General features: G+C 46.1%; 1 protein-coding gene across 1 annotated transcript; it reads right to left on the bottom strand.

Moving 5' to 3' along the window:
- Positions 1 to 18433: 18433 nt before the first annotated feature.
- Positions 18434 to 51222, bottom strand: LOC144805699 (uncharacterized). Its single transcript, XM_078672205.1, has 2 exons — positions 51122 to 51222; positions 18434 to 23630 (listed from the first exon to the last, which is right to left on the bottom strand). The coding sequence occupies exon 2, from the start codon at positions 22667 to 22669 to the stop codon at positions 21623 to 21625; it is 1047 nt and encodes a 348-aa protein (XP_078528331.1). The 5' UTR covers positions 22670 to 23630; positions 51122 to 51222; the 3' UTR covers positions 18434 to 21622.
- Between the last annotated feature and the right edge of the window lie 20867 nt (positions 51223 to 72089).

The raw sequence follows: 72089 nt of genomic DNA on the forward strand, positions 1-72089 counted from the left end.
CAAAAGGGATTGCACTTCATCCAGGTAATGTTAGCATCCATCCACACCAAGCCGATTGTTTAAGTTCACCCTGGGCGGCGTTTACACAGCCCAATATTAGGCCTTTGTGTATGTCAGTGCCATAAATGATAACATGGAATGTGCCTTAAATGATAACATGGAACTGAACAGGAGGCGTGACCGTGGATTACAACAGCAGAATTTTGGGGAGAGCTAGTCTCCACACGCTCTTATTTACATGGTGGTCGATGCTACACGGGGGCATCGCCGCACTTCGGCCAGAGCACAGGCATTGTGTTTCCCAGGGGGCAGCAAGTGAAGGCAAGGCTCTTTCCAAATCTGGCACTAGAACAGAAGGTAGTCAGGGCCAACTTGTCTGTTGGGTGACTTGTGTAGGCGCCTGGGTAGCTGTCGCTCCACGAAGGGCTGAGTTGTCTCCAATAGACGGGCGCCAGGCATATATTGTTTCAAACCAGATTCTACACCATTAATGCGATCACCAGGGTCTAGCAATCAAAGAGGTCTGTAAAATTGTCTGGTCAACGGTGCAGATTAAGTGCACTCTAGAACCAAGGTTAGGTGACACAAGAGGGTGATTCAAGATACACAGGTGGTGTGACGGCAACGCGAGACTGTCAGCTTATGCTGGGTAGGAGGCTCTGTATCACCAACCAGAATGGTGCCATGTGGCAAAACCAGTAAATATGTTTAACAATGACATAGATGCCAGTCAGGAGAGGTTTGTCAAAGGTATTACACTTCTTGCCAGGCATCGTTAACAACCCATCCTCACCAAGCCTATTGTTTAGGTTCCTGGGCCGCATACACACAGCCCGGATTAGGCACCTGCGGTTGTCAGCACCATGAGTACTAAATTAAAACTGCACAGTGGGCAAACTTGCTGACCTGGCAGTATTGCTACGGCCTCCAAGGGCCGATCAGTCATACACCAATAGCAGTGAGTGTGGCTGGCCCTCTGTGCAGTTGTTAGGGGAATTTAAATTCCATGTACTTGCTACTAACGGGTATCATGTGTGAGCGTGTTAACTGCTTTAAAAAAGGAATACAAAGGAGTATGGCTGAACACATAGTCTATTAGAAAGTAAATCAGGGACCAGCTACCTTTACACACAGATTTCGGTGAAGGGCATTTAATAGCGGGGGTAGTGCATTGCATTCTAGGTCAAAGTGGGTTGGCAGACAGTGGGTGTCTAGGATCGTCCGGGCACACACTGCAGTGTAGAATGCAAAAGAACTGCACGTTGCCACTATCTCGAGTGTGACAGATGCCACAAATTGATCCCTCCCTAGCAAACCAAGGTTCTTATGGTCAGATGCACACATACAACCGCTCACTCCAGCTTCACTGAAGGTAGTCTGTTAGCAGAGGTATAGAACGGGACGTCCTGCGCCAGGGTGCGGTCATTGCACAGGCAACACAGCAGACCGTGTGTTGTGAGACGAGGGTGCTTGCGGGCTAGGAGGCCAGGCAGGATAGCTGAACCAGTGGTGATTTGCGCTATACAAAACTACAGTAACATAACGTAACATAACCAATTTTATAACCTCTCTCTCCCACCGGACTGCCTGAGAATAAGAGTGCAGTGGGTTTTGCAATGTTACTGGTATTTTCCTGCCCATTGTGTTGTGTATTTATTTATGCATGTATACTCTGTTGTGCTGTGGGTGGGGTGTGGTGCCATAATGGGACTATGCGGCTGCCTGCGAACCCTACAGGTGGCCATCCTAAACGGGCGGCCCTCCTTAGTGCCATTTGGGCACTTCCCCACCCCCACTAAAATGTGGGGCTCCAGGAGGAGTCCCCTTACCAGACGAGTCACTTCCGGCAACCAGAGGAGGTGGGGAGATATTTATGCCTCCCCTGGCCATCTTGGCATCCTCTTTCCGCCAGACATGCATTCTCCCACCCTACCGCTTACCCTGCGTGGGGTTGGCAGGCAAAGTAAATAGAACGTTGTAATGTTTTCTTTGTCGTTGCAGGCGGAGTTACAGGGTGATCTGGAAGCATTTGGGTACAGAAGGGTACCTCTGCAAGAGCACAATAGGAGTGTCAGAGCCAAATCGCAGTAGCCTCAGGGGAGAGTCCTGGAGTAATTAGGTCGGCGCACCATTAGTCCTTCAGGCGGTTGTGGGCCTGAACAACCGGGGGCTTGACTTGCTACGCTCTACCCTGAAGGGGCGTGAATAATAAGGGACCAATGTGTCACGTGATCCCAGTAAGGGGATCACCTCCATAAGGGGTAGCGCTGATTGGTTTCTCCACAGTGCTTGGCTCATCAGGCGGGCAGAGCAGGGCAGCATAGGTTGGTACAGCTGCCTGCCCATGGATCACCCGTAAGATAACCCACCATATTGCAAACTTTTGCAAGGAATAAACCTGCAGCAATATTTTCCCAAACAAAAGTTGTGTTGTGTTTTTATTTATGCATGTATACTCTGTTGTGGTGTGGGTGGGGTGTGGTGCCAAAATGGGACTATGAGCACAGCCACACACACTCGTGCACTACACACAAGCACACACTGAGCACAGCCACACACACTCGTGCACTACACACAAGCACACACTGAGCACAGCCACACACACTCGTGCACTAAACACAACCACACTGAGCACAGCCACACACACTTGTGCACTATATAAAAGCACACACTGAGCACAGCCACACACACTCGTGCACTACACACAAGCACACACTGAGCACAGCCACACACACTCATGCAATAAACACAACCACACTGAGCACAGCCACACACGCTCGTGCACTACACACAAGCACACACTGAGCACAGCCACACACACTCGTGCACTAAACACAACCACACTGAGCACAGCCACACACACTTGTGCACTATATACAAGCACACACTGAGCACAGCCACTCACACTCGTGCACTACACACAAGCACACACTGAGCACAGCCACACACACTCGTGCACTAAACACAACCACACTGAGCACAGCCACACACACTTGTGCACTATATACAAGCACACACTGAGCACAGCCACACACACTCGTGCACTACACACAAGCACACACTGAGCACAGCCACACACACTTGTGCACTACACACAAGCACACACTGAGCACAGCCACACACACTCGTGCACGACACACAACCACACTGAGCACAGCCACACACATTTGTGCATTACACACAAGCACACACTGAGCACAGCCACACACACTCGTGCACTAAACACAACCACACTGAGCACAGCCACACACACTTGTGCACTATATACAACCACACTGAGCACAGCAACACACACTCGTGCACTACACACTGTGGTGGTGGGCCTCAGCAAGGCCTACCAGTGCTAGGGGTTCGCCCTTCTCTGCACAGAGTCCTCAGACCATAGAATAGAAGTTGGCACAGAAACTGGAATAGAAAATAGAAGATTTATTAAACCTCATGAGGTGGAACTACATTCACACAATTTGGCAGCAATAACTTGGGTTGTTGAGAAAGTGGCTCCTGCTCGACAATTGCTGATTGCCACTTCTCCAGTACCGGTTGAGCATCACTACTTTACGCTTCCCTACCATGAGCAGAAGCATCGACAATCCTACCTAAATAATACATTCATCCAGATGTTGCATCATACACACAATGCCACGAATACTACCAACTGTTGGGTGTGTGGGATGATACCTGCTCACCAGAAAAAGGGACAAACACCTTTTATTCCTCTGCCGTTTTCCCATAATGGTTCATGTCAAACTTGGTATGCACTTTTGTTTGCTTCTGGAAAGCCTTCAGTAGGTGGGATTAACTTTTGTCTGAATAAAGTATGCTATCAAGACAAAGAAGGGTATCCACAAGCTAAAAGGACTAAGTGGGAATGGGAAGAGAATCAACCTGACAATATTTCGACACCATATGTCTTCACGAATATGAGGACTATGAGGCTGACATCTTGTTTCTGGATTCGGGTGTTTTGGACGGCGGGCATCGTGCTAAGCCAGGGACCACTAGTGGCTGTCTGTGATTGGTGGTTGCTTCACTGGGCGCATGTGCCAAGAGCCTTTATGGCTTACCTTAGTCTGACACACTAGCACTACTCTCAGCCGGGGAAGATCACAGCCTTACAACCTATAGGTACTTGGCGAAGTCAAGGGCAAGCCTTCCCTAGGGGGCGCAAGTTGTATCGGTCGGAAGTAGGGACAGTTTGGTGGGGAAACAATTGTTCTTAGTGTTGAGCAGAGCTAAGGGAGGATTCCACCATTCCTTTCAGTATGCTGTCACTCTCTGCTTCCGTAGATGTAGAATGCAGTCTGGCATTGCTGAATGGGACAAACGTCGAGACTGTTTCTGTTTCTGAGTCTCCTAGTCCTTCCCTCACCCACTGATCATAGGGGAGGGGCAGAGGCACACGCCTGCAGTGCAATGAATGCACCCAATTCTTCCAACTTTCTACTTTCACGGCGGTGCGGGTGGCTAGTAACACCTGACGGGGTTGTGTCCAGCGGGGCTCGAGGCTCTAAGTCCGTTGAAAATTACGGATCAGGACCCAGTCACCAGGTTGGATAACGTGCCCTGGGCCCTCGCTTTTGTCAGGTATGGCCTCATGCACCTGGTGATAAAGAGTGCAAAAGGTATTAGTTAGACTGTCAGATAATCAGTTAATACAGGGTATTCAATGTCAGACAGTTTCTTAGGCCGCGGGACACCCCATATATTGGAGGGCCTCCCGAACACAATTTCATGTGAGGCAGCCCTATTCTGGTGTGGGCCATTGTTCTTGTGGATAGTAGGGCTAAGGGCAGAGCATCACCATTGTCTTTCCATAGTCATACGGACCCAACAACCATCAATTCCTCATACCATCTTACTTTCACGGGTCGAGGCGGCGGGAATCCGAGGAACAGCCCTACTATGGCTGTCCTCCTTCTTGAGCGGTCGGACTCAGGCGGTTCGTCTGGGAGAGTTCTCTGCGGAATCGTTACCCATCCAGTGTGGTGTACCCCAGGGTTCCTCATTATCCCCCCTTTTATTTAATCTCTACATCGCCCCCCTCATTTTTGCTTTGCAGCAGCTGGAGGTCTCTGCGTACAATTATGCAGATGATCTCCAGCTCATCTTCCACCTTTCCTCTGCCCCAGAGTCCATGTCCAAGGTTCAGTCCATCATGACCTTTATCCAGGACTGGATGAATTTCAACCACCTGAAACTCAACCCCGATAAGACGGAGTTGGTGTTGACAGGTGGTTGCTCCAGTCCCTGGTCCTCCTCCTTCTGGCCCCCATCACTAGGTCCCCCACCCACTCCTGTATGCTCTGTCAAAACCCTTGGTTTCAAAATCAATAACCAACTCTCCTTACACTCCCAAGTCTCTGTCGTGGTGTCATCAGCCTTTCTCTCACTCAGAACTATCCGCAGAGTCTCACGATTTTTCGCCCCAGACGCGCTCAAACTAATTCTACTGGCCATGGTGACATCTCGCCTAGATTATGGCAATGCCCTCTACCATGGCATGCCTGACTACCTCATGAGGCGCCTCCAGCTGGTTCAAAACCAGGCCGCTCGGCTGGTTTTTAACCTTTCTAAATCACACCATGTTACCCCTCTTCTTATCTCCCTCCATTGGCTCCCTGTCCGGCAGCGCGTCTTATTCAAGCTCGGCTGCACTATCTTTAAAGCCAGGACAGGATCCGCCCCCTCCTTCATCAACTCAGCTATTCAACCCTATACTCCATCACGAGACCTTCGATCCTCCTCTCACCACCTTCTCGTGGTTCCCCGTTTCAAACGGAAGAAATGGGGTGGTTCCAGGTTCGCTACCACGGGCCCAGCTTTTTGGAACTCTCTCCCACTGTCCCTCAGATCCTGCACTCAATACCCCCTTTTCCGCAGAGATCTCAAGACTTTTCTCTTTACCCAAGCCTTTTCATCCTGATTCTCTTTACCGTCCCCCCCTCTTCCGACCAACTGAGTAGCTGTTACCAGTGAGCGCCAAGAAACCGCCAGGTGTACGAGCGCTATACAAAACCCTTCAAATTCAAATTCAAATTCAATTCCCTCCTTTGCTAATTGCTCCTTCCACACCCTTAGTTTCTCAGGAGTAGTATGGGACTGAATATCAATCACACTCTTTACTGTGTTTTCAACCATGCCCTCGTCTGCCACCCACCTAGCCTGAGCTCCTACATACATTCCTTCCCTTTCTCTAAGAGCTGTTTGTCTGGCCAGCCAGGGCATTGCCTTTCCCAACATCATCTGTCACTTTCTTATGGGCCTTACATTTTATGATGGCCACCTTTCTGCGGAGTGTCAGGGAGTCTAACAGTCGATGAATTAGGGGGCCAAGTTGAATTTTGGTCCCATGGTAAGCAAGGAAATTCCTTTCTTTCCACAAACTCCCGAAGTTGTGGGCCACCCTGAAGGAATATTGGCTGTCAGTATAAATATTTACCCTCATCCCTTTGCTTAACTCACAAGCTCTAGTGAGGGCCACTAATTCTGCTGCTTGAGCAGAGCACTGCGGATTCTGAGCTGTTTCTACTACTCGCCCTAATGTTGTTAGGGCGTAGGCAGCTGAGGTGCTACCATCAGGCCCTCTGAGACATGATCTGTCTACGTACAGTGTACCTTCTGGTTCTGCTATCGGGGTATCCTGTGAGTCAATCCTTCCCTTCTTCTCTTCCTCTGTCCTTAATATGCAGTCATGTGGGTCTAAGCGTGCATCCTGAGTATCCAGTGGGAGTAATGTGGCGGGGTTGAGTACAGTGCATCTTTTGATGTTAATGTGGCTGGCAAAGAGTGTCAGTTCATATCCTGTGAGTCGTGCGCTAGTGAAGAACCGTGTCTTGGTGTTATTAAGGAGGGTATCTACAGAATGGGGGACCATCAGAGTCAGGGGGGAGTTCATGACGATCCCCGCACTCTGGTAGAGCCCTTGCAACAGGATCTAAGGTGGCTGAAAAATAGGCTTTTGGGTCAAGACAGCGCATGCACAGCTGTCTGTTTCATGTACAAACAGAAAAAAATGTTTGTAATAATCAGGAGTACCGAGGACTGGAGCAGTACACAGAGCCTTTTTTAAATCTTGGAAGGCCTGTGCATGCTCTCTAGTCCATGGAAAGGAACTGTCTGATGTCTTTAGTGGTGAGGGCAAGAAGAGGTTTGACCATGGCCGAAAAATTGGAAATCCACTGTCTACAGTATGAGGTTAGGCCTATGAAGGCTCGCACCTGCTTTTGTGTTCGTGGGGCCGTCATAGCATTGATAATGGCTACACGATCAGCGGTGAGCTGCCTTCCCTCCTTCGAGAGGAGATGACCTAAATAAGTCACCTTCTCTTGACAAAACGGATGCTTTTTCAACGAGACTTTGTGATTATGGAGGGCAAGGTGGCGTAACAAACAGAGAGTAGCTTCTTTACATGTTGGGGCAGAATTTGCAGCAATGAAGAGGTCATCTACATATTGTAATAGTGTGGAATTATCAGGGAGTTCCAAGGAATCTAGTTGACTTTTTAGGGCTTGACTATAGATACTGGGGCTCTCGGTTAAACCTTGAGGGGCGCGGCAGAATCTAAAGCTCCGCCCACCAAGGGAGAAACCAAAGAAATGTCTGCTGTCAGGATGTATAGGAATGCTGAAAAAAGCATTCTTCAGGTCTATGACAGAGAAATGCGTTGCATCAGAAGGGACCATCGTTAAGAGGGCTGTAATGTCAGGGACAACAGGATATTGGGAGATTGTCATTTTGTTAAGGGTTCTCAGGTCAATCACGAATCGGCTTATTTTAGGGGAGAGAGCATCTCCATTGGTCTTTTTAAGAACGGGAATAATGGGACTGTTACAGATATTACCACGTGTCTCCTCCACTACGCCCTTGTCCATTAATTCAGATAATTTTGTTAAAAGGGACATTTCTCCTTCCGTGGGCAGTCGATACTGCCGGAGGCGGGGGAGAAGTGCACCTGGCTGGATGCGTACCACATGAGGGGATGCATCAGTGTCTGATGATGCCCAGAGGGAGGAAGGTAAAGACTGCAATTCTGGTGGGAGGGGACCCGACAGGTACATATAGGAAGCTGCTGTGGGAGAAATTGTTAGGGATACACCTTGGGGACTACATGATATGGTGGAATAAAGAGCTTTCAGTAAATCCATGCCTAACAAGTTTTCACTGCAACCTGTAGTAAGGACCAAGGGAGCGTCAACATGTGCAGGGCCAATATCGAGAGGAAGGGGTTCAGAGACAGGGCTCGTCACAGGTGTTCCTGCAAAACTCACGGAGACATTCATATTGCCAGAAAGGGTTGCCTCCGGGACTGACAGACGTGCAATAAAAGACCTGGTGGCCCCAGTATCCAAACGAAAATTCTGATCGTTCCCTACAACTGACATTTGAACATACTGGCCCATTTGATCCACTGGAATTTGCATTCTGGTAATACCCCTTTCCTGGCTGTCCTGTGCGTGGTAGGACCCTGTCTCATCAACTTCATCATAATCATCATTGTAATAAGTGCGTATTGCTTCGTTCCCATCAAACCTATTAACCGGGCGCTGCCGGACGGGAGAGTCATCCCTGGGTCTACGTTCTTTATCCTATGGATGGGGCGGGCCATGGTCCCTAGTCGGCCTCGCTTCCCTGGGAGCGCGAGGCCGAGTCTTCCCTGTTCGGATGTTTTCAGCTAACACAGGACACTCATCTATCCAATGGCCATACCCCTTACAATAAGCACACTGATCTGTTTGGAGGGCTCCCGTACGTTGAGGGCTAGAGGGGGTAGACTGGCGAGCCCTCGGAGGGAGTTGAGGTCTGAAATTCCCGCGGGCATCGGGACCTCGGGGAGGGTAAGCCTGCTGCAGAAGTGCCTTAGTCTTAAGATCCCTAACCTTCTTACTTTTCTTGTCTCTATCCTCATTCTCCCTATTCTCATGATATTGTGCCATAGCCAAGATACCAGTCATAGTTTGGGCATATCACGTACTTTCAACTTTCTTAAGCCTGGCGGAGATCTCAGGAAGCAAGTTGCTGACAAACTTATCGACAAACACTGAGCCAGAACCTGGGGTCTGGGGATCTAAACAACTATGTCCCTTGTATTCTGTCTCAAAGCGGGTAAAGAAGTCAGCCACATTCTCATCTTTTCACTGCCTACAGGTGTTTATTTTATCCCAGTTAATGACAGTTTCCGGCAAAAGTGTTTTCATAAACGTCATTATTTTACCGGGCAAAGTCAGGATGGCAGCTTGTGGTTTAGTCCCTCCTACCCTTGCTTCTTCCATAGCCTCTAGGTCAGCCCATTTACCTCCCAATGCCACTTCATGGTCAGTATGTCGAATTTTGACCCAAATTTCAGTGGGGACAACTGTACCAAAAAGTAAATCTATATCCTCAAGAACGAGAGTACCTGCAGAGATAATCTGACCTAATTCTCTGTAAAAGGCAGCCGGATTCTTCCTGGGATCTGGTAATTGTCCTTATAACTGCATTACTTCTGACCTTTTCCAAGGAGCATGAACCCAAAGCCTGCGCCAGTGTGCCTCAACTGCCCCTCAGCCATTATTTTGGGCATCGGTAGGTGCATTAACAAAGACAGGGGCCGTCTCTCTCATTGGCATAGCTGTTTCTAGAGGGGTGTTGGGAAAAGCGGTCATATCATGGTAAGCCATTAAAACAGACATAGCGCCAAACATCCCCTCTCCCTGAACATCGCCTCTTTTTATTTGCGACCTAAGGTTCATTAATCCGGTGGGTATCGGCATAAGCGCATTGTCAAATCTTTCCATTACCAGGGTACACATGTATTCAGCCCAGGTGGTCTGTTTCATTATCGTCCCCTGGGAAAAGGTGGACCATATTTCTTTATAAGGCATAAATATTCCCGTTATTTATCCAACATTCACACATTTTCCTGAGGGGACGAAAAGCTGACTGCAGAGCACAAGGCCAGTTGGGGGGAATTCAACAATTTCTATAAATCTTGCTTAACTGTAGACCACGGGCAAGTAGGAAAAGGGCGTGTAGGGGTAAAGCGGCAGGGGTTGGGCGGATGTAGACTTGTTGTCATTCCCGCAGCAAGGACAGGGTTAGCGGGCGTGGTCTGTGTCATAGGAAAAATTGGGAGGGTTGGTGCAACAGGGAGAACAATAAGAGAGGCAGTGGGGGCAGGAGTGGGCTGTTGCGGTGGGACATGCGGGGTGTGAGGCATCAGGGCATGGTACATTGGGGCATATGCAGGAGGGCTTTCTAGCATGGTATCATGCAAGGAATCACCTCCTTCTCCCCCTTCCATATGGCCCTTTCCTTTCTCCTCACGAGCTGGATAAAAATGTTGTACCCGGGCCCCATGCACCCTATCGGCTATTTCTACTGACTTTGTCATTTGATTTTGTCAATTTTCTCTGGCGTGGTCGGCCATTGACATACGTACCTGTTTCCTTTCTTGAGCCTTCTGCTTTCTAGTTCTCTGTCTATCTCTTTTCTCCAAAATCAGACAGATTCAAACATAGACGGGCGCGTTTTTCTTTTCATTAATTGTTCCTCTAAGTTGACGAGTACTTGGGATTTAAAGGAGCCATAAAGTGGCCACTATAATTCCGCATTACTTTGTTTTGCATATTTTACCTAGAATGAGGAAAACATTATGGCAGAAGGGCCATGTTTAACATACATCGTATGGCCAGGGTCCCTTCTGGAGGAAGCGGACAAGCCGCCTCCAGCTGGGAGTCCTGCGTGCACATACAACAACATAATCTCTTGAACTTACTACTGACTGGCATGCTTGAAAACAGATGACAGACCCCAGCGGGTTTTAAAACTCACCTCGCTTGCTTGGCTTTTACAAAAGTCAATAACAGCAGAATCATATAGAACAGACACCAGCGGGTGTTAAAAACTCACCTCGCTTGCTTGGCTTTGGCAAAAGTCAATAACAGCTTGGCTTTTGCGAAAGTCAATAACAGAATCATACAGACTTGGTGGGTGATCAGTCCACCCTTACCCTACAGGGGTAGTTCTCTTCTGCGGACGTAGGGCTGTGTCCTGCTCCAGAAATTATTTGCTAGGGGACTCCAGCGAGAACGCGGTCATGTGGCCCAGACCATGTGGGGAGGAACAGCAGGCGAGTCGTTCGCTTTACCGGATTGCAAGAATCCCTCGGGTAGGGTACCTCCGTCGGAGTCTCTCCATGCACCTCCTCACATCCACTGGGTCTGACCTTCTTGCTCGTGGAGTCCCTGTTCGGGCGCCTTTTGAAGAAGTGGAATAACCCACTTACTGGGTCTCGGTGGCGGCGGAACTGCCCAAGCCTTTCATACCCTTCATACGTAGTAAAAAGGGACACAGGAGCCTTCGTCTGCAGGAGGAACCCAGATTTATTCAAATAGCCCGGGCTATAGAACAGAGCCCCAAGCTCGTCAGAAACAAGTCTTTTGGCCGTTAGCTCATTGTTCAATCAGGAAAGTGTTTGCAGTTGATAACCAGATCCAGACGATGTTTGTAGATGGGGACCTGGTCAAGGCTCGGTACACAAATCATTGTTCACTCGGCTTGATCAAGGCTCAGTCTTTCAGGTCATTGTTCAATCACCCTGATCAAAGCCCGGTCTTTCAGGTCATTGTTTAATCACCCTGATCAAGGCCCAGCAGTCAGACCATTGTCCAGATAACCTGATCACGGTGTCAAGGATGTTTACCAGGCTGGGAGCAGGAGATGGAAAATCATTTACACAGGGTGTGAGTGTCTCGTGGCTTTCTGGTGAACTTCAAAGAACAGGGGGGTTGGATGTGCGACAGTTCCTGGGCAGAAATGCAGGCTGCAAGATGGTTTGTATCGTGCCAGTTAGAATTTCCTCAGGCATCAGCAGAAATGACCAGATGGGTCGTGTGGAAGTGTTTGACACGAGATGGCAATGAAAAAGCAATGGAGTCCCAGTACAAATGATGCCGATCAGAAGAACACTTTTCCTCACCACGCTTACAAGGCACTAAGCGACGAGGGACCAGCTGACCGCAAAAAACAATTGAAATTTCCACCAGTCTACTAGGGAACTATTGTAATTAAGATAGTCCTTGTTATCCGAATGTAATGTAGATAAATAAGATAGATTTATTGTCAAGATAATCAGATCAGTAAATCACAGGAAGATGGTAAATCCATATAACGCCCCACCAGGAGCAGCCTCTGTCCTGCTCAGCCTGCCACCAACTGACACTCCACAGCTCCCCAAGCACCTAACATTCCATAACTGCATCATACCTCCAACATTCCAGTCATCTTCAGGCACATCCATATACACACTGGCTGAGCAGTAGATAGAGGAACCATAGAGAAGGGAAATGTAGCAATAGATTATAACAGGAACTCTGTTCTGGATCCCTCCCCCTAGTAGCTGCCCGGCACATCGGCCAAGATAACAGCAGAGGCCACTCCTTCTCCACCTTGCGGCTAAGACCTAGAACATCCTCCCCCTGCACCTCAGAGCAGCACCATCTCTCCAATAGTTCAGGAAGGACCTCAAGACCTGGAGGCTCAACCAATAGAAACAGGCAACGTCTTCCTGCAGCAGGACCCCACAGTTCTTTGAGACCATCACGGGTGAAGCAGCCGTGAGAAACAAATCCTGGCTTATCAGTTGATGACTTACATTAATGATCCCCCCACTCTTCTAAAACAAAGCATTGTGCTAGGCCTGGCTATCTATCATTCATCACCCCTACGTCCCTCGTCCTCATCATTACATTTTTAGGTGAACCCACTCCAAGACAGGCAACAGAACACATGACAATTCTGAGATGAAACCCCGCCCATCCTCCTGGGTGCCATAAATAGGAAGGCATTCCCAGAATCCTCCTGTTTTCTTTTCCCTGGCTCCTGATGAGATGAGAGCAGGAGATGTTGGAGGCATAATCCTTGTGCTTTTTCAGGAGAGGTGATCCCTCGGCTGCAGGGCTCGCAGGGGATTCCTCCTGCACTACAGGATGCCTGAACCTCCTGTGTAGAGGGGGCAGTGTCAGGTCCTGCATGTTTTGGGATCCTTCTCTTCCGGTTGTTGTGGACACGGAGGGAAGAGGCCCAGGTACACAGATTGGGTGCTTTTTGATTGTGGCAGTAATGGAAGGGTGCCCGATTCCTGCGCATGCGCAGGAGGAGAGGAGTCCACACATGTGCAGGCTTTCACCTTCAGAGGGTGAGGATGAGCATTCCTGTATGACCACCTTTCCGTTTAAAGGCCAGAGTGCAGGTATATCAGTCTCTTTCCTGGATGATACTCTTGTTTTGAGGATTTGTGCTGCAGCATTTCTGACTTGGCAAATTGCTGATTGTTGTTGGAGCCATCATGGGGATGCGGTCTTGTAAAAGGATGAATGTTTCTCCATCATCAGCTTCTTCTTCTCATAAAAGAATGGAGAGGGGACAGATATTTCCTTTCATGTGGTTAGATCTAGAGCATTGGCAAGGTGCGCTTCCATAGCTTCTAGGCACAATCTGTACCTTAAAGACTGGAACATGGATGCAGCTCACAGAGCCATTTGAAGGGGAGAGGTTCTTTGCTGCGGATTGAGAAGACAAGCTGCATCGTGTGTTCATAGAGTGTAGATTCCTCAAGGGATATTTAGAGATTAGGCAAAATATATTATTGTTTAGGTCAATTGCTTTATGGTGTAATATTAAATATGAATGGAAATATATTTAGCAGACACAAATAGGGTGACATAACTTTGAGTGTCATATTTTACTAAGAGAATAATGGAAAGAAATGTGGACAGATTTAAAAAAATCTCTCATTAGTAAGCAATATAATCAGGTGACAATACATTGCACATTTATAATCTATAAATTGGATGCCATTATCATATATTTATTTTTGGTTTTTGTGTTCTTATTGGGTGATAATTTACACTATTTTGTTTATAAAATGTTTTCTTTGTGTCTTTATTATGGTCTTGAAAACACGGTCTTACATAAAGCACAGTGAAACATAGGATGCTGTTTATCTAGCTGTCTCTTTTTGGATTAAAGATATTGTTTGTGATACCTCAATAAACTAGGGCTCTGGCCTCACTCTAGAGGGTTTGACCTTCACACCCACTGGTGCCTTGACTGAGTTCAGTGCTCCATCGCTTAAACAGAATTCCAGGTTATTGTATCCCCACCAGGCATAAGTGCTAGTGTGTTGTCCATGCCTTTTGGGATACTAACAGTTCTGTAATGGGTCAGGGAAGCAGTGGTACTTTTGCTCTTTAGAATAGCACGCACAACTACAGTAAAAAGAAAAGACTATATTATTGTTTGAAAGTGTTTATTTCAACTCTCATCCTGTTGCTTAGTACATGAGCAAAACCACACATATAAAATTAGACAGCACTAATGTATGTTACGAGAAGCAAGAATAATATAAACATTTATAACAAGATTGGAATGTTCCCAGGAGCTTAGCACTCGGAAGACTACTTCTGTGTGCTACACTAAGAAAGTATGGAGTAACTAACTTGCCTCTGGAGATTCTGGGAGTCCGCACACTGCATACCTGTTCACGTTGGAGAAGCTGTGACTGTCAGACTTCAGTCGAGAAAGAGTGTCTCCTTGAAAGGAAAACATACATCAGCAGGGTTCAGCTCTGCTCCTCTCTGTATTGGCTCTCAGAAGAAGAATGGATGCTGCGGCAGTCTGGCAGGAGCTCTTGCGATGACCTGTGGCGAAGACCTCTCTAATGGAGTGGACAATTCATGAGGTGTATATATAGTGTTGCCCACTGATTTTATACCCTATATTGATGGATTTTCCATCACTCTGAGACATAACTGGTATGAACCAGCATGATGAAAATATGTCTACTGGGTTTACTTTCCACATTCACTCTAAGACCTTGAAAGGCAGCTATCATAGAGACAGTAGCATGTATGTTAGCCAAGTTGTTGTTTTGATGAATTGGCACTTTCCCAAGTTTTCTGAAGGATAACGACATGCTGTATATGGGCCAGAGGTAGAGAGGTGAATGTGTTGGGATCTCTCAACAGCTGTGTGTCTAGTTATCTATTTGGGAAAATAATATTGTCTGTGATAACCATATAACCATACAACGGGAGAACAATCCCACGTCACTGGAAGGCGGAAGAGAAGAACCCGGAACAGTGGAGTATCGGTGCACGCAGAAGCGCCCAAGGTCAGCTGTGAACAATTTTCAGGTAAAAAAACGCATTTGCATTTTTGTGATTGAAGATTTCCTGATGAGCTTTCTCTCTAAATTGAACCTTACATTGTGAAGTACATAAAGCAAACAAACTGTATCCCCCAAAAACACCTTAGAATCCTTTTTAAGTCTCTAACAGTAGATGTAATAAATACTCTTTGAAGCAAGATGACAGGGTTATACCGGCTGGATTGGTTGAAGTACATGTCGGGCCACTGACTCAGGCTCTCCCAATTGCTTCCATTTTCCTAAATAGCACTTTTTCTGAGGAAAATGTTAAAGATGCAACACATTAGAGCAGTGGTTCTTGAACTTTTGAGGACCCCCACTGAATCATTACTCGAATCCAGGGTGCCCACTGAGTTATTATTGAAAGCCAGGGATTTCCCTGGCCTAAGACAATTCTATGACCTCAAAACAATACTCAAAAATATTGGAACACGCAATCACCAAAATCCCAACTATTCAAATCTTTTCTTTAATTCACAATCAAATATTGAAAACGTTTTCAAATTGTCAGTTTTCCTTCTTTATTTGAACATACTTTATTAATAAGAATGTATTCATTCTTATATTCTTTAATTTTGTAAAAACAGTCACTGACCCACTGAGCAGGCGCAGCAGGCTCCAATGGCTCCTCGGACCACAAGTTCAGCATCACTGCATAAGAGAACTAAATTGGGAGGGACAATATATATATATAACGGAGACACAAACCACTATCGACAAAATTAAAGCTTGTCGTCTAAGTTTCTTTCATGAAATAACAACTTCCCATCATTAAAACTGGGGAAATCTGGATCTTATCGGAAGACTGGAGAACCCAATCATGCTATTTTAAAGCTACTTCATTGCAGAATCATGCACAATTGGTTTGCAATAGAGAGTTTTTAAAATGGAGGCCAACAACCAATTAGCTGCTTTGAGAATGTTCTCTTATTGCAAAATCTTAGAAAGCCATGGGCCGCCCTAAAAGAATGACCCCTGAAATTCTAGATTGTTGCATGGACCACATAAAGCATCTGGAAAGAGTAGCAGAGGATACAGGACAATGACGTCTCCTAAAGTAAATAAGGATTTGCGATTCAAGTGTTCAGAGACCCGATGCTCAAGCTTTCTACTCTTTAAGACATCGAGCTACACAGAGATTTGGATGCTTGGGAAAGGCGGGGTAATCCACTGGTGTTAAAAAATGTTTTTTACAGCTAGAAAGTGAGAAAAGAACTCCAGGAGAACATTGTCTAGCGAGAAAGATCCAAAGCATTGCTATCTGAAACGCAAAAGAATGGTAAATTTTGCCAATCGACCCATCAGAGAAAAATCGGGATTCTCAGCCAAGCATTTAACACAATAAAAATTACATTACCATATCATAACATTTGATATTTCGCTAAAGGAGTTCTACTTATCGTTATTCTTTTCATAATAGTTAAATGAATGGATACTTCCCTGCGGGCTTCCCATCGATAAAGCCTGCTGTACACAATGGTCGATCTATGTGTGATCACCATTCTGTAAGACGCTAGGCAGCTTAAGATATTTACAATAGTAACAGAGGTACAGCATTTAAATGAGATGGTCAGTTTGACTGAATTGCAACTCGTCATTGTGATCTGTAACATTTTAATAACAACATGTGATGGTGTTAAGCGAATTCGCTCCTAGCTTCGATGAGATATAGACTGGCTTTTATGCTTCACTGTGTCCCATAAATAGGTTTTTTTTTCTAATACTCATGATGTAATACATCGTAGTACACTGCGATTCATCCACATGTTACAAGAGCCAACCATTGTTCATTTTCACCTAGGGAATTCAACTGAGCAATTAGTGCGATTAGTGCAATTAGTGCGAGCAATGGTTATAAGCTTCCCCTTAGCGGCCATTAACTGTGCACGGTCACTACATGAGACAACACACTGCCTTTGTCAGAAGGTGAAATGTGCTCTGCTGCGTTGAAATGTGTAGGCTTAAAGAAAGGAAGGACGTAAACTGGATACAATGAGCACTAGTACACCGTTAGTTGTTATTCCAAAATAAGAAGATGGACGAGAGGAACAGTGTTTGGAATATTTGAAACATCATAATGTCACTTTAGAGCACACATTTTAAAGAGATAGGCATTATAAATTTAGGATACACTTTCAAAATTAAAGCACTTCTCTACAGTAGTAGTATAAGCAGCTAACAAGGTGAGTTACTATAAGCAGGTAATTTATTATACTTTCAAGCCGCATTTATTTATTTATTTATTTATTTGTGGGTTTATACCGCGCTTGAATCGACTCCCGAAGGAGTATCTCTGCGCACAAACACCAGTAGCAGATGGAAGAGAGCAGTCATTTAAAGTTGTGCTAATTCTGGAACAGGAAAGTTTTCAGCTTTTTCCTGAAAGTCAGGTGGTTCGAACATTACCTGAGCATATGAGGAAGCTTATTCCATAGAACAGGACCCACCACTGACAGAGATTTGCCACCCTGTCTTGTCTTTTTTACCATAGGCACTCGGAGGAGGAGCTGGTTGCTAGATCTGAGGGTAGGGGCGGAATTATATGGCACAAATTTTTCTGCCAGATAAGAAGGACCTAGTCCGTGTAAACTCTTATAGATGACGCAACATGCCGCGCAGTAGGGAAAACTCAGCCCTGTGCGGCTTTGTGTAGTTTTTCAGAACTCTATGATCCATGGGCAAAGCTCAGTGAACTCTGCCGACGAGGTGGAATTCGTCACCCACCCCTATATGTTACAAGAAAAGAGCAACAGGGGCAGCGAGCAAACCTGAGACAAAGAATTGGAAAATGTTTGCCAGTGTAAACTAATATTCACTTTGAGGTAGAGGGAGAGCTGATATTCTCAACAGTGCGTTTCAACACCTGAGATGTTTGTGAAAGATCTTTAGTTACAAGAAGGCATCACTACAGTCCCCATACCCTTCTTTCAGCAAACAATGGTGGCAAACAGTTAGGATCGCAGGTGGACACTAGGACAAAGCAGTCGGCAGTAAACAGATAGGATCGCAGGTAGAAGGTGGACAGCATTACTAGCAGCACGTCTCGCTTCATGAACACATACGGAGAGAAGGTAGTACCATATTAGGCAAAGAACCTATTCTCACTCAGAAAGCAGGCACACTGGTGAGAATGGTGCACTTTGTTATCACTTGTGTCAGACTCCTGCTGAAAGCTGTCATGCTGTCAAGATAGGACCCCTCTATTGCCAAATAAACTAGGCTCCTTGTTGACATCGCACATTATCTTTATAGTTTAGGGAACACATCTCATTTAACATCTCTTTCTACACAATCAGCAGTGAAATACCATGAACTAAAAGACATTATTTTGCTTTATTACATTTAAAAAAACATAGATTTCTTATTAATATGTAAAATCTAATCATCATCGTGTACATTGCATAGCATCGTGATTGCTTTTTACTGGATCATATTTTAGTTCATGTTAATTTGAACGTAAGGTGGGTTTGATCCTGGTACACGCCTCCGTAGTGTGTTTTTAAAGGCTCTTGGATGTCCTTGCATGGGCCGTGGTCGGATGTTTGGTTGTGCTTTATTAGTAGAGATTTAAAAGTGTCTGGATTCAAATTCTTTATGCCACTAATGGCCGTACCAGCCACTTATTCCTAAATATGTAGAGTTGAGTTTAAAAATGGTTCCTGTTAACGTAAAGGAAAGTGAGTTTGATCCTGGTACAGACCCCTGTAGTGTGTTATTTTTAAGGATGGGTGTACTGAAGACCAGTCATGTGTCTTATTCCTCACTGACTGGGTGGTTGTGATGGTGGTCGATGCCAGGAAGAACTTCCTGAACTCAGCACTTCGCTAAAATGAACTCAGTGCAAGGCATTAGTTTCTACCATCTTCGGCTCCCGAAGATTTGCCCTTTCCTTTAATTTGATTTGCATATAATATTGGTGAACTCCTTCCTCTATGCAAGCCTAGGCTACGAGAACACTGCATATTTGATGGCTCCAGCAACACAAAAGAGCACTTCAGATTATTTAGAATGCTGCGGTCTATCTTATTTGTGGTCTGAGGAAGCCCCTGCTGCATAATAAAGTTTATTGTTTGCACACGAGGCAGCACATACTTTGTAAGTCCATTCAAACACTGGCAGAGCTCATAAATTGAGGGTTCCTCTTTGCATGTAAACACAAGCCTGAATATCATTTGTGTCAAGACTCAGTATCGTTTGTGCTCATTCTCTTCTGAATCCCGATTTCTTTTCCAGTGCCAAGAATCCAGAAATGTCTAGTAGGGAGTCGATAGGTCTGGATTCTAGCTCTTCAGAGCTGGAATTCTTTACTGCTCAAGATGCAATCTCTCCCTAGCTGTCAAGCTTTTAGAAACCAAATGAGAACTAAACTTTTCAACAGCCCTTTCTCCTATCAATAATTTTGCTATCATGCACCAGTTCTGTTCTTTCACCAGTTCGGATTTGGATGAGTGATTCTCTGTAAAAAAGATACTTTTAAAATTCTAATTGTGAATAATTTACATAGTGGTAAGCCAGCAAATCTCCCAAGGATCCCGCTCGATGTTGTACACCTATGGCTCGTGCATTAGAAGATGCATGTGATGATGGAAATGAGCATCACTTCTCCCGCATCATGGGTGGGAAGACATATATTGGGCACTGCCACAGGGTTCTTCCTTGAGTCCCATCCTCTTCAATGTCTACATTGCTCCACTGGCCTCCATCGTATGGTCCTACGACTTCAGCATTATCTCAAGAGCAGATGATATGCAACTCATACTCTCCCTCTCAGAAGAAACATCGATCACACAATCGCCCTTCCTTATGTGCATTTCCAACATAGCATAATAGATGAAAAAAAGCGGCCTCAAGCTACATGCTGACAAATCTGAAGTGGTACTGTCCGGCAAGTACACCTCTCTCTGGACCCTGGCCAGGTAACCCAGCACCAGAGGCCCTACATCCATTCCAACCACAACGCCAGGAAATGGGTATCCCAATCGATAGCCAAATCTCCATGACCAGCCAGGACAGCACAGTAGCAGCTACATGCTTCCACACTGTCAAGATGCTCAGAAAAATATTCAAACGGATCTCACTAGACAGCAGCAGGAGTGTCAGATAAGCATTCTTCACCAGTAGACTAGACTACGGCAACACCCCCTATGCAGGTACAACCACCAAGTTCACCAACAAATATCAAGCGGTTCAAACCACAGCAGCAGACTCATACGCAATCTCTATCCATGGACACACATCACCCTCACTGACTCCCCATCTAGAAGTGCACCACTTTCAATCCCCCCACATTCACCTACAAAGGCACTCCACATCTTAGTCCTTGCGTAGCTCAACAACCACATTCACTTCCATACCCATAATAGGCAACACAGATGAGCTGGACGACTCCGCAACCACATCCCTGCATCACCTCACTCCCAGATATGTCTTCTCCCAATCGCCCCCAAGACCAGAAGGAACTCCCCCTCCCCATCAGAGCCTGTTTTTGTTCAATTGGTGATCAGCGTGTCTTGCAAATACAGTTGGCATAACATACCATAACTGAACGCATCAAGCCTGAGAGTTGCAGCTCATATTTTCACACTTTCACTTCTCCTGCTTTTGGACACTGTTCTCTAGATGCGGCCACAGAACCAGCAATGTTCCGCAAAATGACCTAACACCCGAGCCAGCTATGAATTTCCACCAGTATATGCTTGTTAAATTAGTTTTAGTGTGCTGGGCTTATAGGGTTATTAACTAATCCCTTAAACTAGTTTTTAATGACCATTTTTAGTCCAAGCATTGTTCACATTATTGGATGATCAGATGTACTTGGATGTTTTTCTTTCTAACTATACCTAAATAAATAAAACAAACAATGGGTATTTTATTTTAGTTCACATTGTGCTCGTCTCCCAGTATGTTTTGCTGGTATTTTGTATTTTTTTCCTAGATTTAAAGAAATGAACAATCGCTGAGAACAGACACTTTTATAATTTTGCAAATATCTGTTTTTTCTTCTTTCTTACCAATCCAGTCTTTTATCACCAACTTTTTATAATCTGGTATTCGAAGATTCCATATAATTTTATTATTTTGAGTAATTCCTTTATCTCAAAAGGACTGCAATTTTTTATTCCTGAGTATGTTCACAGACAGGATGTTGATGGCCTTAAATGTTTGCGTTTTTGCTGCACCTCTAGGATTACTTCTATGCTCGTTTCATTAAGGTGAGTTTTTGCTTATGGTATTCAAAGGATTAAAGGGGTGATAATCAGAAAAAGGTCTTCACTTGTTCAATGTACTTGAATGTTTTTCCCTTGGGTGTGTTTGCTGAAGGCCTATGTAGTAGTGATGACTAACTATAGCTCTTCACACATTCACTGCACTTGAATAGTTTTTCCTGTGTGCAAAAACTGGTGCTTTGTAGATGTGAAAATCAGCAAAAGCTCTTCAAGCATTAGCTGAACTTGAGTGGGTTTTCCTCTGTGTGTATTCACTGATGTCTTTGTAGGTTTGATAGTTGACAAAAGGTCCTCTCACATTGACTGCACTTGGCTTTTCCTCTGTATGTGTTTGCTGATGAGTCATCAATGTAGAAGATTTACTAAAACTACGTCCACATTCACTGCACTGATATGGTCTTTCCCCAGTGTGAGTTCTCTCATGCTGTTTTAGGTGTGCCGATTGACTAAAGCTCTTCTCACATTCACTGCATTTGAATGGCTTTTCCCCGGTGTGTGTTCGCTGATGATATCTTAATGTTGATAAGTTACTGAAACTACTTCCACATTCACTGCACTGATATGGTTTTTCCCCAGTGTGAGTTCTCTGATGCTGTTTTAGGTTTGTCAATTGACTAAAACTTTTCTCACATTCATTGCACTTGAATGGCTTCTCCCCTGTGTGTGTTCGCTGATGGCTTTGTAGGTATGATAACCGACGAAAGCACTTCACACATTCACTGCACTTGTATGGCTTTTCCCCTGTGTGCGTTCTCTGATGAATCCTGAGATATGAGGAGTTCCTAAAACGGCTTCCACATTCATTGCAATGGTATGGTTTTTCCTCTGTGTGTGTTCGCATATGATTTATTAATGTTGTGGATTCTCTAAAACTACAACCACAATCAGTGCATTTAAATGGTTTTTCCTCTGTGTGTGTCCGCTGATGAATCCTGAGTTTTGCCGATTCAGTAAAACTACTTCCACATTCACTGCAATGATATGGTTTTTCCCCTGTGTGTTTTCGTTGATGGCTTTGTAGGTGTGATAACTGACTAAAGCTCTTCAAACATTCAATGCATATGAAAGGTTTTTCTCCTGTGTGTATTCGCTGATGTTTCCTTAATGTTGACGATTGACTAAAACTACTTCCACATTCATTGCAGTGATATGGCTTTTCCCCGGTGTGTGTTCTCTGATGCTGTTTTAGGGTTGATAACCTACTAAAACTCTTCTCACATTCATTGCACTTGAATGGTTTTTCCCCTGTGTGCATTCTCTGATGAATCCTTAGCTTTGAGGAGTCACTAAAACTCCTTCCACATGCATTGCAATGGTAAGATTTTCCCCTTGCGTGTTTTTGTAAATGTCTTTGTAGGCCTGATAATTGAATGAAGCTCTTCACACATTCACTGCAGTTGAATGATTTTTCCTCGGTGTGCGTTTGCTGACGGCACTTTAGTAGTGATGACAAACTAAAGCTTTCGCTGGATGTGTAAGATTTTTCTTTCTTTGGATCAGGTATATATTTTTCTTCATCCTATGACTGCTTTTCCGGATGGGCCAACATGGTTGATAAAGCACTTGCGTTAGTCTCACATTCCTTGCAAGTGTGTGATATTTCAGAAATGTTCTTTCGGATTTAACAAAGTACAATTATCACTAAATGCCCTTCTTAGTGGGTGATTGTGTCTTTAGATTCAATAATGGTGTTGCGTGCTTGTGGATAAAGATTAATCATCCTACTGGTCACAACAAATTGGGGAAAAGTTTGTATTGTAGACAGTAGAACTTGTCTTTCCTTCACCCTTCAGTTGTCTGGCTCCACTCCATTGTGCTTTTCTCTGGTTGTTTAGTTAGAATGTGTTTGCAGTACACCTACAGCACTGAAAGGTGGGTTGTTATAATTGTGGACAGCAAAGCATTGCTGTAACCACATCCTACAGATCTCATGATAAAATGCTGTTATTGGACTTGTCTACAGGAGGTAGTTTGCCTTCATTCTCTAGAGTTCTTTTCTTCGTCTTGTTGCGTGGAGGTGCACAACTCAGACTCTTACATCCACTGAACTGCCCTTGACTGCTTCTTCCAGGATCTGTTAGTTTATGCTCGGGGTCCTCTGTCTCGGACGTGAAGGATTTCTTTAATATTGGAGCTTATTTACTCTGGCTGTTTTTGCAGATTTACATCATTCTCTTCTTTATTCATAAACATTTTGTGCATTCAAGGGTTTTTGTCTGTTGAATGTAAAAAAATAAAAATTACTACATGGAAAGATAATGGAATTTGCATGCACAATATTTAACTGGCCATAAAAACATCTCTGCTGTACCATCTTTGAAACTTATCAAGGTTATTTCACTATAAACAGATATTTCAATAAACGTTCAGTTGAACATGTCACAACTTATTTATTTCAGAAAATGTGTTGATTTACCAGTGTTCGTAGAGTAAATTAGTAAAGAAAGAACACTTGCGTAGTTACAGCTTTCTGTAGCTGCATATAGTCAAGATTTGTTTTAAACGAGAACAGCACTTGGAGTAAGAGATGGACAGAAGACCTAAGGCAGTAGGCTGCAGCTCACAGTGTTGTGGCATTCATCGAATATTTGTGTACATGGATCTGGCTGGCTTCATTACCTGCTCCTACAATATGCTGTATGGCATTGGTTCATTGATACTTTTTATTTTATGGTGTAATGTACCTGGTCTGGAAACTTATAATGCGGATTACTGAAGGTGAAAATGGTATTGATGAAATGATTTTGGCAAGCGGGTAATCTATTTGAGGTTTAGCAATTGCTGAGGCCCAATGGTTGTGGACGTCCAATGTGCTGATTAGTTGAGAAAAACAAAACAAATGTATCCTTTGTGCTTAGCTAAGAATGGCAGATAAATTGAGCAGCATGAATAAATACAGTTGTCCAAGGTAAATGGTGTTGTCAGAAGAGCAGATAAACTGATGGTGCCACATTGGAGGGTGATGTTGATGGGTTAGTTACATGAGGGACATGGTGCACTAACCAGCATACAGGGCCAAAGAAGTGTGCACTTTAGCTTTGCATCTAACTTTATGGCAGTCTTACAATGTTTCTGGGTAAGTTAATTTGTGGCACGTAGCACTAGTTTCCCTGTTGCCTGTGAAAACTGATCAAACTACAAGAGATACAGCAGATGATAAGCAACACGATGTGTGGTCGAAGGCAGCAGCTCTCAGACGCTGAACGCATTGAGCAACACCAGCCTGAAAGGTCAGACTTATTGTTTTCTTTAAAATTAATGATCTTTATACTCTAAACTCCAATAATTCATTACAGTTCTATATCTGTCTTATTCAGAAATATTTGATTGATTTTGATAAGAAAGGCCCATGTTCTCCGTAAGAAGGGGCTTAATTCCAAAGGATGTATTGATTATGCAATTATGAGGGTATGCATGGACGGTAACTACGATGGTGGGTTGAAGAGAGTACTCCTGACTGAGCCAGCCCCGTTTAATGTCTTTAACAGAACTGGAGTACAACTGGCAGGGCCGTCTAAACATTAGTAGCCATCTACTGACTCAAAAGCATAAATTGCTTAAATGTGTACTGGCAGTGTCCATTTCTGTAGAGGCAGCATAGTGGGGAATGGATCATGGTGGGGCACTGATCCAGCAAAGCCTCATTAAAAAGTTGGAACAGAGATATATTTAGATACCTCTTTGATGGCCTACTGTGCGGATACAAAGGTCACATACAGAACAGACCAGCGACTAGGGATGCGGCCAGGTGATTGGAAAATAACTGCCGAGTTGCAAAGGAAAACAACAGCTTCATGCCATAATCAGACAGTGGGGGGTTGTTAGAAAAACAGTGAAAACACCACACAAAAAGATCCTACACCAGCTTATACAAATAAAGCTAAATGTATTAAAGCATGACAAAAATTGAATTAGTAGAACTGGAGATATTGAACATTAAAGTGTTTAGAGTAAATGGCGCCAAAAGAGTAAAGTATTTGCTGAAGCTATCTGGTCACGGCAGATCGGGACACAGTAACATGTTCAGGCTGACCGCTACAGAGTATGTGTCGGCTACAGGGACCAGTTATGCTTGCTGAACAGAGTACCTTAAATCCACTTTGCGGAGCCTTCTGTGGATCCGCGTAGAACATGAGTCGTGCAGCTGAGGCGGTGCATCGGAACGGAGATGTGGCGTGCCTGCACTGTGAGGTTCTGTTGCGTCATCATCAATGACGGCTTGCAATGCGAAGTCCAAGTCGGAGATGTGCTGCGCAGTTGGTGAGCTGTATCAGTTCAGAGGAGCTGTGGGGCTGTGCTGCGGAGTCCATCGCTGAGGCTGCCGTCGGTGGGGGATGTGAGGGCCTGTGCTGGGGATGTGTCTCACAGCGGCAGTTCTGATGCAGTCTCGGGCTTCGATGCAGTTTTTTTGCAGCGGTTCCGATCCATGTAGTGCAGTGATGGGTTGGCTCCGCTTGGGTTTGAGCCGCACAGCAGAGATGTGTTGGTTCTTCTGGATCCACAGAGGCTAGCAGAGTACCTTAGGCCCACTTCGAAGTGTCCTGGACTTGGTTGACAGAACTTGGCAGGAAAGAATCGCAGACGGTAGAGTCCAAGTGCAGATGCAAGGTTGGGTTGTTGAAAGCATGTTATGTCCCCGAGGCTTCAGTTCAGGAGGACAGCCAACCAGCCGTTGGAGTCACTCTGGGTTCTGGGTTCAAGCAATGCAGGTCCAGTCCTTCCTACTCAGGCAAGAGGGCAGTAGGCAACAGGTATGCACAGATATGCAGGAGTCCAGCAGAGAGGCAGACCTTCAGCAGCACAGCAGCCCTTCTTCCTGGCACAGTATCCACAGGTTCAGAAGCATACTGAAGGAGTGGTATCAGAGATGGTTCTTTTATACACACACCTTTGAAGTGGGAAGATGCTTCATGACGCTTGCCCTTGAAGTACACAGATGCCCTGTTTTTCCTACTGTGGCTCCACACTAAACTTTAGGGAGTATGCAGACCTTTGTGTGCACACAGGATACAACCTATTCAGGTGTAAGTGAGGCTGGGCCCAGCTGCTTCCTCCCATCCTGCTAGCGATGGCCCATCCAGTCAAATGTTCGCTCCCATTATTTGTGACTGTGTAGGAGGAATATAGAAAGCCCCACTGCCAACTTCACCCAGTCATGTGACCAGAGACAGGTTGCAGGCACCAAATGGCTAGGGCAAGAAAATGCAAACTTTCTATAAAGGGATAAAGCTGTTCTGTTGTATGTCGCAATTCCTTAGTGTGAAAAGATGGTGTCTAGAATATATCACCAATGTATGCGGATCAATATATGGTCTCAAAAATTATTTAAACAATATACACAACATAGATCGAATGTGGCCCTATATTAAACCAATATTTAACACACCCATGGTACAATCAATAATAATCTAGACAACACATGAATAACTAATAAATATTTTGTATATTCCAAATCATATACTCAAATAACATACACAATTTTCTTCATATATGGCTGTCACGGACACACAAATATCGAACAATGTGACTGATGACACAACATGCAAAAATGCTTGATACAACACAACACAAAAAAATGCACATGAAACACATAAAGAAATGTCTATCCTTATTGTGTCAACTGGCTCAACATACACCCTATCTCATCATTCATTTCATTAGCGATGGTTGACCACGATCATGGACCAATAAGATGTCGTCGATGTTTCGACCCTGGTGTGTTAGTGTATACAAATCACGGCAGGTTTTCCTCAGGACTAGTAAATTAACTAAAGCCTGTACGGGGGAAAGAAAGCCTCATTCAAGAATGGTGTGTGTTATCCAATAAAATTAATTCAAAAACATATGGAGGACTCCAAATTGACTCACCTAGCTGTAACCAGATTATGTGGGAACAGGGTTCCTCCAGGATAGGCTGGAGCCCATAGCAAGGCATCAACCAGTATTGAGACTGATATCTTCTAACTAGGGAAATTATTCTAAAAAGCAGAGATCCCTGTGGGATAAAATGTATTATCATGAATACTTGGTTTATAATGCCCAAGGAAATGCGTCTGAGACATAGTGGGACATGAAACGCTCACCGTTTGAGAGCGCAAGAAACCTCAGTTGCCGATATCTACTACATGGTAATTCTTCCTCCTTACACGATAGCGGCCCCACTGGCACTCACTGGGACCTAATCTGAGTACCTTTCGGTCTCTGTAATCTTGATTTTAATACTGTTTTAAACAAAGTGGTGGTGTGCTCCTAATCAATAAAACACTTAATATGTCAATGTACAGTTGCCTGGGAAAGGGGGAAGCCTTTATCCAAGTGCAAACAGTTTTCTGAACATTTGCCAAAAATCACACACTGTAGTTAAGTTGAGCAATATTAGAAGTTTGGTGCTTACATTTTACGGCTGCTAACCTAGCCAACAGATTATAACTTCACTAGCATGATGTATTGTATGCCAACACTAGGTCAACATCTGGAAAGTTTACCTCAGATATACCACTAATGAAGAAATGAAAAAAGGATTGAGACCCTTTTAATGCAGGGCATAAAATGGCCTTCTTAACAGTGGTCGCAGAGAACTTGAGGAGGGAGTGTGGCGAGTCTGAATGTGCCCTGTTCCTCATCTGGCCTGATTTTGACAGATCAACAAGGCCCTGGTGCCCCCCACATCAGTAAAGCTTACGCATGCTTTTCTTTCCGACTTTAAACACCTCCCTGTGTCTCACAGTCTTTCCTTGGACTTTGATTTGGCTTCTTGGTCTGCTGCCTCTAATGTGCTCAATCAACTGCACCTCACAAAGGTTGTAACATTTAAAGAGGACCTCAAATCTCAAGATTTAACCTCGAAGCAGGCACCACTGAAGGCAGTCATTTGCTCAAAACATACTGCCTACAAAGCACGGAAATACAAGCAGAAGGTCTTGTTAGAGGCAACTAAATATAGAAACAACAAGTATTAGAGTGCTCTGAGTAGAGGCTCGATGTAGGATAGGAGCCAGAGAACAACAGGAATGCTTTTATATAGAGTGTTTTACAGTGACCATAAACTCTGGTTTGAAACCAAAAAGGCATCAAAACGAGCCCATGCCGTGCCTAAGGAACCCAACACTTTTAGCCACATCTAATATTCATATCTTTTCCTGCTCCACAGCAAACTCCTGACCCATCTCTAGCCATGTCCAAACCTTTCCTTGTTCTTGCACTCAATGAAATCCTTACCTTGCTGACAGTGCAACCTCACTACCAAGCCTCCAGGACCCTCACATCTCTTCTCCCCCCTCTGAAGGCAGCTGCTATTCTTCTGGTTGACAGTCTAGCTCCCTCATCATGTCTACATCTATAAATCAACTCTCAATCATCCCTCCCTCTTCCCGAACCACCAGAGAGAGAGAGAGTGTCTCTCTCTCTCTCTCTCTCTCTCAAGGCATGGTGGGATAATGTGTTGTAATGGAAGAATCAGACAATCACTTGCATTTACTCTCCCTAGATTAACCCACAGGCTTTGATGGATTCCCGAAGTGTTGTTAAACTTGTTTTTAGCTGCTGTCCATGGTCAGACACCACCACAGTTTGAAATGCACTTGACCCAGACAAAGGATGCTTTCAGTTTTTTAGATGTTGGAAACTGATGTCACCTCATGCTAAACGGTGGGCAAGTGTGTGTGTGTAGATTACTTTCCCCCCCAAAGCTACTTTCCTGAGTAACTTCTCTTCTTGTATTTGCCCTAACATTCCCACTGTTCCTTATCTCCACCTCTCCTCATATCATCTCCCTATGACTCAACCTACCACCCTTTCTTACAGCTGCCCATGCTGTCTTCCCCTCTTGCGTAAAGTGGCACACTTCCGCCAAGTAACCTCATCACCTGTCTCGTGAATTACCTTCTGGGACAAAAGGCTAAAGCATGTGTGCACAGCTCAATGTAAAACCGATACACAGGCCCGCGTGTATGGTTTGTTTCTCATACGCCTACCCTGCACCCAGACCAGTAACATGCCCCAGCATCCGGTAAATAGTTCTCAAGCTGGGGATGCGTTTGAGCATGTTAAGAGGCTTCAGCGTGGGGGGGGGCGTGGCTTGCAGGGCTGCGAGATGGCTGCTGCCTAGGCGAGCTCTGCCGGCTGAGCCGATTATCCTACCATAATCCTGAGAAAAACTTCACTCTGGCGGCGCGGTTAATGGCGCTAGTACCGGAGACGCAGACGCACCTGCTTACCTAAATTTCATCCTGTATGCTAGCGGCAGAAGCGAAATATCGCTACCAGAAGATGAGCGGGGCAGAGGCCTAGCGGAGGGCCAGAGGCGAGAACCGTGGCTCCGGAGCTGATCTGCAATCGAGCCCGAGGCTGAGTGGGCCGCGATCGGATGCATCGGCTGTGAACTGCTGTACGCGCCGCGAGGTCTGGGCGGTGAGCGCTGCTGGCCCCCACCTGCGCAGATAACGTCGGAGCCTCCTGGTTCGCACTGCTAAAGCTGCCCGAGGTCTAGATCCTGCGGCGGCACACTGAAGGTGCCGATTGGTGAGGCAGCCATTTTCTACGCGGACCGGCCGCGGCGCTGGACGGATAACAATAGCGCTGAGACCGGGATCTGCTGTGCTATCCCTCCCGACGCTCCCAACCGCTGAAGACTGCCGATGGTTGCCTACAAGCCTGGATGGTAGCCCTGTGTGTGTGATCTTGGGACGCTGCGCTGTAGTGCTATGCTTGACTGCCTGGAAGCATATAGGCGCTGTGGTCACTATAACTGAGTCATAAGTAACGCTCCTATTTGAGATCCTCCAGAGGAACATTTCCTCGGTATCTGTACGTACGAGGTGGGCACGATTTTATATGGCGCTGTGAGTGCTGGTAAGCCGCTGTATCATAAGCTGCGCTGTGCATTGCCGCCATTTTGTCTGCTGAGGCGCCTGCTAAGACTGGCTGCGGCGTCGCTCTCCTTTTTTGTTGCTTGGACCTGGGGTGAGTGGCCACATATGTACTGCTACCCACATTGATGTAACCTGTTTTTACAACGAGGGAAGCCTATGGGGCATGTGGCGGCGGCCCGGCCGCAGGCGCATGCATTAGGTGCGTTAATCAACCCAGATCCGTGGAACGACGGATGATTGCGGCTAATTCTGACCCTATCTCCACACCACTCCACCTGCGGGTGCTCCTTGATGCTTGACCGAGTGGCTAGCTGCATACTTTTGAAGTAACGTGCAGGTGAAAGTTTAGCCTGTGTCCGGTTAGGATCTCTACCTCACAGGGCGCTGTGGTTGCCTACATTGCAGACGGAGTGCCACACGGCGTGGGCACCATGGGCAAGGCGGACGCAAGGCAGCCAAAAATAACATTCACAACCACAAGAGGTGGCAGACAACCCGACCAGGACCAGGGTGCTCAGGGTGCAGCGGGAGATGGTGGTGCGATGGAAGAACAGGGAGAAGACCTGAAATCACTCATGCTCGAAATGCGATCGAGCTTGAAGAGTATAGACGCGAAACTAGACACCCTGACCTCGCAGCTCAACATGGTTAAATCGCAGGTCACGACACACGAAACCAGGCTGGACAGCTTGGAAAATAGACAAACTGAGTTCCATGTATTCCGACAGGAGACAAAGTAGCAACTCCTAAACATGGACAAACTCCTCACGGTCATAAGGGCGAAGAATGACAACCTTGAAGCGCGCTCCAGGAAGAATAACCTTCGCCTCATAGGGATTCCAGATTGCAGGCTGCACGCCGGGAATTCCTTCCAGCAAAGCGCTTACTTTTACAAGTGCAAATTCCTTACTCCTTACTACTATCCAGCTAAGCTTAAGGTGACACACGATGGCACAGCCCATTTCTATGCGGACACCAAGTCAGCGCTCAAATTTGCAAAGCATGTATGTGGGCCCACTGCAAAGCGAAAAGGAGCAGGGGATGACCCTTTAACGGATCGTCTAAGTGATAATGACTGAATGTTGTCATGACCCCTGTGAAATCTTGCCTGCGATAACCTCACTGTTTGGTATGACTTATAGCCACTGAATATGATGTCGATGTTGCTCTGCTATTGAAAACGTTCATTGACATTGGTTTTGTTTATACACAGGAATCCTCTCCTTTAGTTTGCCCTTGCGGGCCACTTAAATGCGTTCTGTGTCCGAACGATTTCATATGTGGCCATTCCGAGCAACTTTGGGGGGGGTCTGTTGCTTCAGAGCTCAGCCACCCTGTGCGAACGGGGGAGTATGCCTCTGTCACCTCGCCCCCACGGGAAGTTTCCCATTGTTTGTGTTCGCCCGCTCTTACTGTGGGTTTGGGTGGGATTCTACTCGACCTAATTGGGGGGTTAGAGTGGGCGGGGGGAGGTATGGGATTGGGTTAGTTAATTTGTTCTGGTCCGCTAAATCTCTGCTTTCTTTGGTCTCTAACCGGTTGGTCTTGGTTATTTTGGGGGGAACTGTAAAATGGAACACGATACATGATCGCTGACATGCAGCCATACACAATAAATGTGTTAACTTGGAACATTAGGGGAGTGAATGATGGGAGAAAGGCCAGACTGATGCATGCATACCTAGCACGCCATAGTATTGACATATGTTTCCTACAAGAGACTCACCTGAATGTAACGCCTTCTGTACAAGGAAGGGGGATAAATTATCCATTATCCTACATGAACTCTTGGGTGGTAGACAGGTAGTTTTAGTAGCAATATATGGCCCAAACGTTGACTCCCCAGGGTTCTTTAGAGATGTTTGGTCGAAAATTGTAGCGTCACAATGCAACTTGATAATCTGGGGGGAGATTTCAACGCGGTCTTAAATGATCACCTGGATAGACAAGGTTCACCGCACCCATTACATCCCCTGGCAGGATCAGCCCTGCGTGACCTGATAGCTGAGGGGAGGTTGGTAGACGTCTGGAGAGATTGCCACCCGCTACAGCGCGAGGGTACATGTATTTCGTCACAACATGCTGCTTGGTCCCGCTTGGACTTTTGGCTGTTGTCATCGAAGGTGGCGCCCTGGGTAGTGCATGCCTCTCACCTGGCACGTTCCCTTTCCGACCATGCTCCCTGCTTGCTCACGTTAACGCTTCCTGATACGCCACCGCGTGCTTTTAGCTACCCCCACATGCGTTACTAGATGAGGAGTTTAAGGAAGAAATCAGGAAAGATGTGGTTGAATACTTCGATCTTAACTCTGGTACAGTCCCATCGGAGGCCCTATTGTGGGATGCTTTCAAGGTGGTGGTTCGAGGAAAGTGTATTGCCCGGCGTGCGGGAGTTCTGAGGGCGCTAAGGGGGACCCTGGCACAGATAGAAATTCAGATACGGGAACTAGAGGGGCGCTTTTGTGCTGAGGCGGATCCAGCAATAGCAACAGAACTGAAAAGCAAACTCCTGGAATTTGCGGAGGAAGCGCAGAGGGAACTGAAGTTCTTAGGCAAGCACGCTGAAACCAGGCGGTATGGGGAGGGTGATAGGCCTGGGTGCACACTTGCTACTATGATCAAGCGCTCCAACTCCACTACTTTTATTCACATTATCAACTCACCAGAGGGGGATACAATAACGGGACAAGAAGGGGTCCTGAAGGAATTTGCCACATTTTTTTCCACCCTGTACACTGCTACTCAATCGGTCCAATCGGATAATCTGAAAGACTTCCTGGACACCATAGGACTTGTCTGGTTCAATGACACCCACAGACGGTATATGGACCTAGCTATAACTGTTGACGATGTCAAACAGGTGATCAAAGGTCTACCCCTTAGTAAAGCCCCTGTACCTGATGGCCTGACGACATCATTTTATAAAACCTACAGTGAGGAACTGGCACCCCATCTGCTTGCAGTGTATAACGAGGCACTGGACGCGGGCATCCTTCCCCCCTCCATGCGCGAAGCATTGATAATGACCCTGTTAAAACCTGAAAAGGACGAAAAAGAGCTTGTCTCTTACCGCCCCCTGTCTTTAATAAATGTTGACATTAAGATCTATGCCAAGCTACTGGCCAATCGCTTGCAGTCATTATTGCCGATGGTGGCCCTACCGGACCAATCAGGGTTCATCCCCGGACGTGCAACGTCGCACAATTTGCGAACGCTTTTCTCTATTCTTCATTATCTACACCCCAGCGTGAAGGCAGACGCAATTTTTTTAGATGCAACAAAAGCGTTTGACTCGCTAGAACGGCCAAACCTTTTCAGTATCCTCGCTCGAATGGGATTCAGCCCCTCATTTATTGCCCGCATCAAACTGCTATATGAGAAGCCACAAGCACGAGTGTGCGTGAATGGGTTAATATCTGACTGCTTTGCCATAATTAGAGGTACGAGGCAGGGATGCCCCCTGTCACCTCTCCTTTTCGCTATTGCGATGGAGCCCCTAGCAGCTAGAATACGGCAACATCATACCACTCGGGGGAATGGCCTCAGCTCTAGAAGACTCTAATTTCTATGTATGCTGACGATGTCACTTTGTACGTTCATAACCCATCCGACAATCTTGACCCGATGTTACGGGAATTCATCCGATTTGGGGGCCTTTCCGGCATCACCATAAATTGGAAAAAAATCTGTGATATTCCCGCTCATTGATAATACTCCCGCAGTGGCTTCGGAATTCCCCTTACGTTGGCAGGCAGACAAAGTAAAATATCTGGGAATATGGCTAAGCCGCTGTATACAGGACATATGGACCCTAAATTTTTGGCTAGAATCCAAAGTAAGCATTTGGTCTAAATTGCCCCTTTCCATCACTGGGAGGATTGCATTGATAAAAATGGTAATTTTACCTACATTTTTATACCTGTTCGCCAATGTACCGCTTCCTCTCACGCAGCACTTTCATAAAACCCTGCACACTCATCTACTGTCACTGGAATGGGCTAATGGCCAGGCTCGAGCCTCCTGGGGTCTCCTGACACTCCCGCTTAGACATGGCGGCCTAGGAGCTCCGGACATGTACTTATACGCACTGTGTGCACAAGCGCAATTTTTGCACTTCTGGATCTATCCAACTCCTTACCAGCCCCATGTCGCGGTGGAGATGGACGCGGTAGCCCCCACCCCTTTGAAAGTCGCTCTTTATAAAAAGGCGCCGAGACCCCGTCAAGATATTGATACAGCCGACCTGTTGCGCTGGGTCTGGAGAGAACTCCAGAGACGAGCTGGTGTCCCGCTGCTATATCCGCTCTTTGTACCATTGCGCGATAATCCCAAACTTCTATGCTGGGAGCAGGGTGGTGGGGTGCTGGAGTTAGGTGACACACAGCTGCTTACCGTTGCGGATTTATATCCAGAGGGTAGCTTCAGACCCCTTTCCTTTGCACGGAAGATAGGAGCCCAACATTCGCTGAGCAGTTCACCTATCATAAATTGAAGGCGCCTGTCGTGCGCTGTGGGAAGGATTCCCTGAGGCCCCCCCGACATTGCAAGCGCTAGAATCCATTTTGGCTAAGGCTTCTCCCAAGAAGTTGATTACTAGGTTGTATACCGCCATGCAGGACCAAACTCCCATTGTACAACCCAAATCATTGGGGCTCTGGAACATGGAATTAGAGCCCCCTTTATCTGAAGAACAGTAGCAATATTGTTGTAAACAATTGACTGAATTGTCCCCCAACTACAAACTCCGTCTTGTGCATTTTAAGTTTTTGCATCGCTATTATAGACCCCTATCACTCTCTACAGAATGAAATTGCGAGAGGATGAGCGATGCTGGAGGTGTGGTTATGAACCGGCTTCCTTTTTACATATGGCATAGGACTGCCCATCACTTGTCCAATATTGGACAAGGACATTTTTGTGGCAATCAACCAGATTGTTGAGTGTAGTGATGTACCTTCGCCGTATTTAGGCCTACTAGGCCACGTGCAAAACACATTACCCCGACGGCACAAGTTACATGCTCTATTGTTACTCTATGCGCGCAGGCAGATTGCACTCCAATGGGGCAGGAAAAGAATATCCAAATTTACTGAATGGCTGTCAGATGTCACTTATAACCACACCCAACTGGGTATATATTGGGAACTCATGCCACCTACATCTGGACCTAAGGACATATGGGAGCCGTTTACACAATGGTCTACCAACAGGGCACATTCCCCACTGTAGCTGCAGACCTAGAGACTACCGGTGGGTCAGACAGGTCATGAACGGGGAAAACTGTACGGATGGCGTTTTGGGCTGAGAGCTGTGCGTAAGCGAATTGGGACCCTCCATTGGCTGCATGGTTCTTCTATGTATGTCTGTATCTCTGTTGGGCATTTATGATCTGCTCTCTCCGGTCATGGACTTTATGAGAATTATACTGTTATGGCTCTCCTCTACCTGTACTTATTATTCTGGCTGCTCTGATCCACGGCTACTGATGCTCCCCCCCCTCTGTATTTGTTCTCTATTGTAGACTGATGTTGCAGAGATGTTTGAAGTGGTACTGATTGTTTAATTTGTTATTGTTTTAATGTTTCAGCTAAAATTTGGATAAATACTGTACATTTGTCATATATTATAAGCTGATGTATTGTGTATTATGTAAAATCAATAAACAGAATAAAAAAATTTTTTTTAAAAAGAAGCTTCAGCGTGGTTTTTTCATTAGACTATTTCTGCTTTTCTTGCTTGAAGATTTCTCCTGCCAGTCGCCTTCTGCATGCATCCCTGGCTCCTGCCTAAACCACAGTGTGCATGAGTTAAGAAAAGTCAGTCTTGAGGATCCATTTCTTAAGACTTTACTGGTAAGTGAGCAGTAATTGGGCCAAACCATACTCTAAACCGTAATAGGTAAAACATTTGATGTTTTGATGGCAAGGCATCTTTGGTTTCTGTCTGACATGAATGGTTCAGGACATGAATGGTTCAGGACATGTATTTTCTTACAAAGCAGATGGCTCTCACTGGAGGATGACTATTATGACAAATACTGGCCACTCAAGATGGAATCATTAGATGCATCAAAGGGTTTTGCCCATTCTGTGTCTATGGCAAAATGTGTTCATGCATACGGCCCATTGTGTTAAAGTTGCTTCCGAAGTCTAATTCTGTCACAGCACTGTGGTAGTATTAGCGGTGAAACCTCGCGGCTCCAACCACAACCGTTTTGATGGCACTGCCTTCTTTTCTGATACCATGTTCATACTGATAACGCAGGATTCATCCAGCGGTGTATCATAAGCATAAAAACAAATTTCCATAGACAGAATTCCTTACAGTTAGTTCCAAGGAACATCAAAAGCCTGCTTGGAACAGACAAGATTGATAAGAGTTTCCCTTCCTTAGCCCTGATACCGGCTAATCACGAGTTTAGCCATTTCATATTTGAGCATTGCTACACAACTTGTTCTCGTATCAGTTGTGCCTAGCTAGCACAGGCAATGGAAATGGCTCTGGGATTTAATCGAGCCCTCCAAGACTCTCACGTAGCACTCTCCTTTGGGAAGTTTTAATGCTCTTCTTGACCCACTGTAAAAAAAAAATGAGGTCTTGTTCGTTGACGATCCTATAAACTTATCACCAAGTATCACTGTAAGTTCTGTTTGGGACCGTTGGTAAGACTGCGATACCTCAGTCATAAACCTGTCTACCCCGCCGCTTGCCCCACAAGTGAGGTCAGGCTGGGGTACACCAATGAGTTTTCTATATGGCCATTATGTATTGCAATGTCACAGTCATTCAAATGAGAACCCTGCACACCTTGTGAGATGATACTTTGCTGTAAGTTCAAATGAAATCTTCAGAACTGTCTCCTAAGAAAGGATTCCTCACACCCCTGCTCTTGCCTGATGTATTAGAAAAGCTAACCTTCACATTGCCGGAGAAAACAGAGCTGTACTTGAGATACACTCAAACATTTATGTTCATTTCTGACTTACGGCTGGATCACAGATGTTTTGTAAATACCAGCTTGGGTCTGAAATGCTTGTTATTGTATTTTATTTCTTTGCAATACCTTATGCTAAATGTATACTATGTAAATATATGATATGGATTTTCCAGTACAGCGGACACTATGAAATTGTATACAACTTTTTTTCCTCAAGCAAAAGCTTCACTGTGTAAAGTCAATATCGTCATAGTCCGCACTACACATAAGGGGTACATTTTTTTGGAAGCCTGTATAATTGATTTATGAAGTAGGCCAGGCATTTTGATTTATTTGCAGTGCTAGTAGATTGCTGTAGCTTATTGTCCCATGGACAACTAGATATGCAAAATATTTCCGCATCCCAGATAGGGTCACACTCTTGTAGTGTAGTTCCTATCATCCCAATAGGCTCTGCGCATTGGAATAATACCTTCAATAGTATAGGCCTAGACCAGACGTTAACTAGGTCTACTACTGTCGATATTAGACTTAAAGTTTTGGGTTTGCCAGCTAGCTCAGAGTTCACTAGAAACTTTCTCGAATGTTCAGGAAGGAATTAACTTCCCTGATAAGACAAGAAGGGATTTAGTTTCTGACAACCATAGAACATGACAACTTTGCTCTCCCCTAATCAAGAGTGTATCTCGAGAGTCGTGTGAACAAAAGGCAATTTATTTTACTCAGTCAGTACGTGCATTCTTAGTCTCATCAGATTGTAGAGAAAAGGAAGAGACGGGCGTGTTCAATAAAAAGGTGTTATTTATTGATCAGTCTCTTTTCTCATACAAGAGAAATGGATCGATATTATTGCAATACTTATAGTTAAGTAAAGTGCATACATTAAAAGCAGAAGTATAAAATAATACTGTAAAAACATTGATATGGTTTCTAAGCCATAAGATGTTTTAAAATGAATAAAATATATTACATACACATATACATTTGACTAAACGTACTCAACTGGTGTTTCTAAATACGCCTACCCCGTGTACCTGACCTAAGCCTAATACGTGGGCGGGAATAGAAAGTTACAGTTTAAGTTAAGTTTGTTTTTGCCAAGTGACTACCTAAAGAATTCTCTGCGAGGGGTTATTCAGTTCTGTACCTGGAATCTAGGTTGAATGAGGGATGGTATCTCTCGTCTCTGGTCTCGATATTCCAGGCTGCCTGCGAGGGCTACCCAGAAACGCCGGTGCTGGATTTCTCGGCAGGAGAAAGCAGCTTCTCTCAGCGCGTCAGGAAGGCGGGGCTGCGCCAGCGGGGTCTGCTCTGCTCTGGGCTTCGGCAAGTATGGCTGCTCCGTCTCGTCACCACCGCGTGCGTTTGCATAGGGCAATATCGGTAATATTTATACCTTTAAGGTGCCGAGATTGACGTAAGGGTGGACATAGATACGTCAATAAGGATGTCATACGACCAGGTCGTTAGCACATTCTTTTGCTGAAGTTCTCGGTGAAATCAAAACAATGGCCGCAGGGTTTTGCCCAGGTTGTCATAGGTTTGATTTGTTATGAGAACTCCGTATGCCTTATCAGGGGCTGGAGGACTATCGCTTGTCTAATTAGATCGCAAGCGTTATGACCTAATCAGATAACACGTTCCTGTGCCGTAGTGTGGCTGCGTCAGATAACGGTATCTGCATCATGGGGGTTTTCTGCCTCATGGGCTGACTGCTAGTTAACTTGTTGGTTTGTTAACTAGAATAGGGTCAGGAATAGGGGGATCGCTTCAGGACCTATAGGAATACATCACACCCACTCCACGCTAACTATGGACATATTTACTAATCTATGCATAGTAAAACATACTATAGAGTATAGTGTATACCTTACCACCCCAAAATACATAAATGCATTTTGAAATTATCAAATATACTGAAAAATTGCAGTCATATGTATTGTATGCACTCAAGCTGTAGCATAATGCCAAAGTAATCACGCATTTGTATACATTATTGCTATTTGGTATATGAGAAATTACACATGAAATGGCTCTTAATACAGAAAAAAGGTTCGAGACCATTCCATCACAGAATAAAATATTTATGAACATACCAGCGGGCAGCTAATGTCTATAAGCTATCTAAAATTAGAAATTTTAGTTCTCTAAGAATAGTTCTTACTTTAAGCAGAAGATAGTGTCCCGAAAAATATGCAAAAATATTTTGGGGCTGTTGAAAAAATTGCTGTCCGTGAACTGGAGGGAAATTGTTCATGTGACTTTATTTTTAAAGTTGAAGGCCGAATTCAGGGAACGCCGTGTGCGAGCTTGCTCAAAAGTCTCTATTTCTGCTCTGGTGAGAACATCATATCATTTAGGCTTTCGAAAAAACTGTCAACAGCTTCCTGGGAAAGTTCCACTAACTCGGAAATCGGTGTAACCATGCATTCGTGCGCATGATTGTCTCCATTGACATTCTGATTTGCATTACTGACAGAAGGTCGTACCTGATCGATGCTGCTTTCATCTTGAACTTCACTACCCCTCAATCGTAGTGGTGAAGCTTCCACGAATGCCGTCATCAGGATTGGTAGCCTTTGAGGGCAGCACAAAGCATGAACCTTGATTGGGCTCAACAATGTTTCTGCATCCATTGGCGCATCCGATTGTAGCGTCAGACAGGTGTCTAACACGCATTCTTCTCCGCATAGCAGACACCTTAATACAGGTAAAACACATCTTTGCCACATTGGTCGAAATGATAGAAACCAAGTCATGTTCAGGTCTCTAAGCCGGGAGAGTCCCAGGATTTTTGATATCCGGTCCCGGTATCCAATGGCTAGGATTGTTTCTTCCCTTGTCGCAAGAGTTTTGTCTGTGACATGGGTTGCCATAACGAAAAATAAGGACTAAGAATAGGATTCCTGCGATTAGTCCCAAAATTAGGGGAAGTCCGCCAAAAATCGAATGGACGAAATCTGGAAAAATACCCAGTATGGCTTTGAATGGTGTTAATGCCATCGAAAATACTGTCTTAAATACCTTTGAGACCCCACTGGTATCAGAAATATTTAAGATTTCATTCAGGATTTCTGCGAAATGTATGGGGGAATTAGTTGATAACAATGAATGTATCTCTGCAGTCGTCATTGCGACTTGTAGATCATACGTTTCTTTTGATGACGTGAGCCTGGTAGGCGTCTGAAGAAGCACTGTTTTCATTCTGCTTAAAGTATCTATTCAAATAGAAGTAATTTTCAAGTTGGGCCATGCCCTTGCCTCCCTGTCTGGAAAGGAGCTGGGGAACAATGAGTGTCCACAGCACTTGACCTTCGCAGTCGTAGTTACGAGATAAGGAGTCCCGGGCATAAGACTACAACATCTGCGATCTACAATTAGAATGTAACTCCCATTATAGAGTCTTTGAAAGAATGGTTCTATCTCTGTTGCAGGTGCGCCTTGCTGGTGACATGAAAGGTTATATGAATTCCCTTCACAGGCTCCATGCAAACTAATTCCGTTACACAGAAGTGTGCCGCTTAGTGACATCGCACAATTATTGCCACTAAGAAACACTTTCTGTCCTTTATTACTGACACATGCATGTGAATAGGGCAGGTTCCATGATGTTTTAATGTACCCCTTTCCCAATTTTTCATACATGCCAGCCTGTATATATTTTTGGCAGTATTGAAACCTGAAGGTTGAAATTGGAATATTTATTATCCCATGTATTATCCATTCACTGACAGGTCGTTCTGACATTGTCACTGGTAATCTTTCGAGTTTTTCAATGCTCAAGATTGTATAATCAGCACCCTTTTGTGCCATACTGATTTGTCTATCAGTAAGGTTAAAGATTTGGAATAGTGACGTTGTGTTGATTAAACGCCAAGGCACATAGCCTGAACGCAGATTTTGTAACGTCCAGCCAAGCTGTACAATAGAACGCAATTGGGACTGACCGTGTGGTAGCAACAGTAAGTCTTGCGATAATATGTCGATTGCTGAAGACACAATGCTGTCCAAAGAAAAAATTCTGGAGGACAGAGTCATTAACCCATTGTCCACTACAGAAAGTGATTTTTCCAAATTAATACGGTCAATTTCCCGTATTCTCTCTGCTGTTTCAATTTGAGTAACCTTCCAGGCCTCGTTGTATGCTGCATATACAGAGGCTGCTATGAAACGTTTTTGACGCTGTTTGCGGGGTCCCATTATGAAATCACGCAAGTCAGCACCATCAGTAAGTAAAGATAGGTGTTGCTTAATTTCTGTCAGTGTGGAAGTTTGTAGCCATTGAAGGCATAATTTGCCCACACTGTAGCTGGTTATTATCCCTGGGTGATGTCTTTGGGGGTATCTAGGGTCTGGCCTGGCCATTTTGAACCCCTGTGTTTTGTTCAGGAATCTGTCTTGACAGTTATTAGTATCTGTGGGCCAGATCAACCACTGTTTCCAATCAGGATGTGTTCTGTTTTGGTTTAATACATAGTTTACGTCTATCTCTTCATCTGTAGAGCTATTGCTGAACATTGTTGGCTTTGGAATAGACGGTTTATTTAAATCTTTGATTTTGGCTAAGCCAAGACAGGTGCTTTGTTGAACAGTGTCATTTAAAAATATCATTTGTTCTGGGATCATGCAGGCTCTAAACAAAGATTCTATACCCTGTACTTGCCATTCTTTTGTACCCCAAACACTTTTCAATTCAACATTTTTGTCCCAATAATCAAAACCAAAAGTATTCATTTGTTCAAAGAATGAGTCTGAATATATCAATTTTGTGTTTGTTATCATGGTCTTAGTTCCTGTCTTGTATGACAATTTGAAATAAAATGTTTCAGCATTACTTGTGTTAAAACCTGAAAAGTATGAATATTTGTCATAGAAGGTTCTTGAGCTTCCTTTTGGAGGGGTTGCACAATGTTCCCATTGATTATAATTTAAAACATTTCTAGGTTGTGCAGATCTATGTAGAGAATGGTTGCCATAGTGGTTATAACAATACATACTATCATAATTTGTAGAACCCTGCAAATAATCATGTTTGGTAAATTTAGCAGACATTACTAAGTCAGACATCATATTATTAATGCTTTCGAAGTCCCAATCATCAGCAAATGAGCTTGGTTTTACAAAGTCACTCAATGAGATCTTAATTTGGTGTGGATATTTCAGGATTTCAACAGGACCATAAATTTCGTAGTCAGTGTTGTCCCATGCTACCCCACCCGGTATAGGATTGGCTGTGAAGTTGACTGAAGAAAGTTCTCTTTTCTCGACGTGTGAAGATGTGTGTGGTTTGAGGATCAAGTTGATTTTCTGACTTGCTGTGTCCATTTTAGCATATTTTCCCTCAATGAAGCGTCCCAAAGTTAGTACCATGATGAGCCAAAGTATGAGGATAAATGCACCAAAACCCACCCAAAATTCAATCCATGGAGAAATCAGATATGTTTCTTTCAGTTGTATCAAAAGTTCTTTAGCTTTATCTTGAAAGGTTTTTGATGATGGCTGTGTCTTTGATTCACTGAAGCCTTCAGAGGAATCATCGAAGTTTATGAAGTAGCCGGATGCAGTTCTGTCAATTGTTCCAATTGCTTCATGATTACTGTTTCTTGCATTTTCACTTGGTACTTCATTATAGATTGGTGTGTCTCTGCTAAATGTTTTTATTTGGGTTTTCAGAGGTCTGAGTTCTATTGCATTGTTGCATAGTCCTTGTTGTTCTTCTGTAGGCGTTTCGAATGTGATGAGCCTCTTTGTTAGGACCTCTGTACTGGTAGCAAACCTTGGTGTTCTGCTACTTATTGGGAGTCCACTTGGCCTACTATTTGTTATCGGCCACATGATTGTGGTTTTACCAGGTCGATGGATACAACTCGGTTCTCCTTTTTACCAGCAAGTGGCGGTAGTACAACTGATCTTGTCCCGTTGACAGACAAGATAGGAACTGCTTTTCTGTAAGAAGGCCCAAATTCCTTCTTTACCGCGATCTTTTCTCTGACTAGATCCCCGACTTTTGGAATCCAGACAGGTCTTGCTGGGACAGGTGGTGGTTCTTCAGTGGTTGTTGGCTGTTGTTTCAACTTTATGTTGCTCAGGTCTTTTCTTGTTTTGTTTAAGTCCTGCAAAATAGCCAAACGGTCTTTGATATCAAAGCTTTTTTCTTTTACCACTGAAGTCTGACTGTCAAGGTCAGAGATCAACATCCTAGTTCCAAATAATAATTCGTACGGACTGAATCCCTTCAGAGAATTTCTTGGCAAGTTATTTAGACTACATTGGACACTTATTAGATGTTTGACCCACCCAGCTCCCGAACCTAATATCCTTTCCGTTATAGATTGCTTTATGCCTTGGTTTTTTCTTTACACCATCCCGTACCCTCAGGAAGGAAGTGAGAAGATTCCCGCTGGGCTATGCTCATTTGGTCATGTTTCCCCTCAGGCTGGAGGGCTAGAGTGAAACCAATGGTCAAACGTAGCATGCTCTTAGCGTATATGCCATTTAGACTCGCAAATCTTTGTATAACAGTCCAGACGTCAGCCGAGTGCTGGTGATCTACATTATAAGTGGAAACTAGCCTGTATATGTTAATCGGACGCTTTGCTTTTTACGGTTGATTCTTTCTGGAGTGAGACTCCACGGTAGTATACCGTTTCTCTCACCACTGCGATCTCTGTTGCAGTCCTGGCACTTTTTTACAAAAATGTGATGCTGCAGGCTCATGCCTGGCCACCAGTACCTTGATTGTAATTCTTCCAGAGAATCTTTTATTTTGAGGTGTCTAAGACCCTCGCCCATATGTGCATCTGCGATTAACAACTTTCTCCTGTCCATGTTTGGAATCACTCTATCCCCCACTCCAGGGATTCGAGCAAAAGGGACGGAGTTTGCATCGATTATGTATGTATAATTGAGTGGATAGTTGATCGGTAACGCTGAGCAGTCGCCTTTTGATGACGTTTTCACCGCCAGCACTGTTTCACCGTCAATATACTTCGCTGTACGCTTTTTTCGAACTACGGAAGCCGATTTAGTGGCTGCCGCTGTGGCTGTCTCAGCCAATGAATTCCCTGCAACGTGAACGCCATCACGCTGATGACTCAGTGAGTGTGTCACGTGAGTCTTTGGTAGTTCTTTTTGTAAAAGAGCTATTTGTTCCCAAAGCAGTTTCTGCTTTATTGTTGCATCTGTGTCATCTTTGTAACCATTTTGAATCCATGTCTGCAAATCCTTATTGTATGATTTGACGCAGTAATATGAATCTGACACTATAAGTGTCGGGAATTCGCGATCCGCATTATCTAGCGCCATTTTCAAAGCTAATATTTCAGTTTGTTGTTCTGAATTAGTTTCTACTGAGTGTGTTTTTTGTTAATAGAGGTTTTAGTTTACCTCCGCGCCACACTTCTTTTGTAATCTCACATGTGGGGTTGTATGCTTGTTCTCCCCAAACGGAGGGTTGAGCATGTCCGTCTGTATAGATTACACAAGCGTATTGTCGTAAGGGCAGAATGTCGATTGGCAGAGGGAATGTTTTTTCATATTCTAGATTTTTTAATTCTTCTAGTTCTGGATCAAAGTAGTAGTATACTTTGTCAGTTGTAATTGAATTCACCCATTGTATCCATTTCGGATTCAATGTTGTTGTTGGTAAATTACACGGTGTTGTTAGTGCCTCAAAGGCTGATTCTGCTGTTCTGACCGTGATATGTCTACCGTCAGCTTTATCTTTTTCTCTAGCTATTGCGGTTTGAACTGCATGAACAATGTTTTCTTTATTACTGAGCTTCTTTTCAGTTTCTGTGTACAAGTGTGATTTGAATGCAATTGGTACCTTTTCTCCCTCATTAGAGGTCAGGTATGTGAATCCGCATCTTCCTGGGATGACTCGAATCACAAGATTGCGTGTGTTATCACGTGTTTCTAATTTTGTTTTAATTAGCATGTCAGTTTGTAAGGATCTCAGAATTTCTGTGTGTATTTGAGTCCAATTGGATCTTTTAAAATCTGGTTTTATTAGATCATAAAGGGGTTTGACCCTTTCTGCGTAATTTGCAATGTATGTTCTTCCGAAATTTAGGAAGCCTAGAATTGACTGTAGATTTTTTAGTGTTCTAGGTGCTTGGATTACGGCACATTTTTCTAGAAAATTGTCAGCCAGGCTTTTGCCTTCACTTGATAATTCATATCCTAAGAACAGGACTGTCAGATGGGCAATTCTGGATTTTTTAAAGTTGAATTTGTAACCCTCTGCTGCGAACCCAAGTATTATGGTGTTCACTCTTTTCAAGTGAGTATCCAAGTCATCATCTGTTAAGTAAATGTCGTCGACATAAGATAATGCTTCATCATCATATATTTGTAGTAATTCTGTTACTCTTGCTGAGAATACTCCCGGGCTGTTCTTGTACCCCTGGGCTAACCGACAGAATTGTTTTTGAGTGCCATTTATTGAGAACGCAGACAAATATCTGCTCTCTGGTGCTATGTTTTGACAAAAGAATCCATTAGAGATGTCTAATGTTGTTTTGTATTTTTTGCGCACTATGTTATTCATTAGTGCAGCACTATGCGAGTTTTGCACTGCAAAAGTTTTGCAACATGTGTTAAGGTGTCGGTAATCCAAAACTAGACGATATGAATTGTCTGGTTTGGAGACCGGAAACAAAGGGCTGTTCATTTGTGAGGTGCAAGTTTCAATCACCCCCTGGTATTCTAGCTGATCTAGTATTTCTTTTACCTGTTTTTTAGCTTCTTGCTTAGTTGGGTACTGCCTTTGTGCAGTAGGTTGTGATTTTAACTGGATTTTGTGAGGAGGAGAGTCCTCATCCCATCCTACGTGATTTTTATATAAAGCAGGAGCTAGAGCTACTGCCCACTTTCTAGCAAGTGTGTATTTTTTATGAATTTGGATATGATTTGAGAAGGCAGGCATAATTATTTCTTCGCCATGAGGGCAATCCCTGACAAACTCTGGTGGCCAGTCATTTTCAGCTAGAAGGATGTCATAGCCCTTGGAGAGATTATCCCAAAATAGTCCCCTTATTTTTCTAGTCTTATCTCCCTCTATACGTAATGTTATTTCGTATATTTTGTGAGGTTTGCTAACTCTGGTGTCTGCAGTTTCCACTTGAAGATATTCATTCGTGTCCACTGTCTCCAGATGATTCATAAGGACTTTGCGAGCTATGCTCACTTCTGCTGCGCTGTCTAGCATTGTCTGAGCCCATTCTCCGTTTTTCAGTTGTGTCCTCAGAATTCTCGGCATTGTTAACTATTTTAATGCTGGCTACCTTCTTTTTTGGAAATTGTAATTTCTTTTTTAGCTGAGCAGGTTCCTTGTCTTTGGACTTGGCGTGCTCTTCTCTTTGTTCTGATCGTCCTCTTCTTTCCGATTTCTGCGAGGAAGTCTGAAAAGATTGAGAGGGACGTGTATCAATGTCTTGATATCTATCAGGCTTCTTTATATTATCCCTATTTCTAAGGTTGTATCTTTTCCCAGAGGGGTCACTCTGGGGTGACCTGTGTCTTTGGTTCGGAGATTTTTCTCTTCGCCTAGGAGATCTTCCTCTGGACTGGAATTTCTTTTCTTTAGGATTGGATTGTTTGTTTCCATCCCAGTTCTTTTTTGGTGATGTTGAATTATTATTAAAAAATATTTTTTCAGGACTTTCAATCAGTTGTGGTTTTACTGGTATTCCACCTAAACTATCTCTACCTAGTTCCTCATAGGATTTTTCTATGATTCTGGCAATTTCAGCTGGTTGGTCTGCTATATCTGTCTCTTTTAACCTCTGGCGGATCGCCACGTTTGCTGCTTCTCCCTTTATGTTGGCTAATAATATAGCCGAGACCTGCTTGAAGTCTTTTAGTAATTTCATACCAAGAGTTAAAGCGGGCTCTGGACCGTATTCGTCTTGAATTTGTTTTAGCACATCTGGTATTACCGAAATGGATGGAACACCGTGCGTTTTTGTGTAAATGGAAGCAAAGACTGTACCCCAAGTGTCACAGTCCTCAATGTGTGGTGCGATTCCCATTGGAAGACAGATAGTCAGAATCCTGTGTTTTTCTAACGGGGTGGTGTCTGGAAACACCGCCTCTATTTGGGTGATTTTCTGCGCTAGCCAGAATGGTATTTGTTCCCATTTAGCCGGTACTTTACCTAGGCAGGACTGTATGTTCTGTGGTGTAATTTTAGTTGTGTTCCCCTGGTGAGGGGTCAGCTGTGGGAGTTTAATCGCTGGCTGAATTGTTGAAGTCCGCATCACATACTGGACTAATTGTCTATGTATTTTTATTAATTGTTTTAGCTGTGTTAACAGGTCTGCTGCAGGCATCCTTTCGATGTCTGGATGTGGTGTGTATCCGGCTAGGACCGGCCACGTTGCTCCTGGTCTACCTAAAGGACCGAGCCTGGTGATGTGATTATTGTGTATTAGGGCGCCATTAAATAAGAGCAAATGCTCTTGAAATTTAAGTGGTACTTCCACCTCCTCGAAAGGAGTGTAAATATCAGGAGGTTCCTCTATTTTGTAATAGTGGAAGTACTTTGTTACAGGATTTGCTGCTGGAAAGTTTATCCATGAATAGTATACCTCTGTCTGCCGATATTCGTGTGCCTCAATTACGAATATGACTGTGCCACCTCTAGGTGTCAGTCCATTTTCTAGAAGTTTTAATGTTATAGATTTCCTTTTAATGACCGGGATGAGTATTATACCCGGGTCTGCTTCCTGCATAGTAGCATCAGCTTCTGCGAGTTCAGTTGCTAATCTAACTGCCTCTCTTTCATCATCACTCTCTACCATTTTACCGACAGGAAGGTTATTCTGTTTGTTTGCAGATCAGGTTTCTTATGGAAACAAAGATTAGATGCACAATATTTTGGAACAGTGTATCCTTCAACGTTGACTTTACCAAGAACCTTACATAGGAGTTCCCATCTGCGAGGTCTGGCGGATATAACCTTTCACCCACTCCAGACGTCTTTGGAGTATTATGGTAAAAAGGGGTCTGAGTGAGAAAGCACGACTGAGTTACTCTAAATGTCTTACGTTAGTTTTATCGCCCTTTCCAAACGCGTTGGGCGCCATGTAGTGTAGTTCCTATCATCCCAATAGGCTCTGCGCATTGGAATAATACCTACAATAGTAAAGGCCTAGACCAGATGTTAACTAGGTCTACTACTGTCGATATTAGACTTAAAGTTTTGGGTTTGCCAGCTAGCTCAGTGTTCACTAGAAACTTTCTCGAATGTTCAGGAAGGAATTAACTTCCCTGATTAGACAAGAAGGGATTTAGTTTCTGACAACCATAGAACATGACAACTTTGCTCTCCCCTAATCAAGAGTGTATCTCGAGAGTCGTGTGAACAAAAGGCAATTTATTTTACTCAGTCAGTACGTGCATTCTTAGTCTCATCAGATTGTAGAGAAAAGGAAGAGACGGGCGTGTTCAATAAAAAGGTGTTATTTATTGATCAGTCTCTTTTCTCATACAAGAGAAATGGATCGATATTATTGCAATACTTATAGTTAAGTAAAGTGCATACATTAAAAGCAGAAGTATAAAATAATACTGTAAAAACATTGATATGGTTTCTAAGCCATAAGATGTTTTAAAATTAATAAAATATATTACATACACATATACATTTGACTAAACGTACTCAACTGGTGTTTCTAAATACGCCTACCCCGTGTACCTGACCTAAGCCTAATACGTGGGCGGGAATAGAAAGTTACAGTTTAAGTTAAGTTTGTTTTTGCCAAGTGACTACCTAAAGAATTCTCTGCGAGGGGTTATTCAGTTCTGTACCTGGAATCTAGGTTGAATGACGGATGGTATCTCTCGTCTCTGGTCTCGATATTCCAGGCTGCCTGCGAGGGCTACCCAGAAACGCCGGTGCTGGATTTCTCGGCAGGAGAAAGCAGCTTCTCTCAGCGCGTCAGGAAGGCGGGGCTGCGCCAGCGGGGTCTGCTCTGCTCTGGGCTTCGGCAAGTATGGCTGCTCCGTCTCGTCACCACCGCGTGCGTTTGCATAGGGCAATATCGGTAATATTTATACCTTTAAGGTGCCGAGATTGACGTAAGGATGGACATAGATACGTCAATAAGGATGTCATACGACCAGGTCGTTAGCACATTCTTTTGCTGAAGTTCTCAGTGAAATCAAAACAATGGCCGCAGGGTTTTGCCCAGGTTGTCATAGGTTTGATTTGTTATGAGAACTCCATATGCCTTATCAGGGGCTGGAGGACTATCGCTTGTCTAATTAGATCGCAAGCGTTATGACCTAATCAGATAACACGTTCCTGTGCCGTAGTGTGGCTGCGTCAGATAACGGTATCTGCATCATGGGGGTTTTCTGCCTCATGGGCTGACTGCTAGTTAACTTGTTGGTTTGTTAACCAGAATAGGGTCAGGAATAGGGGGATCGGTTCAGGACCTATAGGAATACATCACACTCTATCTACGTTGTGCATTATGGTTCTTTAATTTTCCAGGCCACATATTGATCTGCATACATTTTTGACATATTCTAGAACCAACTTTTCACGCAAAGCAATTGCAACACCCAACTGAACACATTGTAGGGAATGCAAGATTAAGTAAAGCATGTGTAATATAAACTGGAACAACATGGTTACCTCAACACGTTTACACTCACTATTTAGAAATCAAAGCGTGTTTTTGCCTGAAAAGTAAACACATGGAAGGGACCTGTTTCAATGTCCATTGCTTATATGCTTACATTCTTACAAAACGTAAATAGTATGATTTAAAAAGACCACATCTCTGAACACAGAGCTGTGGTACACATTTTATAAACTAAACAGTCGTTAAGGATTGCATTAAACGTTTTCCACTCCACACACCAACAGAAAGGCGAGAAAACGAAAGTACTGTTTTACTGGGAAACTCCGTGAAGTGGCGCTAATGTGTTTAGGTGTGAATAAAAGCAATCTGGCCACTTTGCGACCACTCTGTTTTGCTTTACTTTGTTATTTTTCTTATTTTTAACCTTTTTTTCTTTCCATCCCGAGGCTGCACTTTGGAATAGAAAAATTTGAGAACTAGACGACATTTCCAGCAAAAGTGTTTCTTTCTCTTTTGGATCCCTTTCACAGGGGAACAAATGAAGGAAAAGAGAGGAAAGAGAGGGTTAGCATCGTTTCTTCAAGTTACGCTTTCATTCAGCAAGTGAGGAAGAGCGAGACAGAGACAGAGAGAGGGAAGAAGAGGAAGAAAGGAGGGGGCTGCTGACCGCGGCAAAGCAGGAGAAGTGGACACTCTCCTTGTCAGAGTAGAAGGCGGAAGTGCCTCTTTCTGGCCAGACACAACCAGGCGCGGCCTGCACGTCGATGGGTGCGTGAGTCCAATCTCAGCAACAATGAGAATGTAAATTTCCCTCAAATGTGCAGGTAAAGAAGTGTGGTGGCAAAGATTCCTCACAGTGCAGTATAAAGCAGTGCAGCGATAAGCATCTCTCCTAGTGCAGTAAACATCAGGGCAGTGTACACATTTTCACTATGCATGCCCCCCTGTAGTGCAGTACAAAGCAGTCCATTGTGAACATAGTCCTCATAGTGTAGTAAAACGTATTACAGGGCGCAAAGATTTCTCACAGTGTGGTAAAAAGTTGTACATTGCACAGAGATTTCTTATAGTGTGGTAAAAGCAGTGCCCTGTGCACAGATTACCTCTGTAAGCTGTAAATATTCCTCACAGTGCCATGAAAAGCAATGCACTGTGCACATATTTCTTATAGTTAAGTAATAAACACGTACAATGTGCACATATTTCACATAGTATTGTAAACAGCAGTCCAGTGTGCAAAGATGTCTCATACAGTATTACAAGTCATGCAGTGTGCACAAATGTAAAGAGTAAGCTGTAAATACCTCCGTGTGCAGTGAAATGCACAGTAACATGCAGGGTTTCCCAGAGAGCAGTAAAAAGCAGCACAGGTTTGGATTCTGAGGGGGTGGGGGCAGATCTGGGGGGTCGGTGAGGGTCTGAAGCTGAAGCGAGCTGCACAGACACTGGGGGGAGGGTCCTTCCGCCTCTGAACACAGACAGAAGCCGGAAGGGATGATGCTCGGGTTCAAGGAAGGGCTCGTTCGACCCAAAGTGGTTGAATTGGTTCCCAGTCCGAGCTGGCGGCCCCTGCGCCTACTCGTGCCTGCTCACATACATGGGCGCTGTAGCGCCTCGCAGCCCCTGTGTATCAAAGCTCATTCGGTGACATTGTTTTCTGAGGGAAGTCGGGCGAGGCCTCTCTTTATCATGGCTCTCGTACTCCTGACCTCCCCCGCCCCCCCATAACTGCGCATGCGCAGGACCGCGAGTCATCACTGCGCAAGTGGGGAGCGAAGGCACTACTTCCTATCGATCTTGTGCTCCGGACCTCCCTTGCTCCCCAACAACATAATGAAGCGTCTCATAACAGCGCATGCGCAGTATTGCGCGCCATCACTGCGCATGTGGGGACCGAAGAGACTACCTCCTATCGCTCTCCTGACCTCCCCGCCCCCAACAACATAATGAAACTTCTCATACCAACGCATGCGCAGGATTGCGCGCCATCACTGCGCATGTGGGGACCGAAGACACTACTTCCTATCGGACTTCTGCTCCTGACCTCCCCGCCCCCAAACAACATCATCTCTGAGGCCAAGGAGCTGAGAGGCCTCTGTACCACAGCAACACAGCGCCCTGCAGCAGCCCCGGCGAGGACAGCTGCCACCCTGGGGCCAGGAGCTGAGAGGCCTCTGGAGCTGAGAGGCCCTCTGGAGCTGAGAGGCCTCTGTACCACAGCAACACAGCGCCCTGCAGCAGCCCCGGCGGGGACAGCTGCCATCCTGGGGCCAGGAGGTTAAAACCAGACCCTGCTGCAGCCCCGGCGGGGACAGCTGCCACCCTGGGGCCAGGAGCTGAGAGGCCTCTGGAGCTGAGAGGCCCTCTGGAGCTGAGAGGCCTCTGTACCACAGCAACACAGAGCCCTGCAGCAGCCCCGGAGGGGACAGCTGCCATCCTGGGGCCAGGAGCTGAGAGGCCTCTGGAGCTGAGAGGCACAAACCAGACCCTGCAGCAGCTCCGGCGCCGGGGACAGCTGCCACCCTGGGGCCAGGAGCTGAGAGGCCTCTGGAGCTGAGAGGCCCTCTGGAGCTGAGAGGCCTCTGTACCACAGCAACACAGCGCCCTGCAGCAGCCCCGGCGGGGACAGCTGCCATCCTGGGGCCAGGAGGTTAAAACCAGACCCTGCTGCAGCCCCGGCGGGGACAGCTGCCACCCTGGGGCCAGGAGCTGAGAGGCCTCTGGAGCTGAGAGGCCCTCTGGAGCTGAGAGGCCTCTGTACCACAGCAACACAGCGCCCTGCAGCAGCCCCGGAGGGGACAGCTGCCATCCTGGGGCCAGGAGCTGAGAGGCCTCTGGAGCTGAGAGGCACAAACCAGACCCTGCAGCAGCTCCGGCGCCGGGGACAGCTGCCACCCTGGGGCCAGGAGCTGAGAGGCCTCTGGAGCTGAGAGGCCCTCTGGAGCTGAGAGGCCTCTGTACCACAGCAACACAGCGCCCTGCAGCAGCCCCGGCGGGGACAGCTGCCATCCTGGGGCCAGGAGGTTAAAACCAGACCCTGCTGCAGCCCCGGCGGGGACAGCTGCCACCCTGGGGCCAGGAGCTGAGAGGCCTCTGGAGCTGAGAGGCCCTCTGGAGCTGAGAGGCCTCTGTACCACAGCAACACAGAGCCCTGCAGCAGCCCCGGCGGGGACAGCTGCCATCCTGGGGCCAGGAGGTTAAAACCAGACCCTGCTGCAGCCCCGGCGGGGACAGCTGCCACCCTGGGGCCAGGAGCTGAGAGGCCTCTGGAGCTGAGAGGCCCTCTGGAGCTGAGAGGCCTCTGTACCACAGCAACACAGAGCCCTGCAGCAGCCCCGGCGGGGACAGCTGCCATCCTGGGGCCAGGAGGTTAAAACCAGACCCTGCAGCAGCCCCGGCGGGGACAGCTGCCATCCTGGGGCCAGGAGGTTAAAACCAGACCCTGCTGCAGCCCCGGAGGGGACAGCTGCCATCCTGGGGCCAGGAGCTGAGAGGCCTCTGGAGCTGAGAGGCACAAACCAGACCCTGCTGCAGCCCCGGCGGGGACAGCTGCCACCCTGGGGCCAGGAGCTGAGAGGCCTCTGGAGCTGAGAGGCCCTCTGGAGCTGAGAGGCCTCTGTACCACAGCAACACAGAGCCCTGCAGCAGCCCCGGCGGGGACAGCTGCCATCCTGGGGCCAGGAGGTTAAAACCAGACCCTGCTGCAGCCCCGGCGGGGACAGCTGCCACCCTGGGGCCAGGAGCTGAGAGGCCTCTGGAGCTGAGAGGCCCTCTGGAGCTGAGAGGCCTCTGTACCACAGCAACACAGAGCCCTGCAGCAGCCCCGGAGGGGACAGCTGCCATCCTGGGGCCAGGAGCTGAGAGGCCTCTGGAGCTGAGAGGCCCTCTGGAGCTGAGAGGCCTCTGTACCACAGCAACACAGCGCCCTGCAGCAGCCCCGGCGGGGACAGCTGCCATCCTGGGGCCAGGAGGTTAAAACCAGACCCTGCTGCAGCCCCGGCGGGGACAGCTGCCACCCTGGGGCCAGGAGCTGAGAGGCCTCTGGAGCTGAGAGGCCCTCTGGAGCTGAGAGGCCTCTGTACCACAGCAACACAGCGCCCTGCAGCAGCCCCGGAGGGGACAGCTGCCATCCTGGGGCCAGGAGCTGAGAGGCCTCTGGAGCTGAGAGGCACAAACCAGACCCTGCAGCAGCTCCGGCGCCGGGGACAGCTGCCACCCTGGGGCCAGGAGCTGAGAGGCCTCTGGAGCTGAGAGGCCCTCTGGAGCTGAGAGGCCTCTGTACCACAGCAACACAGCGCCCTGCAGCAGCCCCGGCGGGGACAGCTGCCATCCTGGGGCCAGGAGGTTAAAACCAGACCCTGCTGCAGCCCCGGCGGGGACAGCTGCCACCCTGGGGCCAGGAGCTGAGAGGCCTCTGGAGCTGAGAGGCCCTCTGGAGCTGAGAGGCCTCTGTACCACAGCAACACAGCGCCCTGCAGCAGCCCCGGAGGGGACAGCTGCCATCCTGGGGCCAGGAGCTGAGAGGCCTCTGGAGCTGAGAGGCACAAACCAGACCCTGCTGCAGCCCCGGCGGGGACAGCTGCCACCCTGGGGCCAGGAGCTGAGAGGCCTCTGGAGCTGAGAGGCCCTCTGGAGCTGAGAGGCCTCTGTACCACAGCAACACAGCGCCCTGCAGCAGCCCCGGCGGGGACAGCTGCCATCCTGGGGCCAGGAGGTTAAAACCAGACCCTGCTGCAGCCCCGGCGGGGACAGCTGCCACCCTGGGGCCAGGAGCTGAGAGGCCTCTGGAGCTGAGAGGCCCTCTGGAGCTGAGAGGCCTCTGTACCACAGCAACACAGAGCCCTGCAGCAGCCCCGGAGGGGACAGCTGCCATCCTGGGGCCAGGAGCTGAGAGGCCTCTGGAGCTGAGAGGCACAAACCAGACCCTGCAGCAGCTCCGGCGCCGGGGACAGCTGCCACCCTGGGGCCAGGAGCTGAGAGGCCTCTGGAGCTGAGAGGCCCTCTGGAGCTGAGAGGCCTCTGTACCACAGCAACACAGCGCCCTGCAGCAGCCCCGGCGGGGACAGCTGCCATCCTGGGGCCAGGAGGTTAAAACCAGACCCTGCTGCAGCCCCGGCGGGGACAGCTGCCACCCTGGGGCCAGGAGCTGAGAGGCCTCTGGAGCTGAGAGGCCCTCTGGAGCTGAGAGGCCTCTGTACCACAGCAACACAGCGCCCTGCAGCAGCCCCGGAGGGGACAGCTGCCATCCTGGGGCCAGGAGCTGAGAGGCCTCTGGAGCTGAGAGGCACAAACCAGACCCTGCAGCAGCTCCGGCGCCGGGGACAGCTGCCACCCTGGGGCCAGGAGCTGAGAGGCCTCTGGAGCTGAGAGGCCCTCTGGAGCTGAGAGGCCTCTGTACCACAGCAACACAGCGCCCTGCAGCAGCCCCGGCGGGGACAGCTGCCATCCTGGGGCCAGGAGGTTAAAACCAGACCCTGCTGCAGCCCCGGCGGGGACAGCTGCCACCCTGGGGCCAGGAGCTGAGAGGCCTCTGGAGCTGAGAGGCCCTCTGGAGCTGAGAGGCCTCTGTACCACAGCAACACAGAGCCCTGCAGCAGCCCCGGCGGGGACAGCTGCCATCCTGGGGCCAGGAGGTTAAAACCAGACCCTGCTGCAGCCCCGGCGGGGACAGCTGCCACCCTGGGGCCAGGAGCTGAGAGGCCTCTGGAGCTGAGAGGCCCTCTGGAGCTGAGAGGCCTCTGTACCACAGCAACACAGAGCCCTGCAGCAGCCCCGGCGGGGACAGCTGCCATCCTGGGGCCAGGAGGTTAAAACCAGACCCTGCAGCAGCCCCGGCGGGGACAGCTGCCATCCTGGGGCCAGGAGGTTAAAACCAGACCCTGCTGCAGCCCCGGAGGGGACAGCTGCCATCCTGGGGCCAGGAGCTGAGAGGCCTCTGGAGCTGAGAGGCACAAACCAGACCCTGCTGCAGCCCCGGCGGGGACAGCTGCCACCCTGGGGCCAGGAGCTGAGAGGCCTCTGGAGCTGAGAGGCCCTCTGGAGCTGAGAGGCCTCTGTACCACAGCAACACAGAGCCCTGCAGCAGCCCCGGCGGGGACAGCTGCCATCCTGGGGCCAGGAGGTTAAAACCAGACCCTGCTGCAGCCCCGGCGGGGACAGCTGCCACCCTGGGGCCAGGAGCTGAGAGGCCTCTGGAGCTGAGAGGCCCTCTGGAGCTGAGAGGCCTCTGTACCACAGCAACACAGAGCCCTGCAGCAGCCCCGGAGGGGACAGCTGCCATCCTGGGGCCAGGAGCTGAGAGGCCTCTGGAGCTGAGAGGCACAAACCAGACCCTGCAGCAGCTCCGGCGCCGGGGACAGCTGCCACCCTGGGGCCAGGAGCTGAGAGGCCTCTGGAGCTGAGAGGCCCTCTGGAGCTGAGAGGCCTCTGTACCACAGCAACACAGCGCCCTGCAGCAGCCCCGGCGGGGACAGCTGCCATCCTGTGGCCAGGAGGTTAAAACCAGACCCTGCTGCAGCCCCGGCGGGGACAGCTGCCACCCTGGGGCCAGGAGCTGAGAGGCCTCTGGAGCTGAGAGGCCCTCTGGAGCTGAGAGGCCTCTGTACCACAGCAACACAGAGCCCTGCAGCAGCCCCGGAGGGGACAGCTGCCATCCTGGGGCCAGGAGCTGAGAGGCCTCTGGAGCTGAGAGGCACAAACCAGACCCTGCAGCAGCTCCGGCGCCGGGGACAGCTGCCACCCTGGTACCAGGAGGTTAGTACAAGAATGATCCTGTCCAGAGAGCAGCCGTGGGCATCTGTTAGAGAGATATTCTTCGTTCTTTGTCTAATGACATCATTATCAGAATTGAGTTATCTTTCGCCTTCATAAGTGATCTGCTTTATAAGAGGAACTACTTCTGCAGCCATCAAGAATGTGAACACATTTTGGGTCTGTAAAGGAAATGAATATTGGTGAAAGCTTCTGCCAAAAGCGTCCTTACTTTGCACTGAAGGGCAATGGGTTATGACTAGGCATAGCTGCCAAGGTTTCAGATTGCTATGTGTGACGTTTTCATAATTTTAGGGTCATTATGAGTGAGATTTTAACGACTATGAGTGACAGTTTCTTGTGAGTAAAATCAAGCAATGAAAAAAAGGGAAACATAAATATAAGAAATTACACCCATTTGAGCAACTCGACTGTGCCACCAAAAGCAAATTTTCATAGCATAGCAAGTCAGTGCAATAGTAGGAGATCATGACGTACACCATAACAAATGCGTTTTCAGGTTGTCCTTATATGCTATAATATGTGTTTTGCATTTCTGATTCTTTCCATTTAAGCATACTGCAGGATTTTATTTTCTTCAGAAAAATCAGCAGTCCAGCCCGGCCACTTAGCCTGACAAGCCCACAAACAGACAAAAAAAAATCACCCCACAGTATGAACTGACATCTTAAGATGGGACAGCACTAGTGGCAGAACGTCAACTAAAGAGATAGCTGCAACCTCATCTCAGGGGGCAAATCGCCATGGTCTCAGCTGTACCCTGCAAGCGATGACAAACAGCTCGATTCCAGTTTAGGCTTCTTTGAAGCTCCTGGGCGGCCCGCCGGTCCAGCTCCAAATTATCTATGGATTGACTCACTGTGGCCAGGCCTGATACAACCTCTTCTCCCATCTAGGGCACAGGCTTCCCCATTGTGCCGTTCCGGGGTCAGGGTCAGGAGCTGCAACCTGCTGCTGTGCTGCAATTGTGTAGAGCACTTGCACTTTGCACTTGCAAACTGACTCTGTCTGTCCTGCACCGGGAAACCTAACGGAGCTCTGGCCTGTGTCACCCGAGATCCGCTTTGGGCAGGCAGGCAGGATCCGGCTGGCATGGGTTCCTCCCCCACCACCGCTTCCCGATATTATCCAGACGTGGCCCTTTCTGCCTTGGAATCCCGGTCGGAACTGAAATGAAAGGCCACCGGGAAATGATCATGCAGGGTCTAGTCAGGTGTGCTAACTGTATCCAATTAAATCACAGAGTAGACAGCCAAGCATTGAGAGCAGTAACTGGCACATCAAAGTGATTATTGAAGTTAAGAAATGAAAAATACTATCAAATTATCTGGTTGCGACTTCTCACAGAGATTAAAGAAGTATTGTCGGACCAGCATTATGAGAGGCTGCATGTAGGCAAAATGTTCTCCGGCAGCCGACCTGGTCCCGACTCCGAGTTACAGGCTGCAGGCACCAACCACAGTCTGTCCAGCAGCCCCGGCGGAGGTACTCACTTGAGAGGCAGCAGGCACAAACCAAATACTGCTGGCGGTGCAAGCACCGGCGAGCTCACTCTTGCCAGAATTAAACATTGATAACTTTTCATAACTGGCGCACATTTCCGCGCCGCGTGCAGCACCGCGTCCTACTTATAATTTGGGTCTCGTGTCTCGGCCGGCATTGCTGGCGAATTAAACATTGGAAGCGGTACAAAAGGGGGTGGTGATGGACGGAGCATATGAATCAATCAAACACTCACACCCAGTCAAAAGATCTGGGTTTAATCCATCACCGTTCTTTAGCCCACTCTGCCACCCAGTTCAGATATGGCTATATGCAAATCAGTCTGACCCTGTGCCTCATGGGAACAGTCCAGCCCGAACTGCCAAGCCATGTCTTCCCTGGACCGGAAACAAGCTTCCGAGGACCGGTTTCTGGCATTCCAGCCATCTTCAGCCCGGCTTGCTTGAATCCAGTGGCAAAGTGAGCAAGGGACTCCCGTCTGAGCATACCCTGCCACACTTATGGCGGCCAAAAGCGGTACAAAAGGGGGTGGTGATGGACGGAGCATATGAATTGCGATTCTCATATTTACATGTTTAGAGAATCTGGATTTCATTAAAGACACGGAGGCTGACATTATGCAAAGTCTTTTATTGCAGGCCCCAAGCAGCCGCATACATCACAATAGACTAAGCTCTAAAACAGAACAATGGCAACACATAAAGCCCATGAGACAGCAATAATCTGCCTCTTTTAAATGAATAGTCCAAGAAAGAAAGAACTTTTCATGAAGAACTGCAAAATCCAGATCCAACGGGAATGGAGAGTGAAAAAGATGAATAAATGGATGGTGGAGTGAAATCCAATGAAGGTCATGAAGGAAAAACAGGAATCAAGGATTTTCTGTAAAGGAAAACAGAAATAAGTTCCGGCAAAGAAGATTGCAAAAAGCAATATAACAATAGTACAATACAATCAAATGTAATAAACAAGGCAGTATAATAAAACATTGTAAAAGAAAGATATTATAAACAGTAATATCAATTAAAGCATTCACCACAACCAGAGGGTGGGAGGGAGGGATAATGTCAGCATCCGTGTCTTTAATGAAATCCAGATTCTCTAAACATGTAAATATGAGAATCGCAATTTCATAACAAGACCGGAGGCTACATTATGCATGTTGGTAGCTTTCTAAAACAACATTAGACATATGCTCAATAGGTTTACAATAATGACGAGCAAATGTACTTGCATTAGACCAATCCGCAGCCTTTAGGATGTCATCTAACTTACCTCCAGACCAGAGAGACTTACTGGTCATAGCGCCTCTTAAGGAGTGAGCTTGAAATTTATGTAAGTCAACGCCAGCGAGACTCATGGCAATTTTAATCCACCTAGGAATAGAAGTGGAGGAAATACCCTTATGGGGTTTAACAAAAGAAATTAACAATTGAGAAACGCCCTAAGGACGAAGGAGAGCCATCCTTTGATCATATTCCTTCATGCATTCAACGACACAGAGTTTAGGGCAAAGGTCAAAACGAGGGTAAAATATAGAATCAGACATAGTCTTAGTTCTCAAATATCAAACTTGACGCCAAAGACATTGTAAGAACGTCTTGAAATCTCAAGAGCTTTGACATCAGAAGCTCTTCTGCAAGAAATTAGGCACAATAAGGTAGCCAATTTAATGGAAAGATTTTTTCTGTTCAGAAGGGAATTAGGAGGCCAGCTGTTGAAGAGATTAAGAACCAAACTGACGTCCCAAAGGGTCTCATATTTGGCTTTAGGGGGTCTCTTCTAACGGATACTTTTCATAACTCTACAGACAATAACATTCTTACCAATTGTCTTACCATTAATAAGAATGTGACCAGCAGATATAGCAGATCTATAACAATTAATAGATCAATAACTCAGTCCTCTATCAAACTGTTCAACCAGGAAGTTGACTATATCAACGATAGGGGCCTCCAAGGGATCCAAGTCCCTTTCCAGGCACCAACGTACCCATATTCTCCAGATACTATTGTATCTGTAGTGTGTGCCTGGAGCCCAAGATTCCTTGAGGGGGGCTGAAGCAGACTCCGAAAGACCTGAGATTGCATTAGATCTCCTGACACCTTCCAGGCAAGAAGGGATAAACTCCCGTTCAGAATAAGGGGATGAATATGACCGTCTATGTCTGAGAGGAGATCTTCCAGTGAAGGAATCAAGAAGGGGACACTGCAGGCCAATTCCAGAACGGTTGGGAACCACGCTTGAGAGGTCCAGAAAGGGGTTATTAACACGAGGCAAGACTGTTCTTATCTCACTTTCTGAAGGACCCTCTGAATCATTGCAAAGGGTGGAAAGGCGTAACCCCGGATGTCTTTCCAAGATTGTAGAAAGGCATTGACTGCCAGAGCACCCGGGTCGGGCATTCAGCTGAAATACTTGGGAATCTGAGAAGTTAATCTGCTTGCGAATAAATCTACATCCAGGGGACCCCAAGTCCTGTTCATGGTGTTGAAAACAGAAGGGTTCAGTTTCCAATCGCTGTGGTCGATAAGGAACCTCGAATTCCAATCCGCTGAGAAGTTTGCTTCTCCTGGAAAATATTCTGCTTTGAGGGATATCTTGTGTTCTAGACAGAACATCCAGAGTTTCTTGGCTAGGTTCGACAAGTCCAAGGACTTTGTTCCGCCTAAATGATTGATATAAGCTACGACCGATATATTGTCTATCTTGAGAAGGACGGACCTCCCTTGAAGGGAATGCCTGAAACTCATAAGGGCATATAAACCGGCAGTCAGTTCTAAGAAGTTTATGTGATGATAAGATTCTTCCTGAGACCAAAGGCCACCCGTGTTTTGATTGAGAAAACAGGCTCCCCAGCCATGAAGGCTGGCGTCTGATTCCAAGACAAATTCTGGCTTGGTGCCAAAGATTGCTTTGCCATTCCAAGCCTCTAGATTGTCTAACCACCAATTTAATTCTGAGCGGGCTTCCAGATCTAAAGAAATCCGGTCTTCGTACCAGAGTCCGGACCTCAGAGCCCTCGCTTTTATCCATTGAAGGGCTCGATAATTGAGTGGTCCAGGGAAAATAGCCTGAATGGAGGACGATAGAAGACCCAAAAGCCGTGCGAGTTCCCTCAGAGACAAGTCCTGATGTCTCAGCACATATCTTATCTCCTTTTTTATTTTGGAAACTTTTTTCGAGGGAAGAAAAAGAAGGCAGCGCATCGTGTCCACGGTGAAACCTAGGAACTCGATGGACATTGTTGAAGACAAGGACGATTTCTCTTTGTTTATGATGAATCCTAGGTTCTCCAGAAGATTCATAGTGAAATTCAAGTCCCGAACCAGTTGGAGAGGATCTTGAGACATAATAAGGATGTCGTTGAGGTAAATAATCAGACGAATCCCTCTTGACCTTATATGAGACACAACCGCTCTCATCACTTTGGTGAAACACCAAGGAGCGGAAGAGAGTCCGAAAGGAAGAGCTTGGAACTGATACAAGCGGTCTTTCCAAAGGAATTGAAGAAAAGGTTGGTGAGCCTCGGCCATGGGTATGGTGAAATAGGCGTCTTTGAGATCCAATTTGACCAACCAATCTTTCTCCAAGAGGAGGTCCCTGAGAAGGTGCATGCCCTCCATCTTGAAATGCCTGTAGGTCAGGAACTTGTTTAGGTCTCGTAGATTGATCACAGGTCTCCAACCTTTGTCCTTTTTTTCCACTAAAAAAAGGTTGCTTATGAATCCCAGCTGATCGGATGGGACCTCCAAGATTGCGCCTTTCTGAATCATAGAAGAGATCTCTTCTTCTATAATTTTTTCTTGTTCCGAGGACATGTAAATCTTCCTGGGAAGGAAAGTTTGAACGGGAGGATGGGTGAAGTCTATCATAAAACCTTTTACCGTATTTAGAACCCAAGAGTCTTGAGTAATCAGATGCCAATTCCTTGAAAAATGTTTGAGTCTTCCGCCCACCTTTAGTGGAAAAGAAGGAGAAGGAAGAGAGGTAACACTCACCTGAGGGTGTGTTAGAGTTGGTCGATCCATGTGATCTGTAGCAACTGCCTCTGCCTTGGCCTCTACCCCTTTGAGGGTAGAATTGCGGGGTATTAAACTGTTGTTGTTGGTATCCTCTTCCAAAGCCACGACCTCTTGAGAAGGGCCTTTGATTGTAACGGCCGGAAGATTGGCCTCGTCTTCCGGCCCGACCAAAAAGGTTATTGTTATTAAAAACCTTGCGCATATTCTGCTGCGCCTTATCAAGGGCGGTAAATGTGGAAAACTATTTTCCAAGAGATTTAATTAGGTCTTCCCCAAAGAGAAGTCCTTTTGGGTTTTTTGAGGGTTCTTTGTCAGCCAGATCTCCCAATTTTGGGTTAATTTTAGTAAGGACAACCCTACGTCTCTCTGAATTAATGGAAGCGTTAGCATTCCCCAGGAGGATAATGGCCCTCTGGCTCCAACCTCTAATCATCTCGGTGTCCAAAGGAGTACCATTGATGTGAGAGTCCTCTGCCGAGTCCAAGATTCTGGTCAGAGGTCCAAGAACGTCCAAGAGACGATCTTGGCATCCTTTAAAGGATTTTTCAACCCCTTTTCTTGGGTCACGCCCAAGTTTAAATAAAATTTTTATAAGCTCCGGGTCCAAATTAGGTGTATAACAAACCTTATCTTTGAGAGAAGGTCTTGAGCATTCAGCTCTGAGAATATTTCGAGTCCCCCTGTGAAGGAGATTTCTGAGCCATTTTTTTATAAATTTTGACACATGGTCTTGTGGTACCCAGTCAGAACTCCTGGGGTGTTTAAGGTTTTGCGGCGAGAGCATTTCCTCTCCCAAGGGGTCCAGGATCGTGCTTTTGGAGGGAGAAGGGAGTTCATCCGCAAATTCGTCGAGAGGTTCTTGACCATCATTAAGATCGAAGACATATTCATCAATGAATTCAGAGGAATTAACTGAAATGTCATCATCCATATCAAAGGAAGTGCCGCCAAGGACACCCTGGGTATTAAAGGCGCGAAGGCCTCCACTGTTAGATGAGGTGCCAAGACCTCCACTGTTTGTCGAGGTGCCAAGACCTCCCGAAGTGTTGGTATTAGTGTAATTAGTTTTTTAAAGTCTCTTACCTCCCTGGTTCCCACTGGAATGAGGGTGGGGATGAATGACGTCCTCCAAAGGGAATGGACGTTTGGGACCCATTAGCTCAGATAAGCTTTCCATCATGCAGGATTTAACCTCCATGTGGAGCATAGCTTTGAAAGATCCATTATCCAGACCTGAAATAGGGGCTGAGGCCCCATCAGAATCTGATTCTGACATGGTAGGATAGGGTTTTGAGAAAAAACAGGCAGTAAAGATAAATAATCACTTAGAAGGTAAGTGTCAGGGGAAAGCAGAGTGTTAGCACTCCAAAAACATAAGGATGATATCCTTTGTTTCACTTAAAACTATTTGTTTATAGAATTATATAAGTTAGGGCTTCTTAGGTGCTAAAACGCGTGTGGCAGGTGATAAACAGCTGATCTCAATCGAGGAAACCGTTCGAGCGCGAGCCTGCTCGGTCGTTGTCATGGTAACGCTGAGCGAGTGCGAGGCGGTCGAGGAAAGGCCCTGTGCAACAATAACACGCAGCGCGTGTGTTGCCAGCGGTCTTTCCTCTAAACTAGCGAGGTGTAGTGTTTTTAGGGAAACGAGAAATGGCTCACATCGGGAGTTACGAGGAATGTCCTCACACGGTATCTCGAGAAGAGCGTGTTTACAGGGCTTACGAAAGGACAAACGGTAAGGGCGCGAAGGGAAAGGCACGCGAAGGTGTTTCCCCGTTTGTGGCTGGGGGGGGGGGGTTTGGACGAAGATTAAGAGATTAATCGTTCCGCTCGCCTCAGTAGCGGAAAAACGAGAGGCGAGTGGCTTTGGCATAAAGGAGCGCTCATCGCGCAGAAGATTATTCACCGGTCGGAAACGCACGGTTTAAGGGTGAGGGAATGGGAGGAAAGGATCTCCATAAATTGGAGATCGGTGGGGGAGAGTAACGGAAAGGTGGGGTAACCACGCTTCAACAAGAACACTCCCATAAATAAACACACTCTCAAGATAACGTTAGGGATATCACAAGCTGTTATAAACATCACAGTATCATTATCTGTTATAAGTAAACATAGAGATATCAGAGATTAAGAGTATATATACTGTAATCCAAACAAATGGCTTCTAATAAAGCAAGAAGAAGAGAGATGTCAACTTATCTGCTTGGAGCCGCATTTAAAAGAGGCAGATTATTGCTGTCTCATGGGCTTTTTGGGTTGCCATTGTTCTGTTTTAGAGCTTAGTCTATTGTGACGTATGCGGCTGCTTGGGGCCTGCAATAAAAGACTTTGCATAATGTAGCCTCCGGTCTTGTTATGAAATCAATCAAACACTCACACCCAGTCAAAAGATCTGGGTTTAATCCATCACCGTTCTGTAGCCCACTCTGCCACCCCAGTTCAGACATGGCTATATGCAAATCAGTCTGACCCTGTGCCTCATGGGAACAGTCCAGCCCGAACTGCCAAGCCATGTCTTCCCTGGACCGGAAACAAGCTTCCGAGGACTGGTTTCTGGCATTCCAGCCGTCTTTAGCCCGGCTTGCTTGAATCCAGTGGCAAAGTGAGCAAGGGACTCACGTCTGAGCCAGAGCATAATTTAGACAATGGCAGCCCTACGTTATTAGCGGTGGTCGCACTTGATTTAAATTGCCCACAGCTGCGACAGTGACCTTTGCGGTGTTGTTGCTCCTGCCTCTCCCTCCTGTTCCTTCCAGGAGGACGTGAGGTCACATCCGATCATTCCCCCCAAAGCGCCAAAACGCAACGACTGCTGAGGGCAGGCCCGCCCGTGTCTCGGTAATTGGGTGGTCAGAGTCAGTGACTCTCTGTGACAGCCCACTGTGCAGGCACTGGCAGCAGGGCAAATTGTAACATTAATTTGTAGCACTGAGTATGAGAGAACAGATTTAACTGTTTACTAACTGTGCTGCTGCTGGCCGCAAGTGAAGTCTGCTGACTGCGGCCTGGGCGCACACAGGTGTGTCTGAGCTCCGGCGGGCGCTATCACCTGGCATAGCGGGCAGCCAGTTTGACAGCAGAGAGTACAGTCAGTGGTAAGGTAATAATGCGTGACAATGCATTTCAGTGCGGTGATGCGGCAACACCACACTGAAATGCGTTAGCCTCACGCCTGATGTGTGACACTTGGTAGGCCTGCTAGGGCTAGTTACAAGAAGAAGTTATGAAAACGGAAAATGCAAGAAAAAAACTATTGAGCTATCTTTAATGATTTAGAAAGTGTCAAACATAAACCACTGACATTTTACTCATAAATACCCTGAAAGCCTATAAATGTCACACATGGGCAAACTGAAAACCTGCCCACTCTGCCCAAACCATCCAGAAACCAGAGCACCCACCCCTAACTTTAACAACGTACTGAAACTACGGACAATGAGTTAATTGGCTGCTGAGATCCAGTTTCTCTGTGCAGGGAGAGACACACAGCAGACTAATCACAGGGCTCTCCCTCACGCAGTTAAATAACATCCTGTTACTTCCTCAAGTGGCAACTGCTCCCACCAACTGCCATAACCTGTCAACCTGGTTTAGTCCATACCAATTTTGCATATTCTGCATGGTGGGGATGAGATTATGTCTCGTTAGTGTCCTTACATTTCTGGTGCTTTTAAGCAATTTTAAGATACAATTAGAGCTTTTCGTTGCTCGGTGGATAGTAATTTATAATATTTGTTTGTTTCCTTCATCTTCATTGCTTGATTTTGCTCGCAAGAAAGTGTCACTCATAGTCTTTGAAATGTCACTCATTATTACACAAAAATTATAAAAATGTCACACATCGCAACCTATGAGCTATGCTGCTCAATACACAATGGCACAATCTTACAGTTTCATGCGCTTCGCCACTAGTAACACACCGTGTGTCCAGCGCATCCGCAGCTACAGCTCATCAGAGTTGTTGTCCTGGCGGCACCTCCAGAGCCCGAGTCCCTTGGTGTGTCCCCTCCCCTCCGCCAGGCTCCACTGCCCTCCCCCCCCTCAGGGCCGCTCCTCCCTCGCCGCCTCTCGCAGGCCGAACGCACAAAAGAGTTAAGGTATGACATGGCCTCGAGGCAGCGGTCAAGAGCATTAAAGTATGAGAACTGAAAGGAGGCGGGCCTGTGGATGTGCTGACGGGGCCTGTGGGGGACAGGGCCTGTGGGTAGGGGCGCAGTCTGAGTCAGTGGGTGGGGTCAGTAGATATGAGGGCGAAAAATGCCTAAATAAATCCAATGCCCTGCGACCAGGCTGTTGGAGACTTGTCGTGCCCTTGGGGCTCCCAGTCACACGTCCTCAGGTCTCTAGACTAAAGACTGTTGCCGCTTGCAACTCAGAACTGTCGATTCCTCAGGCTCCAGCAGGCTGCTTTTGGAGGCTTCAGGCATGATTCTGAATGCCGCCATAGTCGCCGAATCTCAATTTGCACATTCTTACCTTTCTCCTGGGCCACTGCAACCACGGACTTTACCCATTAACTGACCGCATCCATAAATGATGTTTTGGACACAAAGGTGTCCACATGAGCATCTTTTAATTTGGCTGATCTGGGACGTGCCATGTAATAGCAATTCCCCTATATTATATCCCTAGGCACTTTTAACATATGCTTTTCACAATAAATACATCCAACCGTATGTTTTTGCATAGCTTTTCTTAATAAACAGATCAGGCATATTGCCCACAATAAAATTGATTTAAATTATTTTAGGGAGCTAACAGCTAAGCTGAAGCCTTTTGAAAAAATTACATCCTGTTTGCCTCAGCTTCTCACTCTCCTTAGGTTTGCCCAGTGCTGCGGCGGGCTGGGCAGCGCTCCAAGTTAGCAGACTGTAGTTACTTTAAGTAGTTATGGTAATTTATTAGCAGGCAGCTGAGATTATCCGTGTTGGGACCTCTCACATCCTGTTTGGTACAGTCGGGTCCCACACAGGCCTCGAAAAATCTTAAAAATGTTAGAAGACTTGTAGGACTAGTGATTCAAATAATCTACTCAACCTAATTATAATGCTCTTGACCCCTAAATTGATTTCAAATGATGTGATCCTGGGCAAGTGTTTTAATTTCCGCAGGATAAGACTTAGCTTGTACTTTAGTCAAGGGTACACCGATTTGAAATTGGAATTATCTTTTAATTCCCAACCACGTTGTATCCCCCCTGAGGTTTGGGCTTGAAGATGCTGAAGAGGGGCTCTTTGGCAGAGATCTTTTGTTCCTTGCCGTTTGGTGCAGTGGAGGTAAGGGACCTAAAAAGTGTAGATGTGGTGTAATGGAAAGTGATTAAAACAGGTTGGGTTGTCCAAAGAATGACTTTTATTCAGGTTGGCTCCACCCCTAGTTATAAGGAAGAGTGGCGACTATTTGAAGTAATGGTATGGGATAACTGCGCTCTACTATTAAGGGGTCGACATGTTTGATGCCTCATAGTCTGGAGGATCAGTGGCGATTCATCAGGACCTAGTGAAAAACTATCAGTTCGAATGTTACATGCATATTGTGCTGTGTGCTATTTACAGACCCCCTAGGATCTAGCAGCATGGATTAGTAAATTTAGCGGCACAAATATGGAAATATAGCGGCAAAAATATGGAAATTTAGCGGCATTTTTGCGTCACTTTCTTTTACTCATTATCATTAATTTTCAGCCTTATATCAATGGAAACTGCTTTAGCAGAGTATTCCGCTTTGAAATAGGAAACCTGGGATATGGAACAGAGGAAGCAGCCCACAGGTGAAGGCTGTTATTCCTTGTAATGCAATCCTCCATTTGATTTAGTATAGGCTCTGAGAAGCCCATCAAAGATGGCCTGGTAGCAGAGCATCCCATAGGGAATCGCAGTCCAGAACCTACCTTAGTGAAATTAAACATTTGCCTAAAATCACACAATTTCAGCATGGAAGCCACGATTGTATCCACATCTTCTGGTTTCACTCTGTACAAAATAGCAAGTAACTGGGTATCAGTCAGTCAGTCAAAATACTTTATTCGGTTCATAACAAAAACCACAAAAGTATACATGGGTCCAAAAAAAGGGAAAAAACATACAAATGCAATATGGTTAACTAACAATGACAGCACATCGAGTAAGGAAAGAAATGTAACACAAACAATTCGATTTAAATAACAATTTCATGAATGAGTTTAAAAACCTACACATTTCATCTCAATTTAAAAATTCAGAAATTGACACTATAAAAAGAATATTATCTAAGACTAAATAATTTTTTCCTCAGTCTCATTGCTATATTTAAAAAAGTAGCAACATTAAAAATTTCCCACATATTGGTCAACAGTTGGAGATATAATAATGCAGGTTTCACTTGTTAGAACCCTTTATCCTTCAAAAGGGGTACAATTATTTTTTTCCGTATATCCTTAAAAAAGCCACAAAAGAACATGAGGTGAGCAGTGTCCATTATAGAGAAACCATCGCAAGTGCATATTTTCAGATCTGTGGCCTTAGTCCAACATGGGCGGCCTGAAATAAGTAGATGAATTTTATTTAATCTGAACTTGGTTAATAAATATCTGTGGTTTGCATTATTAACAATCTTCAGATATAACTCTAGGTCATTGTCTGATGTTACAGTCAACTGGTGGGATCTCACAGTAGGCTTACTCAATTCAAAGCCCTCTCTATCCATCTCTCTGTGCCGTTTAAAGGCTGACTTGACCCAATTTATGTCTCCTTTGACCAGTTTAGATGGTTCCTCAAATATTTCTGGCCGCCCCAGTAAGACTGCAACCTTTCTAACATTGCTTAACCATGGAATGGACCGCCAATGTTCTAATTTAAGACAATCCGCCAGAATCTCGTGATTCACATCCACTTCTGGATTCAGCCAGACCGTAATCCACTGTAAAAGAGGCGCGATGGCAATCCAATCTTCTAAATATCCCACCCCACATTCTTGATGAACTATAAAACCTGGAGTCGATTGTGGTACAGACAAAATGGACTTTAAACATTTGTCCTCAGCGACCTGTAACTGCTTAACATTTTTAAAACCCCATAGATCTGCGCCACACATAGCTATGGACACACATTTTGCGTCATAGACCTTTAACACTGCTTGTAACGACTTTACCCCCAGTTTGCGGGAAAAACCCAGAACAGCAGAGATGGACCGTACAAACACATTTCTTTTCTCGGACAGTTGAGGAAGCCAGGTGGAACTTTCATCAAAAACAACCCCAAGGTATGGGAATTTGGTTACCTTAGTTAACTTATTCCCATTACAATGGAGTGACATAATCTTCCTATGCCCACCCTTTGTGCCCACAGCCATGACGTGTGATTTGGTATAGTTAACGCTAAGATCCAGGGAAGACATAAACTCATAAAAAGCATTTAACAGACTTTGTAGACCTACTGGTGTACGCGCTATGAGTGCGGCATCATCTGCATATAATAACGCGGGAAGACAGAACTTACCCGCCTTTGGGATATCCTTACAGGCTGCACTCAAAACACTAGCTAGCCCATTAATATACTGTGTAAATAATAAAGGAGCTAGAATGCAGCCTTGTCTGACCCCATTAGTTATACCAATCTTCCCCGTGCAATTCCCCTTACGGTCATATCTTACCGTGGCTGTGAGGTCCCTATGAAGATCGGCTAAAAAATATACTATGTTTCCATCAAGGCCCATCTTTAAAAGCTGACCCCATAGCTTGGACCTGTTTACCCGGTCAAAGGCCGAGGACAGGTCCATAAACGCTATGTACAAACAGCCTTGCTTCACTAGGGTATACTTCCCAATCAATAATTGGAGGTTAAGGCACTGATCAATGGTACTGCGCCCCTTTCGGAACCCGTATGTAATGCTGACAGAGTGTTTGTGTCCTCGCGCCAATCAGATAATTTACACAGAACCACTCTGCCCAGGACCTTCACTGCAGAATCTATAAGGGAGATTGGCCGGTAATTACTTGGCTCACCCCTTTTCCCTTTTTTGAAGATGGGTACAATTACAGACTGTGACCAAGTAGTTGGGATACCAGTTTTAGAAATTCTATTAAAAACGTTGGATAAAACTTTAGACCATATTGCTATGTTAGACTTAAAAAGATCGGCTGGTATGCCATCAGGGCCAGGGGCCTTGTTACTTTTCATTTTACAGATGGCTTCTGCTACCTCAGCCTCGGTTACTACTAAGGTGTATTGACGAGTAACCCCAAAGGTTAAATGGTCAACCCCTATGGACACATGTTCGTAAACTGACTTAAAATGGGAGAACCACTTATCCTCCTGTATACCACAGTCTAAAACATTATTACTTGTATCTACAAAGTAGGGTTGATTTATCACTGCCCAAAATTTAGCGCTGTTTTTTATTTTATTTATTTAATGACATTTATAAAGCGCATACAATTACCCGTGGGCGTCTCGGCGCTGTTAGCAAAAATGTCTTTCCCTGAACAGGTGATCCGGAGCTTGATTTACTGGTTAAATAGCCATGTCTTCAGTTTTTTCCTAAACTGAAGGAGTGAGGGGCTTGTTTTTAAGTAGTATGGCAGGGTATTCCAGATTTTAGGAGCTGCAACTAGGAAGCGGCGGTCTCCCCAAGAGACTGTTCTGCTTCGTTGAACCACCAATTGGTTAAGTGAGGTGGATCTGAGTGTTCTAGACGGATTATAGGGAATTAGTTGCTCTTTAAGGAACCGTGGTCCTTGGTCCTGCAGTGTTTTGTAGACTATGTACAATGATTTGAACTTTATCCTATTCTGGATGGTTAACCAGTGATAGCTTTTCAGAGTATCTGAGATTGGTGCGAATTTAGGTTTTTTGGACAGCACGCGTGCCGCCGCGTTCTGCACGGTCTGTAGTTTTTTGGTTACTCTGTTTTGTGCGTTGAGAAAAAGACCATTACAATAGTCTAAAGATGTCAAGACCAGGGAGGAGACTAACGACTTAGCAGCCGAATCTGGTAAATAAGGTAAAATTTTCCTTATTATTTTGAGCTTGAAGTGGGCGTTTGCTGCCACCTTATTTGCATGAGCCAGGAAGTTAAGCTGGTCGTCGAATGTTACTCCCAGGTTTCTGACCTTAGCAGTGGGGCGAGGAGGAGTGCCTAGAGCCGGTGGCCACCAGACTACAGACCAGGCTGGCAGCAAGTTGCCAAAGATAACCACCTCCGTTTTATCGGAATTGAGCTTCAAGCAGTTTTTTGCCATCCACTCACCGATAGCAATAATCCCGCTTTGAAACCTCGCTGCCACCTCCTGTCCATCACCCTTTATGGCCAATACCAATTGGGTGTCGTCGGCGTACGAGGTCAGGCTCATCCCATGTGCTTTGATGACACTTGCAAGGTCCGACACATATATATTAAATAGTGTCGGACTTAGGGATGAGCCTTGAGGAACCCCACACGGTAACGACAGATTTGCCGATTGAAAAGGGCCCAGTGTAACCGCCTGGGTTCTATTGGCTAAAAAGGAGGCGAGTAGGTCCCTTGCATTGAGCTGAATACCCATCCTTTCGACACGATCGACCAGGATCTTATGGTCGACCGTGTCGGAGGCTGCTGATAGATCAAGAAGGATAAGCAAAGCTGTTCCTCCTTGATCACGGATGAATCTTATATCATCAGCTGCTTTGATGAGAGCGGTTTCCGTACCATGGTGTTTACGGAAACCGAACTGGGTGTCATCCAGCAAGTTGTTGCTTTCTATGTATTCCGACAATTGCTGATTCATAGCCTTTTCTGTAACTTTAGCTAAGAAAGAGAGACTCGCTATGGGGCGATAGTTTTTGAGTTCACCCTTATCCAGACTAGGCTTTTTGAGCAAGGGTTTGATCAACGTGTTTTTTAAGGAATCAGGATAAATTCCAGATGTCAGAATTATATTGCAAACATGAGTGATAATAGGGATGATCGTGTCTGGCACCATCGTGATCACAGAAGTTGGACATGGATCCAGGGC

The sequence above is a fragment of the Lissotriton helveticus genome (assembly GCF_964261635.1).
Source record: "Lissotriton helveticus chromosome 1_1 unlocalized genomic scaffold, aLisHel1.1 SUPER_1_unloc_19, whole genome shotgun sequence".
Classification (NCBI taxonomy): domain Eukaryota; kingdom Metazoa; phylum Chordata; class Amphibia; order Caudata; family Salamandridae; genus Lissotriton; species Lissotriton helveticus.

Bases quoted from the DNA above. Each gene is read 5' to 3' on its own strand.
- LOC144805699 (XM_078672205.1), bottom strand. From the start codon at position 22,669: ATGCACACAGGGGAAAAACCATTCAAGTGCAATGAATGTGAGAAGAGT.